Below are 61100 nucleotides of genomic sequence, written 5' to 3' on the forward strand. Positions count from 1 at the left end.
AACTCTTCTCCATGGCTGGAACCCCAAATAATATTCCTTGACGTGCTAAGGGGTATCTAGAGAGTGGGATAGGTTTAATAACTAACCTAACCCTAACGCGTACCCTAACCCTAACCCCTACCCTAACCCTAACACGTACCCTAATCCTAACCCGTACCCTAAACCGAGCCCTAATACTAATACTAACCCTAACCCTAACCCTAACCCATACCCTACGCCGTACCCGAACCCGTACCCGAACCCGTACCCTAAGCCATACCCTAACCCTAACCCTAACCCTAACCCTAACCCTAAGCTACCCTTGACTGCTTCTGCCTCCAATAGATTTCCTAAGCAATAGTGTTTTAAGGAACAGGTTAAAAAGAGAATCCTAATGTGATTTCTTGATAAGGGGTGTGTTCTTATCTTCTCCTAGTGTCTAAACTCTTCTCCATGGCTGGACCCCCAAATAATATTCCTTGACGTGCTAAGGGGTATCTAGAGAGTGGGATAGGTTTAATAACTACCCTAACCCTAACGCGTACCCTAACCCTAACCCCTACCCTAACCCTAACCCGTACCCTAAACCGAGCCATAACCCTAAAACTAAACCTAACCCTAACCCTAAACCATACCCTACGCCGTACCCAAACCCGTACCCGAACCCGTACCCTAAGCCGTACCCTAACCCTAACCCTAACCCTAACCCTAAGCTACCCTTGACTGCTTCTGCCTCTAATAGATTTCCTAAGCACTAGTGTTTTAAGGAACAGGTTAAAAAGAGAATCCTAATGTGATTTCTTGATAATGGGTGTGTTCCTTATCTTCTCCTAGTGTCTAAACTCTTCTCCATGGCTGGACCCCCAAATAATATTCCTTGACGTGCTAAGGGGTACCTAGAGAGTGGGATAGGTTTAATAACTACCCTAACCCTAACGCGTACCCTAACCCTAACCGCTACCCTAAACCTAACACGTACCCTAATCCTAACCCGTACCCTAACCCGAGCCCTAACCCTAAAACTAACCCTAACCCTAACCCTAAACCATACCCTACGCCGTACCCGAACCCGTACCCGAACCCGTACCCTAAGCCGTACCCTAACCCTAACCCTAACCCTAACCCTAACCCTAAGCTACCCTTGACTGCTTCTGCCTCCAATAGATTTCCTAAGCACTAGTGTTTTAAGGAACAGGTTAAAAAGAGAATCCTAATGTGATTTCTTGATAATGGGTGTGTTCCTTATCTTCTCCTAGTGTCTAAACTCTTCTCCATGGCTGGACCCCCAAATAATATTCCTTGACGTGCTAAGGGGTATCTAGAGAGTGCGATAGGTTTAATAACTACCCTAACCCTAACGCGTACCATGATCCTAACCCCTACCCTAACCCTAACACGTACCCTAATCCTAACCCGTACCCTAAACCGAGCCCTAACCCTAAAACTAACCCTAACCCTAACCCTAACCCATACCCTACGCCGTACCCGAACCCGTACCCGAACCCGTACCCTAAGCCGTACCCTAACCCTAACCCTAAGCTACCCTTGACTGCTTCTGCCTCCAATAGATTTCCTAAGCACTAGTGTTTTAAGGAACAGGTTAAAAAGAGAATCCTAATGTGATTTCTTGATAATGGGTGTGTTCCTTATCTTCTTCTAGTGTATAAACTCTTCTCCATGGCTGGACCCCCAAATAATATTCCTTGACGTGCTAAGGGGTATCTAGAGAGTGGGATAGGTTTAATAACTACCCTAACCCTAACGCGTACCCTAACCCTATCCCCTACCCTAACCCTAACCCGTACCCTAAACCGAGCCCTAACCCTAAAGCTAACCCTAACCCTAACCCTAACCCATACCCTACGCCGTACCCGAACCCGTACCCGAACCCGTACCCTAAGCCGTATCCTAACCCTAACCCTAACCCTAAGCTACCCTTGACTGCTTCTGCCTCCAATAGATTTCCTAAGCACTAGTGTTTTAAGGAACAGGTTAAAAAGAGAATCCTAATGTGATTTCTTGATAATGGGTGTGTTCCTTATCTTCTCCTAGTGTCTAAACTCTTCTCCATGGCTGGACCCCCAAATAATATTCCTTGACGTGCTAAGGGGTACCTAGAGAGTGGGATAGGTTTAATAACTACCCTAACCCTAACGCGTACCCTAACCCTATCCCCTACCCTAACCCTAACACGTACCCTAATCCTAACCCGTACCCTAAACCGAGCCCTAACCGTAAAACTAACCCTAACCCTAAGCTACCCTTGACTGCTTCTGCCTCCAATAGATTTCCTAAGCACTAGTGTTTTAAGGAACAGGTTAAAAAGAGAATCCTAATGTGATTTCTTGATAATGGGTGTGTTCCTTATCTTCTCCTAGTGTCTAAACTCTTCTCCATGGCTGGACCCCCAAATAATATTCCTTGACGTGCTAAGGGGTATCTAGAGAGTGGGATAGGTTTAATAACTACCCTAACCCTAACGCGTACCCTAACCCTATCCCCTACCCTAACCCTAACCCGTACCCTAAACCGAGCCCTAACCCTAAAGCTAACCCTAAGCCTAACCCTAACCCATACCCTACGCCGTACCCGAACCCGTACCCTAAGCCGTACCCTAACCCTAACCCTATGCTACCCTTGACTGCTTCTGCCTCCAATAGATTTCCTAAGCACTAGTGTTTTAAGGAACAGGTTAAAAAGAGAATCCTAATGTGATTTCTTGATAATGGGTGTGTTCCTTATCTTCTCCTAGTGTCTAAACTCTTCTCCATGGCTGGACCCCCAAATAATATTCCTTGACGTGCTAAGGGGTATCTAGAGAGTGGGATAGGTTTAATAACTACCCTAACCCTAACGCGTACCCTAACCCTAACCCCTACCCTAACCCTAACACGTACCCTAAACCGAGCCCTAACCCTAAAACTAACCCTAACCTTAACCCTAACCCTAACCCTAAACCCAAACCCTAACCCTAACCCTAACTCTAACCCTAACCCTAACCCTAACCCTAAACCTAACACTAAACCGAGCCCTAACCCTAAAACTAACACTAACCCTAACCCTAACCCATACCCTATGCCGTACCCGAACTGGTAACCGAACCTGTACCCTAAGGCGTACCCTAACCCTAACCCTAACCCTAACCCTAAGCTACCCTTGACTGCTTCTGCCTCCAATAGATTTCCTAAGCACTAGTGTTTTAAGGAACAGGTTAAAAAGAGAATCCTAATGTGATTTCTTGATAATGGGTGTGTTCCTTATCTTCTCCTAGTGTCTAAACTCTTCTCCATGGCTGGACCCCCAATTAATATTCCTTGACGTGCTAAGGGGTACCTAGAGAGTGGGATAGGTTTAATAACTACCCTAACCCTAACGCGTACCCTAACCCTAACCCCTACCCTAACCCTAACACGTACCCTAATCCTAACCCGTACCCTAAACCGAGCCCTAACCCTAAAACTAAGCCTAACCCTAACCCTAACCCATACCCTACGCCGTACCCAAACCCGTACCCAAACCCGTACCCTAAGCCGTACCCTAACCCTAACCCTAACCCTAAGCTACGCTTGACTGCTTTTGCCTCCAATAGATTTCCTAAACACTAGTGTTTTAAGGAACAGGTTAAAAAAAGAATCCTAATGTGATTTCTTGATAATGCGTGTGTTCCTTATCTTCTCCTAGTGTCTAAAGTCTTCTCCATGTCTGGACCCCCAAATAGTATTTCTTGACGTGCTAAGTGGTATCTAGAGAGTGGGATAGGTTTAATAACGACCCTAACCCTTACCCCTAACCTATCCCTGACACGCACACTAATCCTAACCCGTACTCTAAACCGAGCCCTAACCCTAAAAGTAACCCTAACCCTAACCCTAACCCACACTCTACGCCATACCCTCACCCGTATCCGAACCCGTACCTGAAGTCGTACCCTAGCACTAACCCTAACCCTAACCCTAACCGTAAAACCCTAACCCTAAATCCCTAACCATAACCCTAACCCTAACCCTAAACCCTAAATCCTAAACCCTAACCCTGACCCAGACCCTGACCCTAACACTATACCCTATCCCTAACCCATGACCCTAACCCTTTACCCTGACCCCTGACACTGACCCTAACCCTAACCCTGACCCTAAACCGTACACTAACCCGTACCCTAACCCTAACCCATACCCTAATGCGTACCCTAACCCATACCCTAACCCGTTCCCTAAACCTAACCCATTCCCTAACCCGAACCCTAACGCATACCGTAACCCTAACCCGTACCCTAAACCTAAAACTAACCCTAACCCTAACCCATACCCTACGCAATACCCTCACCCGTACCCTAACCCGTGCCCTAATCCGTACTCTAACCCTAACCCTTACCCTAACCCTAAACCATACCCGAAGCCGTTCCCTCACCCGTACGCTAGCTTGTACCCTAAGCCGTACCCTAACCCTAACCCTAACCCTAATGCTGACCCTAACCCTAACCCTAACCCTAAAACCCTAACCCTAACCCCTAACCCTAACCTATAACCCCTAACCCTAACCCTAAAACCCTAACCCTAAAACTCTAACCCTAACCGTAACCCTCGACTTTACCCTAACCCTGTCCAGAGCAAATTTCCTGCCTCTTATGATAACTGAAACCTTTTTGTTGTGCCTAGCTCGAGCCCTGAATTTAGTCCCAAGGCTGTGACACTTTCCTTAACTCAGGCCTAGGTGCTTGTCCTAAATCCGGCCCTGACACTATCTGTAACTAAGCCCCTAACTCTATTCCTAACTCAGGCCCTGACACTGTACCTAACAGAGACCCACATGCTTGTCCTAACTAAGTCCTTGACACTGTGCCTAACTAAGGCCCTGCTGCCGTCAATACCTAATGTCCTGACACTATCCTGAGCTAATTTCCTGACCCATCTCTTATCAAGGTCCTGAAATTGTCCCTAAGTAAGCCCTGACGCTGTCCCTAAGTGAGGCCCTGAGGCTGTGCCTAACAGAGGCCCTGATAATATCTTTAACAAAGTCCCTGAGGCTGATCCTACCGAGGCCCTTATGCTGCTCCTAAGTCATGCCCTGATACTATCCCTAGCTAAGGCCCTGACGCTAGGCCTCACTCAAGCCCTGTCGCTCTCCCTAAGTCCGGCTCTGACGCTGTCCCTACCTGAAGCCCTGACACTGGGCCTAAATTAGGCCCTGATGCTCTAAATCACTAAGGTCTTGACAGCATCTGTGAAAAAACTGCAGAGCAGTAGCTGCGGCCTCATGGAAACTGCTGCACGCCTCCGCTTCTGCGCGGCAATTCAGGGCCTTACCTTGAGGCAAGTGCTCAGGCTGAGTGTCCCGTTAGCGACACAGCATGGTAGGATGCTGACTTTTTCCTCGAGCAGAGTGACTTCAGGTACTTCAGGCCTTCGAGGTCCTCGAAGAATTCCAAGCAGAGTCTTTTCTCAGGGCAGCTCACACGGGGGCCATGACGAAGACTTCCATGGCAAGTCGGACTGGCTAGCGATGTGGGCCTGAGGCTGTTTGAGTATTCTGGAAGTGTAGCTCTCCTGAAGTCATGTGCAGTGTGTTGCCCATTACTCGGCATACACAGAGGGCCTCCGAGGGACCTATGGGCCTCGATGTTGCTCAGCAGGCCCACAGGGGCCTACAGGAACTCAGTGATCTTGGAGGGAAAATGACGCACACCCGATGGGCCTAGGAGTCCTGAAAACGGTACTTCCTTTAAAATAGAGCAGAACAGCGACTAAGACCTCATGGAAACAGCTGCATGCCTCCCTTTCTGCACGGCTACTCAGGGCCTTACCTCGCGGCAAGTACTCACGTTGAGTTTCCCTTTAGCTCTAGAGCGTGGCAGGATGAGCTCCATACCGGCCATGGAAGCACCCGGTTTAGATAGAGAAAACTCATTTTCTTCCCAGAGCCAGGCCTACAGTGGCTAGAAGTCTGTCAACAGCAGTCAATTTCAGGTAGCTTCAAGGAAGTATGAATGGAGCTTTCAAAATGGGAAAGCAAGGCTGCTTCCATCAGGTCCCCATTTCCGTGGGCTCACGCAGCATACATCCCTGTGGTTTCTAACAAGTCCAAAGAGACACGGGTGACCCAGTGGTTCCTTCCCTGAATCAACTCCTCGAAGCAGGGTGTTCTGCATCAAGCGAACTGCCTCAACCAGTGAACGCCCTAGCTAGGCCCCCGGGCCTGTGGCTCTTCAAAAGCCTGCAGTGTTACATGAAGAACTGGGCTTCACTTGCAGTCGGAAGGCAAGCCGACTTTCTCCTGGAGGCAGGGTGACTTCAGGCAGGAGGTCCTAGATGGAATGCGAAGCCGAGCGTTTTTCTCAGTGCAGCTCAGACTAAGGCAATGAGTCAGACTTCCACGGCATATTGGATGTGCTAGAACAGTGCTGGCGAACCTGCAGGCGTGCTGGGCAAAACAAGCTCTCCCAAGAAAGGGTGCAGTATTTTGTCCTACCCTCGGCATACACAGAGTCACTCCAAAGGGCTACGGGCCTGGATGTTGCTTAGCAGGCCCAGGGGAGCCTGGGGGTACTCAGTGTTCTTGCAGGGAATAGGGTGCCCACATGAGGCTCCTAGGTGTCCCGAAAAGCCTACTGCCGTTAAAATACTGCAGAGCAGCGGCTACGGCCTCGTGGAAACTGCTGCACGCCTCCGCTTCTGCGCGGCAATTCAGGGCCTTAGCCTAACCCTAAGCCTAGTCCTAACAAAGGCCATGAACCTGCCCCTAACTCAGTCCCTGATACAATAGCTAACTAAGGCTCTGATGCTAGTCCTACCTAAGGCCCTGACACTGGCCCTAACGAAGGCCCTGACACTACTCCTAACTCAGGCCCTGACACGATACCTAACAAAGGCTATAATGCTAGTCCTAACTAAGGCCCTGACACTGTCCTAACTGAGACCCTGACACTACACCTAACTCAGGCCCTGACACTGTCCCTAACTAAGGCCCTGACACTACTCCTAACCCAGGCCCTGACATGATACCTAACGAAGGCTCTGATGCTAGCCCTAACTAAGGCTGTGACACTGTCCCTAACTAAGGCCCTGACACTACACCTACCTCAGGTCCTGACACTGTCCCTAACAAAGGCCCTGCTGCCGTCAATATCTAAAGTCCTGACACTATCTTGAGCTAATATCCTGACCCACATCTTACCAAGGTCCTGAAACTGTCCCAAAGTAAGCCCTGACGCTGTCTCTAAGTGAGGCCCTGAGGATGTTCCTAAAAGAGTCCCTGAGAATGTCTTTAACGAAGACCCTACTGCTGATAATACAGAGGCCCTTATGCTGCTCCTAGGGCATACCCTGACACTGTGCCTCACTCAGGCCCTAAAGATAGACCTCACTTAGGCCCTGTTGACGTACCTTAGTTAGGATCTGATGCTGTCCCTAAATCAAGCCCTGACACTGATCAAGATTAAGGCCCTTCCACTGGTCCTACCTAAGGTCTTGATGCTCTCAATAACTAAGGACTTCACGCTATCCCTGGCTCATTTCCTGACACTACCCCTGGCCTGGAACCTGTCTCTGTCCCGAGCTAATGTCCTGCCTCTTATCCTCACTGAAGCCCTAATGCTCTCCCTAACTAAGGCCCTGACTAGTCCTAACTAAGGCCCTGACACTGTCTCTAACTAAGGCCTGGAATCTGTTCCTAATATAGGCCCTGCTGCCGGCAATGACTAAAATCCGGACACTATCCTGAGCTAATATCCTGACCCATCTCTAACCAAGGTCCTGACACCGTCCCTAAGAAAGCCCTGTGGCTGTCCCTAAGTGAAGACCTGAGGCTGTGCCTAACTCAGGCCCTGAAGCTTTCCCTAACTGAGGCCTTGACGCTGTGACTAACTCAGGCCCTGATCATGTCTGTAACTAAGACCCTAATGCTGATGCAACAAAGGCCTTGATGCTGGTCCTACATCATGCCCTGACAGTGTCCCCAGCTAAGGGCCTGACGCTAGGCCTCACTCAGGCCCTGTCGCTCTCCCTAAGTCAGGCTCTGACGCTGTCCCTACCTGAAGCTCTGACACTGTCCTAAATGAGGCCCTGATACTGTCAGTAACTAAGGCCTTGACACTATCCCTAGGTCATTTCCTGACACGATCCCTAAACTTTACCCTAACCCTGTCCCTAGCAAATGTCCTGCCTCTTAAGCTAACTGAAGCCCTTATGCTGTGAATACCTCAGGCCGTGAATTTAGTCCCAAGACCGTGACACTGTCCCTAACTAAGGCCTAGATGCCTGCCCTAAATCCCGCCCTGACACTGTCCCTAACTAAGGCCCTAACACTATTCCTAACTCAGGCCCTGAAACTGTACTTAACAGATGCCCAGATGCTAGTCCTAACTAAGGCCTTGACACTGTCCCTAACTAAGGCCCTGCTGCCGTCAATACCTAATGTCCTGACACTATCCTGAGCTAATTTCCTGACCCGTCTCTTACCAAGGTCCTGAAATTGTCCCTATGTAAGCCCTGACGCTGTCCCTAAGTGAGGTCCTGAGGCTGTCCCTAACAGAGGCCCTGATAATGTCTTTAACAAACCCCTTAGGCTGTTCCTACTGAGGCCCTTATGCTGCTCCTAAGTCATGCCCTGACACTGTCCCCAGCTAAGGCCCTGACTCTAGGCCTCACTCAGGCCCTGTCGCTCTCCCTAAGTCAGGCAAGACGCTGTCCCTACCTGACACTGGTCCTAAATTAGGCACTGATGCTCTAAGTAGCTATGGTCTTGACACTATCCCTAGGTCATTTCCTGACACTATCCCTAGACCTTAACCTAACCTTGTCTTTAGCTCATGTCAAGCCTCTTATGCTAACTAAATCCCTGATGCTGTCCCTAACTAAGGCCCTGAAATTAGTCCCGAGGCCGTGAACCTGTTCCTCACTGAGGCCTGGAAGCTGTCCTTAAAAAAGGCCCTCAACTTATCTCTAACTGAGGCCCTGACACTCTCCCTCACTAAGGACTGAGGCTGTCTCTATCTAAGGCCCTGAGTCTGTCTTTAACTAATGGCCTCACTCTTTCCCTAACAAAGGCCCTGACACAGTCCCTAACTAAGGCCCTGACACGGTCCCTAATAACATGAGCTGTCCCTCATTGATGCCCTGATGAGGCCTATAAATGATGTACTGAAGACGGCACTAATGTCCTGACGATGTCACTAATGACCCAAAATGTCTCTTACTAAGGCCCTCAAATTACCTCTAACTGAGGCCCTAAAGATGTCCATAACTAAGTCTCTGACACTATCTCTAACTAAGACCCTCAAGTTATCTTTAACTGAGGCCATGACAGTGTCCCTAAGGAAGAACTTGACACTGTCTCTAACTAAGGCCCTGAGTCTCTCTTTACCTAACGGTCTCACTCTTTCCCCAACTACTCCCTGACTCTGCCCCTAACCAAGGCCCTGACGGTGTGTCTAATTGCCTGAGCTGTCTTTCACTAATACCCTGACCCTGTCCATAACTAACGCCCTGATGACGTCCCTAACGAACAGCCTGAAGTGTCTCTTACTAAGGTCCTCAAGTTTTCTCTGAGGCCCTGACACTCTCCCTAATTAAGGCCTTGACACTGTCTTTAAGTAATGGCCTGATGCAGTTCCTACCTGAGATGTTGATGCTCTCACTAAGACCCTGAAGTCTCTACCTGAGAAGCTGACACTGTCTGTAACTGATTTCCTGACTTTTTCCTTAACTAACATCCTAATTTTGTCCCTAAATAACACCCTGACTCTGGTCCTAACTACGGCCCTGATGCTGAACATACCTAAGGCCCTGACGATGTCCCTAATAGACTTAGATGTCCCTCACTGTGGTCCTGATCCTGTCCATTACTAAGGCCCTGAATATGTGCCTAAGTACATCTCTGACCCTGTCCTAAGGCCCTGACCCTCTTCCTAACTAAGGGCCTTGACGCTGTCTCTACAGAAGGCCCTGACACTGCCCCTAAATAACTGCCTGACACTGGTCCCAAGTATGGACCTGATCCCGTCCATAACTAAGGCCCTGAAGATGTCCCTCATTAAGTCTCTGACACTGCCCTTAATAAGCCCGACACTGTCCCTAGCTAATGGCCTAAGCTATAACTTACAAAGTCCCTAACACTATCCCCAAGATGCTGACACCCTCCCTAACTTAGACTTTGATGCTGTCCCTTAGTGCCTAAGCAGTGACAAAATAACACCCTGATTCTATTAGTAAGGCCCTGAATATATCCCTAAGAAAGTCTCTGAAGTGTCCCTAACTAACAGCCTAAACTGTCTCTTACTAAGGCCCTCAAGTTATCTCTAAGGGCCTGACAACACTGTCCCTAACTAAGGCCCTGTTGCTGGCCCTAACTAACGTCCTGATGCTGAACCTAACTGAGGCCCTGATGCTCTTCCTAACTAAGGCCTTGAGGCCAATTCTACCTGAGGCCCTAAAACTGTCTGTAACTAATGACCTGACTCTTTCCCTAATTAACACCCTAATTTCGTCCCTCATTAATGCCCTGACACTGGTCGACACTACAGCCCTGATGCTGGCCCAATCTAAGGCCTTGACGATGTCCCTAATAGCCTTAGATTTCCCTCTCTGTTGGCCTGACCCTGTCCCTCACCAAGGCCCTGACCCTCTTCCTAACTAAGGCTGTGATGACGTCTCTACCTGAGGCACTGACACTGTCTATAATAACGGCCGACTCTTTCCCTAACACCCTGATGCTGTCCCTAATAGCCTCATGTATCTCTCAATAACGCCCTGATCCTGTCCATAACTAAGGCCCTGAATATGTCCCTAGGTAAGTCTCTGACGCTGTCCCTAACTAAGGCCCTGATGCTGTCTCTACCTCAGAATCTGACATTCTAATGTCCTGACTCTCCCTAACTAAGATCCTGACGTTGCCCCTAAGTGAGGCCCCGACACTCTTCTTAACTAAGGACTTGCCGCCGTCCCTACCTAAAACCCTGACACTGTCTGTAACTAATGACCTGACTCTTTCCCTAACTAACACCCTAGTTTGGGCCCTAACTAACACCCTGACACTGGTTCTAATTATGGCCATGATGCTGGCTCGAAGGCCCTGAAGATATCCCTAAGTAACAGCCTGAACTGTGTCTAACTAAGGCTCTCACGTTATCTCTAACTGAAGCACTGACACTGTCCCTAACTTAGGCCCTGACGCTGTCCCTTATAGTCTAAGCTGTCACTAAATAATGCCCTGATCCTGTCCATACCTAAAGCTCTGAATATGCCCCTAAGTACATCTCTGACGATGTCCCTAACAGCCTGAACTCTCTTCAAGTTATCTCTGAGGCTCTGACACTGGCCCTTCCTAAGGCCTCACCCTGGGGTTGTCCCAGGCTGCTGGGCAGTTTTCTCTTGTCCGCATCTCTAGCCAGCTGCCTGCCATTGGCCACTCTAAGATTCTGCGATGCAGTGGTCCCACGTGGGATGTGCCTGTGTAGGCTCACCTGCGGGAGGAGAGTCATGGCCACTCCGCCCTCCAGGGGACTGCAGCTCAGGGTAGGAATCTCTCAGCCAGCGTCTGGACACAGGGTTCTGTGTCCTTGTTTGCTGTAAATCCCTTGGAGTTACCTCTAACATTTTTTAAATGGATCTCCCCCTCAGCATATTTATGATTTAAATTATTTACCACATTAAAATTCAGGAATGACATTATTAGAATGAGCAGGAGGACACAGGATGCCCCCCCAATGATCTATTACTTGGAGGATTTAAAATTCTAATGAGAAAACACTCACTCTCCTCATCCTCTTGGGCGTCAGCACAGGCGGGAATCAGCTGCATTCTTTATTTATCCCTCTGATTTTCCAGAACCTTTCCTTCAAGGAGAAATCTCTGGGCTCTGAGGGAACTGTGAGTGGTGACCATCAGGTAAATCTGAGACTGAAAAGCAAGGGGAAAAGAGAGAGAGGAGGAGATGAGGATTGGTGATGGGGAGAAGCAGGGGCATCCACGTTCAATCTCAGGCTGAGAGTCTGGGTTAGTCTCCAACGAACCTAAGGACCACCAGGAGCTGGCCCCACTGGCCTTGTCACCTGGTGTGGGGATTGGGGACAGCCAAACCACCATGGCCACTCTCAGAGAAATAAAGAAGGTGGGAGGGCACCCCTGAGAGCCAGATTGAAAATGGTCATGCTGTGAAATAATAAGATGCCCTTTTCAGAAAAGTGAAGACGGTTCTCTTGGTTCTCAAAGACTTGCAAATACTCTGTGTCCTTCTGGAGGCATGCTGAAGACGTCAGCCTTTGAGGGCAGTAATGGGAGTGCATCTGGGCTCAAGACCATCCAGCGCTCACTCCTTGAGGGTGCTGAGGATGACCAGCGTCCACCCCTCGGGTGCTGTGGGGCCTGAGATCCCCTGATCACCGAGGACGGGAGGGGCCGCACAGACACTCCACTGGACCACCGGGGGCTTGGCTGGTGGGCTACAGTCCTTTATCAGATACATGGTTTGCAAACATCTTGTGCCGTTTTGGATGGCGGATTATCTTATTCCTTGCTCCTTTTACACACAACTGTTTTTCATTTTGAGGAAGTCCAATTCATCTATTTTATCTTTTGTTGCTTGTGCTTTTGGTAGCAGATCTAAGAAATCATGACCAAACCCAAGGTCATGAAGATTTACTCTCATGTTTTCTTCTACGAGTTTTATAATTTTGGTTCTTGCATCTAGGACTTTGGTCCATTTTGCATTGATTTTGTATACGGGGTGAGGGGAGGTAAGGGTCCAACTTTATTCTTCTGCATGTGGGTATCCAGTTGTTCCAGAACTTGTGCTAACTGTTTGGGAGAAAATACCTGCAAATGATGCGACCAACAAGGGCCTAATTCTAAAATACACAAACAGCTCATACAACTCAAAAAAGAAAAAAAAAAAATCAAAAAACAGGCAGAAGGTCTAAATAGACATTTCTGCAAAGACATACAGATGCCCAATAGGCACATGAAAAGATGCCCCACGTCGCTAATATTAGAGAATGCAAATCAAAACTACAGTGAGTTATCACCTCATAGTGGTCAGAATGGCCATCATTAAAGTGTCTAGAAATAAATGCTCGAGGGGGTGTGGAGAAAAGGGAACCCTCCTACACTACTGGTGGGAATGTAAATTGATGCAGCCACTATGGAAAACAGTATGGAGGTTCCTCAAAAGCTAAAACTAGAATTACCATATGAACCAGCAATCCCACTCCTGGGCACATATCCAGACAAAACTATAATTTGAAAAGATACACGCACCCCAGCATTCACAGCAGCACTATTCACAATAGCCAAGACATGGAAGCAACCTGAATGTCCCTCAGCAGATGAATGCATATAGAAGATGTGGTACATATATACAATGGAATATTACTCAGCCATAAAACAGAATGAAACAATGCCATCTGCAGCTACATGGATGGACCTAGAGATTATCATACAAAGAGAAGTAAGTCAGACAGAGAACGACAAATACCATATGTTATCACTTATATGTGGATTATAAAATGAGACCCAAATGAACCTATCTACAGAACAAAAACAGACTCTCAAATATAGAGAACAGACTTGTGGTTGTCAAGGGGAAGACAGGGGAGAGGGATAGATTGGGAGTTTGGGATTAGGAGATGCAAATTATTATATATAGGATGGATAAACAAGGTCTTACTGTACAGCACAGGGAACTGTATTCAATACCCTGTAATAAACCATAATGGAAAAGAATATGAAAAATATGTATATATGTATGTATGTATATATGAATCACTTTGCTGTACAGTAGAAATTAACACAACAATGTAGGTCAACTATACTTCAGTACCAATTAGTTTGAAGGCACTTTTATAAATTAGGCCTTATTTCTCTTGTCCTTTCATCCTGGGACAAATGTATAACAGAAACTAACCTGGATTGCTCCGGGATGAACTCATATCACACAGAACTTTAATTGTTGAACAAACCATGAATACCAGTTACACCATGGGATGCCCTGATCCAATATGAAGTTTGTATACCTTGTATCCAGCCTGCAGAATCCACTAAATTTGGAAATTCAAACTGAAATGAAGCCACCTATCCCATGACTTCTCCACAACTAGTTATACAACATCAATTGGAAACCATATACAATCAAATGAATGCAGACAGAAACAACTATAGCCTTCCTTTTTTTTCCTTTTAGATAAAGATGGTATTTAAGGTGATGTCTTGGGCCGTTTCAGGGTGTTACTCAATTTCCTGGGTATCTGCCATGCACACAGGAGGTACACATGTTAGTTAACTTGTCTGTGCAACTATATGAAGGTAGTTAATACCACAAAACTGTATACGTAAAGTGAATTAAATGCTAAAGTCATGTTTTGTATTTCTAATGACAAAGAAAAAAAAAGCGTAGCACTGATATTTGTTACAAAAACGAACATTAAAAACATTCTTAGTGAAAAAAGCCATACAGAAAAGGCCACCTAGATCCCATACTCATCTTGTCTGCTTCAAATCCATCAAGGCTGTCCAAATGAGGGGGAAACTCAGTAATGGTTCCAGAAAAAGAAAACTGGATCGGGATGGAAAAAGACATTTTCATACAGTTGGGACAGCAGGTGAAAGTTGAAGTGGGGCTGAGTATTAAATTATAATGCGGCTCAGGGTAGGAATCTCTCAGCCAGTGTCTGGACACAGGGTTCTGTGTCCTTGTTTGTTGTAAATCCCTTGGAGTTACCTCTAACATTTTTAAAATGGATCTCCCCCTCAGCATATTTATGACTTAAATTATTTACCACATTAAAATTCAGGAATAACATTATTAGAATGAGCAGGAAGACACCGGATGCCCCCCCAATGATCTATTACTTGGAGGATTTAAAATTCTAATGAGAAAACACTTATTCTCCTCACCTTCTTGGGCATCAGCACAAGGTGGGAATCCACTGCATTCTTTATTTATCCCTCTGATTTTCCAGAACCTTTCCTTCAAGGAGAAATCTCTGGGCTCAAATCAGGATTTCCTCATTTAGGGGTTATGTGCTGGTTCCTTGGGTAAAACACACTGAACATTTTGTGTGAAGTGGCAAATGTGAGTACTTTTTGGCATTATTGAAACTTTTCTGTACATTTTAACTTACTGGAAAGTAAATTACTTTTCTAGACAACCATGTCAGTACCATGCCAGAAAATCAGATAAGATAGCCATCAAATTTTGTTATACAGGCCAAGACTCACCCAGACCAAGTTCAACCAAAGTTGTGATACTTATTTTCCTTGTAGGAGTCCGCATGGTATTAAGAGGCACCGTGGGAAGAGTATATTAGTAGCTACCATGTCTTGGGTCCTGTGCATTACCTGGGATGCAGTAGAAAGAGTGAGATTTTAGTATTACAATTTTTCACATTACTTCAAAAAATATGTTAAAAAATAAACTCAGTAAAGTTGCAAAATATGGAATCAATATACACAAATCACTTTTGTTTCTATACACTAATGATGAACCACCAGCAAGAAAAATTAAGAAAACAATCCCATGTACAATTCCATCAAAAAGAACAAACTATGTAGCAATAAATTTAACCAAGGACATGAAAGACCTATACTGAGAAAACTATAAAGCATTGATAAAGAAACTGAACACACAACAGAAAACAATATTCCATGCTCATGCATCAGAAAAATTACTATTATTAAAATGCTTATTCTACCCAAAGCCATCAACAAACAGTGCCAGGAAATCTAGACACCAGACTCCAGAGAAGGACACTGGTCACCATCTACACTGCACATAAAACTAACTAAAAGCGCACAGTATTCCACATTAAACCCTTTCTCTCCTGAGGCCCCTGAAGATGCGCCCCGCCCACCCAGCAGCCAGCTGCACAGGAAGATTCTCCACACTTGCTCGTTTCTTCCTCTTGTGGAGTCTCCTCACCAGTGGCTCCTGAGAAAACCCAGCTGCTGTCGGTGTGGACAATGCCTCATGGTCCAGAAGCCTAAGCCCTGACAGGAGACAAAGCTCCTGTCTGCTTGTCACGGAGCAAAGTCTGTGGGCAGGGTGCACCTGTGCCCCCAGGGTCAGACAGGTGGGTTCGGCGCCCCCTGTGGGACGTCAGAGAAGTGCCGGGAGCGCCGCACTCACAAACCCAGAGGCCTCATGCGGAAGGCAGTTCTGCTGTATATACTAAGTTTGGAAATCCAAACTGAAATGGAGCCAAGTATCTCACTGTGTCTTCTCAAAAGATGCTTAAGGAGCAATTAATTACAAACCATATATAATGAAATGAATGTAGACACAAACTTTACAACTTAAACCAAAATTCACTCAAAATTGCCCATAGACAAATTTAAATTACCAAACTATAAAAAATCCTAGAAAAAAAAAAGATAATCTACAGGACTTTGGGTCTGGTGACCTTATTCAGAAAACCAGAAGACAAACCACAAACTGCAAGAAACTACTTCCAAAGCACATATCTGATAAAGGATTTGTACTCAAATTATGCCAACAACGCCACTAAAATTTGGTAAAGATTGAAACACACACCTGGCCCAAGAAGATAAACAGGCAGTAAATAAGCATACAAGAATATACTCAAGATGCTGGTGGAATGCACGTACAACCAACTTTGGAAGACAGTTTGGCAGTTTTTTCCAAATCTAAAGAGTCTCACCTTAGGATCCAAGAAGTGTACCTCTTGTATTTAGACAACTGCCTTGAAAAACTGTGTTCAAACCAAAACTAGCATCAAGTAATGCACAGCAGCTCTATTCATAATGGCTAAAAACTTAAAGATATCAGGATGTCCTTCTGTAGATGAATTCATAAGCAAATTAGGGCACATACATGTCAAGGGGAGAAGAATACACCACCCCAAAATATCCCCATTTGACAAAAGGATTATTTTGGACTGATTAATTTAGGAAACAGCAGACCCAGGAGAATCTTTCAAAACCAAGTAGAAAATGCCCTTTTAGGAGGTAAATTTACATTTATTAAGGATCTCTCCATTTATAAGGGTATGTCCCTCTCTGGACCAGGAATTGAATGATGACTAAATATCAAGAAAAGCTTGTTGGGACTTCCCTGCTGGTCCAGTGGTTAAGACTCCATGCTCCCAATGCAGGGGACCAGGGTTCAATCCCTGGTCAGGGAACTAGATCCCGCATGCTGCAATTAAGAGCCCGCATGCCGCAACTAAAGATTCCACAGACCGCAACTGAGACCCGGCACAGCCAAATAAATAAATGTTTAAAAAAATAAAAGCTTGTCAATGAAATAGGCCTGGATGTAAATCTGTGTAACAACCATACCCTTGTTTACTGGGCTTTGACTAATAACATCCCTTAAATCGCTTCCTCCATTCCCTAACATCTTTCTTTTGTTCTCAGCAGAAGATAGCATTTAAGGTAATGGCTTGGGCCATTTCAGGGAGTGACTCAGTTTTCCTGGGTATCTTTCAAGTATACAGGAGGTACGCATGGTATATATTAAACTTCTGCTTGTTTTCTCCAGTTCATCTCTTTTCATTACAAGGGAGATCTCAATAAAGAACATAGAAGTGTAGAGGGAAAACTATTTTTCCTCTCATATACATGCAATGCAATAGTATTCAGAGATATAAAGGAATGGACCATCAACCCGTGCAAAAAAAAAAAAAAAGATGCATCTAACACTTGCATTGCTAAGTGAAAAAATCCAGTCTGAAGTGCTACACACTGTATGACCTCATTTATATGACATTCTAGAAAAGGCAAAACTGACAATGGTAAACAGTTTACGGAATACGTGGTTGAAATAGTCCATATGATACTTTAGTGGTGAATACCTGTCACTATGCATTTGTCTACACCCACAGATTTTTACAACCCAACAAGTAATTTACAATCTATTCAAACTTAGCTACTTAGGATATGGGAGTGTCAAAAACTGGAATACAGAACGTAACAAAGATTCAGAAATGTATGAAAAAACTCACTGTTGGTAGTGGGACAAATGGGCTGACCTAAGTTAACTTTGGAAATGTACAGAATCTGTAGGCCAAAGACAAAATGTGCCATACATACACAGTGGACTCTATGTTCTTTCCATGAGGGGTAGTAGCTAACGGTACCAAAACTACTATATCAGTAATCGAATGGAACAAGCACTGAATTTAATAAATGACAAATGGTGGAAGCCAGGTTTCTTACCACTGGAGTGGGATGTTACAGTCAAACAAAGGGAGAAGGTTACAATATCCATGTCATAACAGATCCGGTTGGAGACATCAGTATAAACTATCTTTAGCCTAATAGAGATACACATAGTTCCACATGGAAATCTTTATCATTATGGGTGTATGCATAGGCTGGGATACATGCACATATTTCCATGCACTGTCAGCTGAGCATATTTAGCTCCCACGTGTAAGTTTTTAATACCATTCTCTAATAAAAGGAACAAGGGCTCTTTGAAGAAAGGGCTGATGCTAGGACTGAGACAGTAAATACATGAAGCAGGATAATCTTAAAATATCAGAAAGTAAAGAAGTACCAAAAATTTTAAAAACCCACAAAAGGAAAATTATGTAAAATGAAAACAGGAGCAAATGGAAAAAGCTCTCAACAGCCAGAGCAAGAATTAAGTAAGCAGTCTAATAATGTAGTGCTGGATTATAACCAAAAGTTTACAGTAATTATTCACGTGTCCAAACTGGTAAGAATAAATTACACAGTTTTTGATGAATGGTGTTAAATAGAAATCTCCTATGCAGAAAGCTTCTAAACAATGTATATAGCCACTCAGCTGTCCATCAAGGATGTGAGGCTAACCCCTCTCTCCTCAAGTGTGGGTTCTGCATTATGACTTCCTCCTAAATAAGACACACAGGATGGACATGGGGAAAAAATTAACCTCACTGTGGGAACACTTGACACACACTACTTCAGCTAGGTGACCAAAGTTAAGAATATAAGTGAGAAGTTTCCTTAAGAGCCTGTCCTCTTGATATATAGTGAAGAGGAAGCACTTCACCTCTGTGGTCTGCCTTTTCAAAGCCAAGTCTAACCACGACAAAACCACCAAGCAAATCCCAGTGCCCGGCAGTCTATAAAATACCTGACCAGTCCTCCTCCACACTGTCAAGGTCATGGAAACAAGGAGAGTCTGAGCAACTGTCAAAGCCCAGAAGAGACTAAACAGACATGATGACCACATGTCCTTTGAGATCCTGGAACAAGGAAAGGTATAACAAAGGGAACATGAATAGGGACTTCACTTAATAATAAAGTATCAATATTTGTTCATTATTTGTCATGATTCTGTAGAAAATTACACAGGAAAGATTAAAAGTCAAATAAGAGAAACCTACTGTAACAAACTGGAAATCTAGAGGAAAAGGGGGATTTCTTTGTAAAAACACTTTACCAAAATGCACCCTAAATTAAGGAAAATACAAAAAGACCAACTAATCACTGAGGAACCTCTTCCCCATACTGGTTATCCTATCACTGTTCCAGGGTTTCCCTCTCCTGGGACAGGGAAGGAACAGGGACAGAGATGTTTGGCAGCTCCCCTAGTATCTGACCCCACCCAGTGTCTTCATCTCCCCCAGCCACGCCTACCCAGTGAGGACACCTGAGGAAGGATCAGGGATTATTGTTTCAGATGTATCAACCAGGACTTTTTCTTTTCCCAGCGACTGGACGCACTTACTGAAGTAAAATAAATTAGTATTTATTGTAAGGGTAGAAATAAATTAATACTTGCAAGTGGCAAGTTGAAGAATGGGTTTGGACCTGGCAGGTCCAGTGGCTCACACTGTCTCAGTGTGACCTTGCTTCTCTCCAAAACTTTGTCCTGCTCAGTGCCTTTGGGGGACCCCATTCACAGGCACAGGCTCTCTCACTGCCCTTGGGCCAACAGCAATTCTAGGTTGACAACCACTCACCATCCATTTTCCGAGAAAGAGTTTCTCCTTTTCTTGGATTCCAAGAAAGTCATGGTTTTCAATGCCTTTGATCTGGCTTGGGTTGCATTCTCATCCTTGGCCCATCACCAGAAGATGGAAAATGGGACTGGCTAGATGTGGGTTGTAAACCCGTCTTCGAGCTGGGTGGAACATGGGCTTATCCTTCTGCAACTGTTTGGACTGGAAGCAGGTGAGATGTAATTCCCAAAGGAAAACTGAGGCACTTGGGCCTGAGAACAGATGCTGGCTGGCAGAAAGCAACAGATTCTAAGTCAACGACAGCTCACTGCACAGCACAGAATCTGACACAAAAGGAAGAAAGGGGTTCACTCAGGTTCAGGGGCTGCAGCTACTCATCCAGTGCTCTTACTGTCCTCCCAAGACTGCAAGAAGTTCTTTCACTTACTGAAAAGTCAGGATCGTTGGTGGTGGTAAACTCAAGTCTCTTTCCTTGGGCATCAGGTCCTCACATCTCAGAGGCCGGCCCAGAAGAGCCCATGTGCCCTCAGAAGACACACAGACCTCATTCCTGCCCCTGAGAGGTGGGAGCCCTTGAGTTATGCCATCTCCCTGGCCATATTAATTGCCCATCCCTGAAAAACAATACTGCTCCTTTTCCAGTTTCTTCTCTCTCCTTTACTAAGAGGAAGAAAATCAAATGCTAGGGTGGTAAGGAAACTCTTGTGCGATGAAGTAATGGGAGGCTCAAGAATTATTCCAAGCCATGGAACCCATAATTGGCAGGCTTTCCAGAGGCCACATGGATGCATATGGCTCTCCAAGACAATGCAGTGTCAGTGTGAACCTTCCATTGGGAGGTCCAGTTGCCCCCATATCTTTGATTCTTAATGACTATGAATGTCAAAAGTTTCTAACGACTGACAGGACAAAGGATTGCAGGGCCATGGTCTGCTGTATGGTTGTTGTGTCAGGGACACACTCCAATGTTTAGAGGATTATTACTTCTCTTGGCAGCCTATGAGGCTGTGAGCGGGAGGCCTTTTTCTCAACCACATGCATGTTGGTAGTTGAAACTTCTCAAAGGAATGTCTACACTGACCAGGTAGCTCTTGAATTGCCCGGCATCCTGGTCAGCTCCGTAACTGTACATGAGGGCCTGACAATGCCCAGGCTGGACTGAGCTAGAGGACCACAGATGCCTACCTGGATTGTCAGAGCTCAAGGGCTGTCCTGCCCGAGACTTGATCATCTATTCACGCCCACTCAGATGGGACAAAGGATGCCTCCAGTGCCAGGAGGGCCCCACCAGCCCTTAAGAAGGCAGCATCTGGGGGCTGGCAGGTCACTGCACCCAGTCCTGTATAAATCCACACATGCCCACTGAGTGCCCTCCTGTCTGGGCTGTGCTGGAACCTGGGGCTGCCCAGGCAGAGTAGGGCCAGCGTCACCCTTCCCAGGTAGGAGGGCAGAAGGAAACCATGCATGACTTCTGACACCCTCCCTAATCCTTGACAGAGGTTGAGTTGGATGAGAAACAGTCCGAGACAAGAACAGACATTTCATTCTTCTCTCAGAGCCCAGGACTGGGGGAAGGGAGGCCAGAAAAACAGCTACTGACCTCAGCTCCCTGACTCCTGTTTGACCCTGGGCAACTCCTATCCATTCTGGAGGCTTCAGAGAGAAGGAGAGGGGAAGGCAATGAGGGTCAACTGTGCTTAAACCTAACTCTAACCTTTACCCTAAGAACCCTAACCTCTAACCTTAACCCCCTAACAACCCTAGCCCCAGACCCTCGCCCCTGACCCTTTAACCACAACCCTCTACCATGACTCTCCAGCAATGACCCATAACCCTAAACCGTGACCCCTGAACCCTCACACTGACTCAACCCCAGGCCTAAAGCCTGGCCTAGTGGCTACCGAGGGATGACTGTATGAACTCTCAAATAAACCAAGGAATTAAATCTTCCTGACCATGAATTTAGCAATGGTTTCTTAGATTTGACAGTAAAGCATAAGAAATGAAAGAAAAAATTAGATAAATTGGATTTCCTCAAAATTACAAACCTTTGTGCATCAAAAGAGGTTATCCAGAAAGTAAAAAGACAGCCCACAGAATGGAAGACAATATTGGCACATTATCTATCTGATAAGACTCTTTACCTGGGATATACCCAGGGCTTTTACAACTCATCAACAAAAAGACAAACAATAAAATTTATGAAACAGACAAATGGCTTGCATGGACTGCTCTCCAGGCAAGACATACAAATGGTCAACAAGGACATGAAAAGATGTCAAACATCAGTAGTCATGATGAAAATGCAAATTAAAGCCACAGTGTGATGCCCCTTCACACACACTAGAATAAAAATACATTTTAAAATATATAAATAAAAATAACAAATGTTGGCAACAGTGTAGAGAAATTGAAACCCTTAAAAGTTACTTGTGGAGATGTACAATGGTGCAGTCTATGTGTACAAAACTTTAGCATTTACTCAAAAATATAAAATATAATTACCATGTGGTTCAACAACTCAACTCCTAGATATATACCCAAAAAATGGAAAACAGGTGTTCAAACAAAAACTTGTACACCAATTATTCATAGCAGCACTGTTCACAATAGCTCAAGGTAGAAAAGATTTAAATGTCCATCAGCAGGTAAATGGATAAGCAAAATAAGGTAGATCCATAAGCTGCATTATTCTGTCATATAAAGGAATAAAGTAAAATTATACAGTCGCTGTGGAAAACTCTATGGTGGCTCCTCAAAAACATGGAAAATGTATGATCCCTTGATTCCACTCCAGGGTGTGCACCCAAAATATTAGAAAGCAAGGACTGGAACAGATATCTGTACCGCATATGCATAGCAACATTATTCACAATAGCCAAAAGGTGGAAGCTACACAACACATCCTTCAACAGATGAATGGATAAGTACAGTGTAGTATATACACAATGGAATGTGATTCAACCCTTAAAACTAAGGTAATTCTCACACAGGCTACAATGTGGATGAACCTTGACGTCATTATGCTAAGTGAAACAAGCCAGCCACAAAAAGGACAAACGTTCTATGATTCCACTAGTATGAGGTATCCAGAGAAGTCAAATTCAAAGACAAAGTAGAATAAGGTTGCCAGGGGTTGAGGTGAGTTAGTGTTAATGGCTACGGTTTCACATGGGGAAAATAAAAAAGTTCTGGAGATGGAGTGAGGATATTTTTACAACAATGTGAATGTAGTTAATGCCATAGAACTGTATACTTAAGAATGGTTTAAATGGGGCTTACCTGGTGGTGCAGTGGTTAAGAATCCGCCTGCCAATGCAGGGGACACTGGTTCAAGCGCTGGTCCTGGAAGATCCCACGTGCCGTGGAGCAACTAAGCCCGTGCGCCACAACTACTGAGCCCACACGCTACAACTACTGAAGCCCGTGCGCCTAGAGCCCTTGCTCCGCAACAAGAGAAGCCACCACAATGAGAAGCCCGCACACCGCAACGAAGAGTAGCCCCCGCTCACCACAACTAGAGAAAGCCTGCACACAGCAACAAAGACCCAACGCAGCCAAAAAATAAAAAATAAAATAAATTTTTTTAAAAAGCTTTAAAAAAATGGTTTAAATGGTAAATGTTATGTGTTTTTAATCACGATGGAAAAAATGAATGAAATAATGATCAATGTTACAATGTGGATAAACACTGAAAACATCCTAAGTGAAAGAAGCCACACAGAAAAACCACCCAGATCATGCTCATCTTGTACACTTTAAATCCAGCAAGGTTTTTAAAGTGAGGAAAAGCCCCAGTGATGGTTCCAGGAAAAGAAAACTGTATTCGAATGGGAAAATACATTTCCACAAAGCTGGGGCAGCTGGTGAAAGTTGAAGCAGGTCTGTGGATAGGATTATAATGTGGAAACCATAATTATTCCTCACTTTGGGGTTATGTGCTGGTTCTCTGGGAGAGTGGCCCTCCCACTCTCACAGGGTAAAACAAACTGGAGTACTTTGTGAATGTGGAAAACTTGATACTGCTATTTAAAGTTTTTTATACACTTGAAATTTACTAGAAAATAAAGTACTTACCAAAACAACCATGTCGTACCACGCCAGAAATACAGACATCAAACTCTGTTATAGAGGCCAAGCCCTACCCAGATCCAGCTCACCCGCAGTGGTGACGCCAATCACCCTCGTAGGAGTCCACATACTATGAGAGGCACCGTGGGAAGATTACATTGGGAGCCACTATGTCTTGGGTGCTGTGGATGACCTGGATGTGGTTGAAACAGTGGGATTTCTCAAGTCTAGTTTTCCACATCCAACCACCAAAAAGCTGTTAGAACTAAAAAATGAATCCAGTAAAGGTGCAGGATACAAAAAAAAGAAAAAGAAAAAAATCAATGCACAAAAATCATTTGCGATTCTATACACTAATAATGAGCCATCAGAAAGAGAATTTTTTTTTAAAAACCCCACTTACAATTGCAAAACCCCAGAACCGCTCACCTCAGGAGGGGACTGGCACGGCCACTGCCTGATCAGAGAGAGCAGAGAAGGGCTCCCCAGCTGGGACACAGACTCTGCACGAGTGGTCTCTCCCTGACCGACTACATCACCTCGTATGACTTGAGGGAAGGAAGGACCGAGGCACACTTGGTTCCTAAGGAGGATGGGATAGGCTCAGTCACGTCCCCCCAAGTTCACATGCTGAATCCCCAACCCCCAGGACCCCAGGATGTGGCTGTATTTGGAGAGAGATGGGATTTTTAAAGAGGCGATCAAGGTAAAAATGAGGTCACTAGGGTGGATCCTAATCCAATAGGATTGATGTCCTACAAGAAGAGATTAGGACACAGATAGGCAAAGGGGGAGACCACGTGAGGACCTGGGGAGAAGACGGCTGTCTAAGCACCAAGTAGAGAGGCCTCAGGAGAAGCCAGCCTGCACACACCTTGATCTCAGACAACATCCAGGACTGGGAGATAGGTCTGTTATTCAAGCTGCCCAGTCTGTGGTATTTGTTACGGAGGTCCTGAGCAGACTCACACGCAGGGTAACTCAGGGCTCAGACTGGACAGAGCCCACACTCCATCCCCCTGTACGGGAGTTACAGGATCCTCAGGAACTGAGGAGGGGGTCCCTGAGGAGAGGCACAAGATAGAAGGTGCCAGGCATTAACACGACTGCATTCACGTTAAACGTGCCTGAAGTCCATTCACACGAGATGGTCTTCTCCTGTATGTACATCGGCACCTTCAGTCTGAACTGCAGATCTTTGGCTTCACCACCTCCACTGAGAGCATTAGCTTCACCTGCTGTGGACCGCCTCCTATAGGATTTCCAGAACCACAACGCATCGAAGCTTCACAGGACCCAGAGTCTGTGCGCTACCGTCCAGGTGACCCTCACAGCAGAGCCGCGCAGCTACCAATCAGGACCCATTTCCCTTTTTCCTGTTCACAGCTACCCTGCACCTCCCAGCCTTCCCACCCCTTACAGCTGGGGCACAGTGTCTCGTGTTACCAAGGGGGAGAGGTGGAGGTGGTGAGGGCCTTGACCAGCCTGCATCCGAGGACAGAGGGCCTGATGCCCACCTGGTCACCCCACCCTGCTGGTTGGAGCCCTCACCTGGAAGCAGGGAGGAGAAACAAGGTGGACAGAGCCTGGGCCCTGCCACCCACCTGCCCTGGACTCTCACATGAAAGGGACAGAGACATCTTGAGCTTCAGTCCAGTTTTGGGAGACACTTTGTTCCAGCAACAAACTTCTGCCTTAAAAGACAAGGTGCTTTACAAACCCCTCCCCAGCTGTCACAGAAAGTCAGGCTTAATCTCATCACACTTTTCTCAAACCCCAGCTCACGCTGAGACCACCTCTCAGGTGATGGTGTTTCAGAGCAGCCCCTTTACAAGATCCCTGGAGTTCAGCTCTCCCAGCCCTGCCTTCAGTTTAAGGGAGAAGTTTCCTTGACAACCTTGACAAACCTGTTCAGTTTCCTTGACAACCAAGCTCCGCCATCTCCCAAACTCTTCTCCTTCAAACATTCCTATTCTAGGCTTGCTGTGCCTGAAGTGACAGCGCTGTCATCATGTGCCAGAGAGTGACTCCTCCAAGCCCGTAGTTACTGGTTACATGATGCTATTGATGGTGAAATGCCAGAAGAGCCAGCTTTGCAACATAGCCACTTCTGGACTCGGCACTGGGTCCCTTTCCACAGACAGAGCCGAGTGGCTGTTTCCACGGGCCCCGTGGTGGAAGAGCTCACCTCATGCAGCCAGGACTTCATCCCTTCCAGGTGATTCCAGGGTCCTCATTCTCCCCAGACCCCCACCCACATGGCTACTGTCTGTGCCAGTCTATACGGGACCTTGGTAATCTCCTAAAATGAGGGTTATTTTATACACAGGTAATGGGTTGAATGCTGGCCCCAAAAGATGTGTCCCCCCAGAACACGTGAACAGGACCAGATCTGGGAAAAGGGTCTTTGTATATGTAGTTAAGGATCTCGAGGTGAGGTCATCTTGGGTTAGGGTGGCCCTCAATCCAATTGAGAGAGTCCTTATGAGAGACAAAAGAGGAGAGACACAGACACAGAGGAGAAGCCACGTGAAGACAGAGGCAGAGACGGGAGGGATGCAGCCTCAAGCCTGGGGACGCCTGGAGCCCCCAGAAGCTGGAAAAGGCAGGAAGAACTCTATCCTGGAGTCTTTGGAGAGACTTCCGTCCTGCAACACCTTGATCTCAGATGTCTGGTCTCCAGGACTGGGGGAGGATGAATTCCTGTTGTTTTAAACTACCCAGCTTGTGGTCATCTGTTACAGAAGCCACAGAACGGTCACACAGACCCTGCTCTGTAGGATGCTGGAAGTGCGGGTCTCATTAAAGGCCGACAGAGGCTGGATTGCAGAGCCCTGAGAGTCAGCATTGGGCCCCAGAAATCCTAAAGCAGTGGCTGGACACCAGAACGTTGAGGGGTCAGTTGGAAGCCCATCCCTAAGGGTGCCGGCTGCACACGGCCTCCCCAGGTTTTTATGCCTGTACATGTTGGGGATAAGTATTTCCATCCTGATTCAGGACTTCTGATGTCACCGTTCATGTTGCTCATTAAGAACCCACTAGTTACAAAGATGAAAACCCTACCAGGACACTTGCTCCAGTGGTAAACAATTCTGAAGTTGGTCAGAGCTGGGGAATCGTCTCCCATGCAGCCGGCAGACCCCCCGCCAGGAGTGTCCTCATTGCAAAGCTGGGGGACCGTGCCGAGGCGTCTCTGAGTAAACGTGAGCTGAGCCCCAGGCCAGCTGCTGCTGAACTTTTCCCACCCTTCCCAGGTAAAACACCTGAATGTGTGCAAGGACTTGAAAGCCTAGAAGAAGGGGCTTGGAATCACACCAGTGACAACACGCAGGCCGACTTGGTGCCTGCAGGCCAGCCAGGATGGTCCTGGCCCCGGGCGCTCATCTGGAAGCTTTCCATTTCCCTGCCTGAGGTACCCCTCCCGTCCCGGCCCCCACTGCTTTTTTCCTTCCTCACCTCTGCCCAGGGAGAAATTCCAGCGGCAGGTACTGGTGACACATCCTCTTCTTTAGCAGATGGCAGCCTGGCAACTCCTGCGGAAAGTCCAGCAGAGCCCCACTCACACCGGGCCACCCATAGAGCCGTGGGCCCTACTCCCTCCCACCAGCCCAGCCCCGAAACTGCTGACTGGGCAGAGAATATGGCGTCAGGCACAGATGCAGGGGCTCTTGCTGCCTGGAGGAGTGTTTATATACACCTCAACCCAGGCACACCTGGGGAGGGCTGGCCAGCTGGGTCAGGCTTCCCAGGTCAGCCAATCCTCGCCCCTCAGGGGCTCATAGCTGCAGAAAATGGGCCTTGCTGCACCGGCCAGGCCCAAGGAACAGGTGTGGGGTCCTGAGGGTCAGGATTGACATGGGGCTACAACTCTGGCTTGTTTTCTAATCATTTTATCTGGTCCATGAGTGGGAGACAACTTCAAGAAGACCTTCTCCACACGAGAGGAACCCAGGAGTCAGGGAGAGGAGGGATGGTGGGTGGAGACAGAGGCCTGGTGCCCTGGCTGTAGTGGAAGCCCCCGGAAGACCAGGTGGAGGGAGGCCGCACAGAGTGAAGCCCAGGGTCACAGACCTGTCGGAGCTGCTGTTTGTTAGTTCAAGTCCTGCTCTGAGGTGCTCTGGGTCAGCTCTGACCAACAAGTGAGCTGGCGGTGCTCTGCAATGAGAGCTATGTGCACGGCTCCTGTGTACCCAGCCCTGCCGGGGTACCTGCCCACGGGAGCTCCATATCCTGGGAGGGGCCTGACCACGAGAGCCCCGGGGGCTGCTGGGTACCTGCCCAGGTGAGCTCCATATCCTGGGAGGGGCCTGACCACGAGAGCCCCGTGGGCTGCTGGGTACCTGCTCAGGTGCGCTCCGTATCCTGGGAGGGGCCTGACCACGAGAGCCCCGTGGGCTGCTGGGTACCTGCTCAGGTGACCTCCATATCCTGAGAGGGGCCTGACCACGAGAGCCCCGGGGGCTGCTGGGTACCTGCTCAGGGGAGCTCCATATCCTGGGAGGGGCCTGACCACGAGAGCCCCACGTGCTGGGAGGGGGGCGTGTGTATGAGCGTCCTCTCTGTGCAGCCGGCACAGAGTTGCTTAGCAACTTCCCTGTGGGCGGTGCTGGGATGAAATGAGAACCAGGAGATGCTGCAGGCCCCATGAACCCCTGTCCATCCAGAGTGATGAGGTCAGTAGGTGGGTGCTGGCCACTGTGTTGCGTGAGGGAGGCCCCACGGGTACCTCTTGTGTCTTCCGCCTGACACCACGGAGGCCTCCCCAGGACAGAGCAGACAGCCTGCCTGGGGCAGGTGGGAGCTCCTGGTGACCCTGCAGGGGACATGAGAGGGACGGACCAGGCAGGAGGGGGTGGCAGCCCAGGCAGAGCCATGGGGCTCGGGGCCGAGGGGGCTTTTCTGGGTCTCAGCTGGGAGCGGACGTGCAGGTGGTGAGTGTGGTCCAGGAAAGCTGCCGTGGTGACGTGAGGCTGAACCTGCGTCAGAGTGACAAGCCTTCCGGGTGATCCCAGAACAGGATAGTGAGACGGATCCTGTTAGAAGAAGGTGAGTGAATCCCCCCAAGAGGAGGCTCTGTGAGCTGGTCCCGGGAGGGGGGGCGAAGGGAACAGGCGTGGAATTTGCGGGGAGTGGGCAGTCCCCCCGGGCGGGCGGCGGGTGCAGACCCCACTCCGTGGTCGCCCATCTGTGCTTCTGGCTGGATTACTTGGCCTCTCGGAGCCTCGGCTTCCTGGTCTGCTCGTGGGGTGAGGGTAGCGTGGACTGACTAGTAATTTGCTCAGAACAGGGTAGGAAGGGGTCTAGTGGAAATTCTACGGAACACCGTCAGTATGGGAATCGCAGGTCCTGTTTCCTGCAGGTCTGTCTTCAGGATCAGGAGAGCAAATCCGAGCAGACTTGCAGCAGAGCCTGGGGATGGGCTCGGTTTGGTGGGTCCCCCGGTTTCCTGAATCTCGGAAGGAGCAGCTCCAGCGGGCAGTGGCAGGTTCATCCCACACCTGGAAACATCCAAACCTCAAGGACCAGCAGCCCCCGAGCCCTGTGTCTGGGCCCCCAGGAGGCAGACGGGATAGGCCGGCCTCCTCCTCGGCCCTCTTCCTGCCCAGAACATTCGAGGTCCAGGCCGTCACTAGGGAGAAGCAGGGATGGGGGTGTCCCACGTGGGAAGAGGACACGGAGCAGCTCGTGTACGTGGACGTCCACACCAGGAATGTGGGTCGGTGGGACGCGGGCACCGGGAGGGGCAGACGGTGGGCTGAGGAAGCAGGGCGGGGCCGGGGGTCCCGAGGAGGGGATGTGCGAGCTTTGCCTGTGCCGGGCCTCAGACTCCACAGGGCTTCCCTCCCCTGGTCACTGGGGAGGAGGAGCCGAGCAGCGTTGGTGGGGTGACCACTCGCGTCCCCAGGCCCTGCCAGCATCAGACCTTCAGGTTCCGGGTCGGGGAGCCTGAGGAGGGCAGGTCCAGCCATGCCCGCCAGGGAGGCCTGGAGGGGTCGGGCGGGAAGCACTGGTGTGGTCTTCCCCTGTGCGGAAGCTTCCGAGCCAGTGTCCAGTGGGAGCTCTCGCCTCGCACGTGGGTTTCACGTCCACAGCTCAGATCACCTTCTAGCCGCTTGGTTTGTTTTCTACACACAAAGTCCTAATATCTCCCATGTCCCCTGCCCGCGAAAAGGCACGTCTGATCTGGCCCCAGGTGCTGCCTCTGGTCCCTCCTGACTGGACGCCCAGCAGCCAGTGTCACCGCGTCATGACTGTCAGGGGGTGTCAGGCGTGGGGGGACGAGAGCACACGGTCCAGGCCCACGAGGGGCCGTGCCATCCACGGAGCCGGTGCTGTGGCTCTAGGTGTTCCCTCCCCCCACCCCCGGGCAGAGACCACCGTCCCCTTACAGACTGTTACCAAGTGAAGTCACATGGACCCTGCTCGGGCCCTGGCCTGGCGAGGCGCTCTGCCTCAGCGGGGAAGGTTTGTCGGGAACCAGCTGCAAGATGACACAGTCCTTGCAGCTTAAAGCATGGCAAAGTCCTGCTTAATTCCTGACAGGACCCGAAAGAGTTATTAGAGAAGATATGAGTCTTGGCCCGTGAGGTTGCTTGCGGTTTCTCTAACTATAGTTTGTCCTTGGCATATTTTGGTAATCACAGTCTGTTCTCACGCATGTTTATATTCTGGTTCGCAGAATGTTTTGTACTATAACTTCAACATTAAGGAAATAATGTCTGATGATTCTGTCTTGTGATTTTAACAAAAACATGTATTGCCTACTGCAATCTATAAAAGGAATTTTGATGGGAAATAAAGTGTGTGTGTGCTTGTACACCACCCTCCTGACCCTGTCTCTTAATCCCCTCACCTGCTCTCAGGACTTGTTCCTCAGTCTAACAGCGACTGACAAAGGTTTCCTTTTTGCATGTGGGTTCAAGTAGGCAAATAACAAAACCAAAGCTGAGACCACCACAGACAGGCTCTATTCAGTGGCCAAAGAATGGAGAAGCGGGGAACTAAGTTCACAGATCAACTTCTCGGCCACCTGGAGAGAGTGGTTTAATTTTAAAGAGTAAAGATAAAGGGAGGAGGAGTGCGGCTAATGACGGGGATGAAGAGGCCTTCCGGGGAAGGGGCAGGGCTTTTCCCAAGGGAGTGGGGTACCACCTCCTTTCACCCGTCTTTGGTCCTTCATGTCCAGTCATGGCCACAGGTAAATGTGTCACTTAATATGCTGATATAGTCAATTCAACCTGTGAGGAGACTCAGGGTCTGTTGGAGGTCACATTCGTTGCCATCTTGGTCCAGCTGGTTCCATCTGTTTGTTTGTTTGTAGCTTCCTTTCTTGTCTCTGGACCCCTTAACTTAAATACTTAGGTGAACTCCTGCTGAAGGTGGGGTTGGAGGACAGCCCTGTGAAAGGTGGGTCCACGGGTTCTGAGCAGGGCCCAGAGCAGCTCTGACAACAAGAGGAGGAGGCTGAGACGGGCGGTCAGTCTGATGCCCGCACTGGGGCCTGTGGTCGGCATGCGGAGGTGGTCAGCTGGGGCACGTGTCAGGGAAGGTTCTCGGTGTTTACACAGAAGATGTGAACGTGGGCCCAGATGCAGAGCTGCCTGCAGACGCTGCTACAGAAACCCCTGATTCTTTCCTGAGAAAACTGGTGGGGGGGGGCATTCAGGCAACAGGGCAAACAGCTTGCTCTGGATGTTCTTGTGGGGAAGTGGGGGCATAGCAACAGGGGCTCAGCCCACAAAACCCCAGAAGCCCTCCCAGGACAGCTCCAGAACCGCTTCTGGAATGGCAAGGAGAAGAGGGCCTTCCACCTACTAGACATGGAGGAAAGGGCTGGGGTCTGCAGGGCCACCGTCACCTTCAGGGACTGGCTGGGAGGCTCACAGGTCCCAGCACATGCTTGTGGCTTGTGTGCTCACAGCTGAGATGGGTCACAGCACGCAGTAGGGACGCACGGGAGGGAGGGCCCCTGCTCCGGTCACCTCATGACCCTTCATGCCCCCTCCTTCCCTCGAGGGTCTCTAGGGTGTGTCTTCCCCCAGCGACGAAGGGCGGAACCATGACAGTTACCCCCACCCCCGTCCCCCCAGGGAAGCTCATTAGAGGCTTGGCACCCAGCTGGAACACCGCCCCCCTCGGCCCTACCCCAGCCTTGGGATGGTGTTTCTCACCTACAGGCCTGCCCTGGGAAAGCGTTTTAACATCATGTGAGAGTCCCGTGTGGCTGTCCTGTGTGTCCCTAGAGGCTCAGGAGGCCACAGATTTGGGGCACCTGCAGCACTGGGTGTCCCAGGTCATTTCACAGATCCAGAGACTGGGCCGAGGAGTGGAGGGAACTGGCCCCTTCCTGGTCCGCAGGGCTAGGATGCCCTGTACATAGGAGGACCTTGGGCGCAGCTTAACTACAACCTGGGGTGTCCTCTACTTCCCCTGGTGGAGAGCCCTGCAGATTCCAGGGCCGGGAGAACACGCCCACTTTTGACCCCAGCTGAGGGGTTGGGGGCTCCGAGACCACCCCGGGTTCTTTTTTTCTTGGAGGCTCCCAGGAGTCACTGAAACTTTATACTCAGCGTCAGTGCTGGTTATGGTGAAAGGATGCAGATACAGTCAGCGAAGGGCAGAGGTCAGGAGGAGAGTTGGGGGTCCGTGAGGCATGGCTGCCCACGGAAGTGCCCCTGGGTCCTGGGATACAGGGTTTCATTGGGGTCCATCCCGTCGAAGTGGGGGACACGGTATGGACGACCTTTGACTCCAGCCCGCGGAGCACGGACACTCCCGAAAGACTCAAGGTGACCTCCGGGAGGCAGGAGCAGAGGCCCGGCCTCTCTGTGGGCAGGTGAACCCGCACCGCACGGGCCCTGGGGCAGCGCTTCTGGGCTGGACCATCTGCTGAGACCCTTGTTTATCTCTTTAGCACCTTTGCCTTTTGGGAACCCCAGCGAGGGAAACATGTTAGTCGCGGTAGGATTTATTTCAGATAAAATTCTGGAGCTGCGACCTCGCCCAATCGGCAGCCCTGTGGAAGCGTGAGGGCCTGGCTTCCCTTCCACAGGGCTCCCCCCGAGACGGGGTGTCCCCCCTGCACGGAACGACGGCGGGGGCACCCCTCCTGACCCCGCGTCGCGGTCCTACCCTCAGCAGCCTGCCCGCGGGCCCGTCCGCGAGGGGCACAGCCCAGCCCCAGTCTCGGGCCGAGCCCCGGATGAATGGCAGGGAAGAGGAGGACGAGCTTGCCTGACCACGGGGTCCAGACACTGGGGAAGGTAGTGCGTTGGCTAATAACTTGAAATAGGCTACTTACAGCAACACTTACCAGTTAGAAAATCTTTTAAAATTCCATTTACATTAACAAATATGAAACGCCCGGAAATAAGTTTAACAATTTGGAGAATGTCGATCAAGAGCAATGGAGATTCTCAGTAAGGAATGTAGAGGAAGGTATGAATCAACCTCCTGGTTAAGGAGTTAACCTTCACGGCTCTGGTGACAAACCGGACGTCAGCAAATGAACACGCCTCGTGTGGACTCTTCCCAGCGCCCCGGAGGGTCTTCTCGAACTCCTTGAGTTAGTCCAGGAGCCTCAGAACTGCAGACGTTTATCCTCTCCCAGCCCTGGAGGCTGGAGTCTGAGATCCAGGTGTGGGCAGGGCTGGTTCCTCCCGAGGCCTCTCTCCTGGGCATGTAGATGGCCGTCTCCTCCCTGTGTCCTCATGTGGTTGTCCCTCTGTGTGTATCTGGGTCCTGATCTCCTCTTCTCATAAGGACACCAGTCCTATGGGATCAGAACCCACCCTAGTGACCTCATTGTACCTTCATCCCCTCTTTAAAGACCTCATCTCCAAATACAGCCCCATCCTGGGGCCCTGGGGGTCAGGACATGTACATTTTGAGGAAACAGTTCGGCCTGTGACGCAAGCTGTGGTTTGATCATGTCCATAGTTGTCTCCGTTTGCTGCTGGTGCTGGTGTGTGGCCCCCCTTGGCTCCCCAGGAGCCTGAGAAGCTAAATCCCCATCCATATCTGTCGAGTTTACACCAATTTGTTTCAAACCCTTATATGTGTGGCGTTTCTCCAATTACATCCTGTAAGAACAGGAGAAAGCACCAGTCCTGTGTGGCCTGGGCTAAAACAGAGACAACGGACCTGCCGTGAGACCCGGCCGCCAGGTACTCAGGGCCCTAGGGGAACGTTGGGGAGACGGTGCCCTGGGCACATGCCGGCCACTCCAACTCCCACCTGGGACGTCACAGTTCTGGGGATGAAGGAGGTCGGGAAATGTGACATTCAGTTCTAGAAGGACAGCATGATGGTCCTTTGACGTGTAAACTCATAACATACTTTCATCTTCATTGTAAATACTTACCACTAATTGAGGATCCGTGTGAGCTCAGGGTGCATTTAAGAAAACGAGGGTCCATGGCCTTGTGGGAATCCAGAGGCCACAGTGCTGTTGAGACGGGGTCCCCACCACTGTTTCCTCTCACAGACACCCCCATCATCCACCCGCTTCCGTCCACACTCACACACCCCCAGCATCCACCCGCTTCCGTCCACACTCACACACCCCCATCATCCACCCGCTCCCGTCCACACTCACACACCCCCAGCATCCACCCGCTTCCGTCCACACTCACACACCCCCATCATCCACCCGCTTCCGTCCACACTCACACACCCCCATCATCCACCCGCTTCCGTCCACACTCACACACCCCCATCATCCACCCGCTTCCGTCCACACTCACACACCCCCATCATCCACCCACTTCTGTCTCAGACACCCCCATCATCCACCCGCTTCCGTCCACACTCACACACACCCCCATCATCCACCCGCTTCCGTCCACACTCACACACCCCCATCATCCACCCGCTTCCGTCCACACTCACACACCCCCATCATCCACCCGCTTCCGTCCACACTCACACACCCCCATCATCCACCCGCTTCCGTCCACACTCACACACCCCCATCATCCACCCGCTTCCGTCCACACTCACACACCCCCATCATCCACCCGCTTCCGTCCACACTCACACACCCCCATCATCCACCCGCTTCCGTCCACACTCACAGACACCCCAATGTGTCCCCCAGCCCCATGTCACAGGCGATGCTGTAACCCTCCGCAAGCGGCTCACGGGTGCCCCGATGACCCTTCCCTCCAGGAGGTGCCGTCGCTGCACCAGCTGTGGTTTGGGGCCAGCAGGTCGTCCTGTCCTACGAGGATGAGGCGTCCGAGAGCCGGCACGCGGAGCTGTGGTCTGGGGTCCCCTACTGGTGGGGGAACCAGGTGAAGCCCCAGGACCTCGTCCACCACCTGGAGCGCATGAAGAGCTGCAGCTGCCCAAGTTTGTGGTGCCCTCTGCACGGAGACCCCACCTCCACCCAGTCTCTCGTGTGCCATCAGGCACAGGCTTTGCTTTGGGTTCAAGTGAAGAAACGCAACAGTAGCGCATGCTTGCCTGTGGCATATACATGCGCGAACACATGTGCATATATGCATGTACATATACACACATAATATAAGTGTGTATGCCTGTGTGCACATCCACACATAAAGGCATGTGTATATGCCTGTGTGTACACATTCATGCACAAATATCTGTGTCTGTGCCTCTGTGTGCCTGTATATGAATAAACATGTGTGAGGGTGTACACGCATGTGTGCATGTACACATGTGTATGTGTACACACACCCATGCACACAGGTAAGTGCACAGACATACACACATGTACACACATCCCCACACAATTTATACAGGAGGTTCCATGCATGAGCGGGTGCACGTGCGCACACACACACACACACACACACACACACACACACGGCATCAACACAGGTGTCTAAAGGGAGCCTCCCCAGGTAGGTCCACCACCGGGATCTGCTCTGCGGGTGAGGCTGTGCCGTCCAGCAGGACTTAGCGGGTCCCCGTGCACCGTGGTTTTCCCTCAGTCATGCATGTTTCCCTGCACACGGGCCTCAGGGCGAGGAGTGGCTGGCACTTCTATTTGCCGGGCGCTGCTCAGGGTTTACACACGTGAGCCTGTCCATCCTCACAGCAGACCTTGAGTGGACCCGTGGCTCTGCCCATGGACGGGTCAGGAGGGTGGTGCCCGCCCACCCGCCTGGCAGCTCCACCTCCTCTGTCTCTGTGTCTGTCTGTCCCTTTCTCCCTCTGTCTCTCTCTCCCTCTGTCTCTCTCTCTCACTGTCTCTCTCTCCCTTGGTCTCTCTCTCACTGTCTCTGCCTCCCTCTGTCTTTCACTGTCTCTGTTTCCCTCTGTCTCTCACTGTCTCTCGCTCCCTCTGTGTCTCTGTCTCTGTGCGTCTCACTGTCTCTGTCTCTCCTTCTGTCTGTCTCTCTCTGTCTCTCTCGCCCTCTCTCTCTATCAAATTTCACTTGTTCAGTTCTGGGGTGTCCTCCCAGCCATGTGCTGGGTGCCGGAGTCCTGCCCTGGGGAGAGCAGCCAGGAGTCTCGGACTCCCCTGCCCCCTAGGGGAACACGTTCTCAGCTGGGGGTGTTTCCAAGTGGGTGTCCTGCTTTGTCTTAGCGGTTTGCTGGTTTCTTTAAGGAAATGGGCCCTTTTCTGCCTGCTTTGAGGGTCGGTGATATTTTGCTTTGTTGTAGCTGTTGGTCTGATGAAGGGGAACTTTTACTGATGGTTGTCCCCAGTCTAGGTGTTTTACATTTGGGTCAAGGGCACATGGCTGCAGTGGACACTGGGGGCCCCAGGGCCCCCTGTTCAGTTCCCTATCATCAGTCAGCAGTGGCGATCAAATCCATTCTGTGTTACGTTTGGTACTACGTGTACCAACTCACCCGCTGTTTTCTCTGAGCCGACGTGATGGAAAATGGTTTCCATCGGACAAAACCCGCAGTGCTCACCCAGCTGCCCCTGCAGACACCTCTGCCAGCATCCGAGGCCTGCTTCTGCCCATCCGACCCCCGTTTCCGCTAAAACGGCTGCCATTTTCACCCTCGACGCCGTGCTGACCTCTGGGCTCCCTGTGGTCTCCTGGTGTGTTTTCCCAGAAGGCACCCTTGCTTTGGTGGCGCAGTTTTGGGGCAGAGTTGTCGAGAGCAGCCGAACCCTGGGGTCTGGCGGGGGAGGTCCTGGAGCCCAACCTGGCTGGATCTGGAATCAGCCGGGTCCCAGTCCTGGTGGCGCCAGGAGGTTTGGGAAGCGTCCAGGGTGGAAACCACCCAAACGCCGATGGCCGGCTGGATGGACAGACAGACGTGGTCCACCCCCACGTGGAAAATTGTTTGTCCATGAGAAGCAATGAGGATGGACCTTGAAAACAAGGTTCAAGGAAGTCAGACACGAAGGGCCACACAGTGTGTGATTCCATTCATAGGAAACGTCCAGAACACGCAAATCCCTAGGTAGAAAAGCGGGTTAGCGGTGCTGGGGCTGAGGGAGGCGGACGGGGAGTGACGGCTCATGGGCACGGGGTCTCCTTTGCGGGGCGAGAATGCTCTGCACCAGGCAGGGGCGGCGGCTACACAGCATTGAGAATGTGCTAGATGCTGCTCAGTTGTAAAGCGGGGAAGTTTACGTTAAGCGGATTTTACGTCCATTTTTAAACACTGCACCTGGGGGCCTTCACGAGGCACTGACTCCCGTGTGGCTCTGGGCTCCCACACAGCGGCCTTTCATAGCCACGAGAGCTGAGCCGCTTGTCACTGGAGAGCAGCTCAGAGGCAGCCGGGGGCAGGCTGGTGACCCCCCCCCCATGGGGGTCAGGACGTGGACGTCTCTGGGGTCATCGTTCAGCCCACCATCCCGAATAACAGAAGACATTCAATGACTTGACACCCCTTTGAGCCCCTGCTGTCGGAACTCGTGTCTCTGTCCGAGATCTGAAACTCCGGAGCTGCCACGGAGGGCAGGACGTGGGCGGGTGGCCGCGTAGACGGGCACGTGAGCCCCCTGTCCTCCCTGTTCCAGGCAGGCTGTCCGCGGCCGGAAGCAACCCGACGGAGAGCCTGGAGTAGGTCCCCGCGCACCCGTCTGCGTCCCTGGAGGAGATGAGGCTGCCCGGGCTGCCGAACCTGGGCACCTGGGTGCGGGCACAGCGCCCGGGGCCGGGCACGCCCTGCACCGACATCACGGCGGGCGACTTCCTCGGGGCCGACGCCTTCGTCCGGACGGAACGCACAGCTGCTCCGGGGCTGACGGCGCCCTCGCGAAGCCAGCGCCGCGAAGGCAGCCGCTCCGTCCTGGTCTGTGGGGCTGGGAACCGCCGCCCTCTGAACGGGGGAGAGCAGAGCAGCGGGGCCGGGCGGCGGCTCCCGCGCCTTGTCCCGTGACGCGGACGGCCCTCAGCGCTCCCGGCCCCTCGTCCCTCGGTGCCTCTCTGGGCGGATTCCGCGTGCGAGGCGGTGATTAACGGGGACTGTGCGATCCCATCCACGAAGGACGCTTACCTGGATCCTGGCGTCCGCGTGGGTACAGCCCCGGCTGCGCTGTGCCGGCTGGTGGGAGAGGCTCTGGGCGACCCCCCCCCCGGGGGCTGCCAGCAGTGGACGACAAGCCCCAGCTCGAGGGGCTATAGTATCGTGTCTGCAGGAGGGGACTGAGCGTACTGGAATGCCACCGAGAAAGCCCCTTTATCAGATGACGGGGCGTAACCTGTGTCTGATTCTAAGGAAATCACAGCTGTTCCCTTTGCCTCAGGCCAACAGGCTTCCTAGGGGCCACTGGTTTCCTTCGGTTTCCCCCACTGTCGTAGGAGTGAGCATGAGGGACCGGTTGGGGGTTTGTTACCGAGACGAACACGGGTGGTGCTGAGCACACGGCCCCTCCCATTCCCAGAGCCCTGCTGGAACGTTTTCCCCACGCAGGTGTAAGGACACGGGTCTAGGGGCCCAGGTGTGAGGGGTATGACATCAGTGTTAAGGTCACAGCTGCAAGCAGCATGAGGCAGGTGCGAGGACGCAGGTGTGAGGACGCAGGTGTGAGGACACAGGTGTGAGGACAGAGGTATAAGCAGAATGATGCAAGTATAAGGACACAGGTGTGAGTGATGTGATGCAGGTGTAGCCAGTAGGACACAGGTGTAAGGACACAGCTGTGAGTGACATGACGCAGGTGTGAGGACACAGGTGTAAGGACAGAGGTATAAGCAGAATGATGCAAGTATAAGGACACAGGTGTGAGTGATGTGATGCAGGTGTAGCCAGTAGGACACAGGTATAAGGACACAGCTGTGAATGATACGATGCAGGTGTGAGGACACAGGCGACACGGCACAATGTCCATGCCGGTGCTGGGGCGCTGCCCTCACACCCTCGTCCTCCTCTGAACTGTCCTTTGTGTCTGCTCACGTTGGCTCTGTCAACTACCCACCCCTCTCCTCCACCCAGCTCTCCAGCCCAGGTGTGGGACTGTCCTCCTCCCTCAGGTGCTGAACTGAAGCCGACTGGTCCTCCTCTGCCCTTGGCCTCTTTGCCATGCCTGGATCTTTGCCACGCCTGGAACTCTTCTTGTTCTCCCAGGGGGTATTTATCAGTTTCCCAACTTGCCCCATTCTGTGGTCTCTTCGACTATCTGTTCATCACATTAACTGTGTTTTCTTATTTTCTGTGTTCTTGATGCTCTGGCATCCCGGGGGGCCTGCAGACCTGGGAGAGGTTCATCCCATCACATAAGGAGGTCACATCCTTATGTGAGCTGACCACCTTGCTGTCCAAGGCTCACACACCAGGACAGTCCTCCCCGCACCCGACACCTGGGGCCAGGCCCAGGCGGGCAGAGGCCATCCCTGCAGCCCGGGGCCCCCTGGAATCAATCAGACGGGCCAATGCCGACCGGTCTGCCATTCCCATGGACACTCCGTGGCCTTGTGCGCTCTGCCTCCCGACCCAAACGGCTTCCGCCATGGCTGTGCGGGGCGTCCCTTCTCCTGGGCGTTGGGACATCCTGGTCACGTCTCTCCATGTTGGCTCAGGCGCTTCTGTAAACTCCAACCCCACAGGTAGAAATGAGGCCCCGTGTTGCCCCCGGTCCTGAGGGAGGCTGGGCATCGCCCACGAGGCCTTTGACTCACTTTCTGATGACCAGGAGTCTCACAAACTCAGAGAGCACAGAAATAGCTCGTTTTGTACATGTCTCAGCCAAAGGATGGACCCCAAGCATACTTTTAATGTCACGTCCCTCTTGAGAGGGTACCCGGTGAGTCTGGGTCTCGTGTTCTGGAACAGTCTTACTGTAAAGCAAGGACTTCAGGGACTAGGTTCTCCGGATAGCTTGGAAAATGGCCATTTAATCCACGTTGGAAGGCGTTCCCTTTGGGATCAAAGTACTCATTTTCCACTGGAAAATCTGCTTCTGTTTTCGGTACCAAGATCCCTCCCTGAACAAAGCTGCCTGAAACCCAGAAGAAGAAACTCATGGGTCATCTCAGGGGCTACCTCGGCCTTGAACTTGCTCGGTGGGCCCGTGGAACTCACGCTTGGGGGATCGGGTGGAGATCAGGGCATGTGGTTAACGGTAATTACGACTCAATAATCAGTGTCTCCGGCTGGATCCAACCGCGATTGCCTCGCATTTGGGTCAGGAATGGTTCGACATGGATCATTTAGCTCTACAGAATGATTAAAAGACATTAAAGTCAGTTGCATTTGTGGATTTTTGTTACCGAACAACCGAGAGGCTGTTGGCGGCTTTCATGGTAACGCTCGGGGAGGATCCTTAGAAATCCAAAGCTGATGGAGCACTTTTCTCACGTCACGGTGAGTTTTTCAGAAATCACACCATGCCTCCTTCCTCCTGTTTATTTTGATTTATAAACTTAAGGACTGGATCAAAGGCGTGCATTTGGGAATATCTGTAGTTCCCCATGGGGATATTAAGTGAAGCTTCTGTGTTCGTTTTCAAGATGAGTTTTGGAGACCTCCGCATTTGAGGGGTGAGTTCTGGCAGAAGGATGTCGCTGGTGGGCCAGCGTCGAGGCTGGGAGCTCAGGCTGCCGGCCACGGAGGTGAAGCCAGCCGGGCGGGGTCACGTCTTCAGAGGCAGCGTGGCCACGTGGCCCTGAGCACATCCCCTTCCTGTGATGACAGCCTGCCACACACCCGGGCCTGTTCTCAGAGCCCTGGGCAACCCGAGGCACAGTGGACCCCGGTTGGGAGGGGAGACCGTCTCTGCGGCAGGATCTTAGGAGGGTCTGGGTACTGGGGGGAGGGGGTGGTCTTATACCTGTTCCCACCCTACACGAGCTGTTCACCCCTTCCGGGCCCCCCGAGACCCCTGCCCTCCCCCAGGCCCCGCGAGGCCCCGCCTCGTTCTCCTGCCTGAGGCGCGCTCACTCAGCTCCCGCGGGAGCGTGTCTGGCCCTGCAGCATCTCGCCCGTGCCGGGGGAAGCCGCGGGCTGAGCTCGCCTCCTGAGTCCTTGGGGAGGGGGCTTTGGGGGTGGGGGGGAACCCGGGCAGTGGGTGAGGGGCACCAAGAGGGAGCCAGAGGCCAGAACCGACCCCCTACAGCCCTTGCTTGTGTCTTGCCGCCGGGGAGGAGCTGGGGGTGGACCAGACTCGAGCAGGGAGGCTGGACCTGGGAGGAGCTGGGCAGCCAAGCCCAGGGGTCCCCGGCAGGGAGGATGGCTGACGGGGCCCCTGGGACCACGTGGGCACCCCCAGCCTGGCAAACGAGTGGGCTGGACCCGGGGAGCCTGGGGGGCTGGAGTCCGGGAGCCGGCATGCTCCCCACCCAGCAGGGTCTATGCAAAGCCTCCCCTGCCTCAAGGACCCTGTAGGAATGAGACCCCCGGGGCTGAGCAGCAGGAAGGGGGCAGGCCGGCGGAGCACCTGCTGTGAGGCCCTGGCTGGCTGATCCCCCGGCCTGGTCCTCCCTCGGAGAGGAGGCTCTGCGACCGGGGGCCACCCTGCAGCCCCTCCTCCTCCACCCCGTGCAGGAGGACCGGATGGGGCTGTGGGGCGTGGTCCCGCTCCGCACTCGGCCTGTGGGGTCCCTGGAGGCAGCTCCTCTCGGGAGGGGAGGCCGTCCTGCGCACGCGGGCTCAGGGGCTCGCATCCTGACTGTCCCGCGCCCCACGATTCCATGCGGGTGCCCCCCCCACCCCGGGGTCCCATGCGGGTCCTATACACGCTGCCACAGGCGCCCAGATGGCGGCTGCAAACACACATTAATTCTCCCCGCCCCGCAGGCAGCAGTCGCACGTGTTCCCCCAGGCAGACGCCCAGGACGGGCAGGGCTCATCCTTCTGGAGGCTCCAGGGAGGGCTGTTTCGTCCCTTTCCCAGCTCTGGAGCCTCCGGGTTCCTGGGGTCGGGACCCCTCTCTGCACCTCACAGCAGCATCTCCGCAGAGTCACACTTTCCTCTGAGCTCTAACTCCAGTTCTGTCCTCGCACCTGCCCCGACTCTCACTTCTGCCTCCTGTTCACGGGGACCCACGGGGAGGGGGCTGGTGGGTTCACCTGGGTGCCTTGGGGGCAGGGGGGTGTCTCTGGGATTAGGACGTGGACGTTGTAGGGGACACGATTCCGCCTGCCACACTGCCCCAGGCGGAAACTCCACAGGATGGCAGTTACAGAAGCAGGCGTGGAAGGCCTGGGCGCACCGAGGACTGAGCGGGGGGCCTGCAGAGCCGCGTGTGCACAGCCAAGCCTCAGAAAACAGGGAAAGCTCACACGCACACCCTACATCCACAGGCTTAGGAGAAGCGCAGACTTTCCAGCTGTGCTGAAAGCCTGGGACAACTCAGGAAACGCCCCTATAATGCTGAATACAGAGGTAAGGAAAAAAGTCCTTTTCTGGTGCCAAAAGGGCAAGGGAACGCCCTTCTCATTCGCTTTCCGTTTAGAAAACCTGCAGCGTAGTGTCCCGTCTCCCTGAGATGTGTGTGAATCTCTTTAAGCAGAAGGACCCCCGGCCTGTTTGCATCCCGGGAATGTCTGCCTGGGGGCCCTGAAGCCTCTCTGCAAAGTGAACATCGGGAAGGGGTCCTGCCTCACCACGGGGGAGTTTGGCCCCAGGATGTGATTTCTTGCTTGTCGACAAGATGCCCAAAGTTGTATTTTTTCTTTTGGGGAAAGACAACTAACGGGTGTGTGATGGGTGGTCCCGGCCACCTGGCCCTGTAAACGGGGGGATTCTTCCTGCTTGCTGGGCTGTCGGGAGACATTTTAATTATGCCCCTGACGCTACCGTGGGGAAGGGCGAGGAGTGGCAGCCGTGAACGCGTGGAGACAGAGCGGACGGGGGAGCTGGACCTGCCCCCTTCACGGCCAGCGCTCACAGGGCTTCGGCCCGGCGGCCGGCACGGAAGAACCGGAAAGGCTGGTTCACGAACACACACAGAGCTTTTACTGTCTCGCGGCTCAAGCACCCTGGACGGGACGTCAGCTCTCCAGACGCCCCTGACGGTCAACCGGAACCACTCAAGAGTCCCACCATCGACGCCAGCTCCCAGCCCCAGCGGCCCTCCCGCCAGGCTCACGGGGGCGTAGGGCCCACGCGGGGCGCCCGCTCCTCTCTGAGGCGGGAACGCTGCAGCCCCCCGGCCCCCGGGGAGCCCCCCCTCAGTCCTCGGGGAGCATCCGCACCCTTGGGCGTCCTTTCACCCTGGAAAGAGCTTCCTGAACCTGCCGTAAGCCGGGTCGCTTATGATGACCTTGACGTCGGCCACCCCGGCCTCAGGCCTCACGTCCACCGCCTGCACCGTGGCCTCCTGATGCAGCCAGCTGGGAGGAAGACGCGTTTGCTGGGAGCGGGCGGCCCCGACGGAGCCCCGAAGCCCCCAGCGGGGCGTCCCGCTTCTTGGTGGTGGCCTTGCCCACGGCCCCGGCGTGCGGCTAAGCGGCCGGCACCTGCTCCCTGCCTGAGGAGCCAGACCGGCTGCCCCGGCGTCGCACCCTGGCCCCACCTGGCGCCACCTTCCCCGCCCAGGCCAAGGGCCCCCCACCCCGCCCCGCCGGGCCGGCCCGACGCACCTCAGCTGCGGCCCCGCCAGCCCCACTCGGAGCGTGCGGACCCGCCTGCCCGTGGCTCTCAGAACCGCTCCCTCCAGCCTGGCCTTCAGCTCCTCCAGCCCGAGCCCCAGGAGCGCAGACACGGCCACCGCGTTGGGTTCGGTGGGTCTGTACCTGTAGGGGCGGCCGCCCGCTCAGCGAGGGGGACCAGACCGGGGTCCCCGCCCGCGGGCCCAGCCGTGATGGGCTCGGATTGTGCCGGATTGTGCCGGGCGAGGACAAGGCCCCGCCGGAAGGTGAGAGGTGGGGGTGGGAAGAGCGAGACGCGCGTGGGGCTGGGGTGCGGTCCGGGCGCTTGGGGTGAAGGGGTCCCAACGCGCAGCCCACCCCGCGCGCTGCGGGGCGCTGCTTGAGCGGGAGACCCGCGCGCGCCCTGGCCGCCAGCGCGAGGGGTCTGGCGGCCGCGTGGTGGCAGGCGCTCACCCGGGCACCAGGTCCACCTTGTTGAGCACTTCTACCATGTGGTCCAGCAGCGGGCGCGGCAGCTGCAGGGCCCGCAGGGCCGACAGGACGCTGGCCTTCTGCAGCTCTGTCTCGGGGTGGCTCACGTCTCGCACGTGGACGACCAGATCCTGAGGACCAGAGGGGCCGGGCGGTCGGAGATCTCGCGGCCAGTGGTGTCCGGCCCCGCCCGGGAGGGCCCGCCAGGCCCACGATGGGGGCTCCGCACCGCTCTCCGTGGGGGGTGGGTGCGGCTGCCCACGGAGGCTTGTGCCCCAAGGGGGAGGGTGGGACCCGAGACCACAGAGCCGCTCTGCCGTGCACGGAGCCCCCCCAGTGCCCTCGATCCGGGCCAGGCTGCCGCTCCAGGTGCACCCGGACTGAGGGGCCGCCTCGTGTCCCCGCCCGACAGGTGCTGGCCCTACGCCTGCGTGCGGCCAGTGACCCCCGTCCGCAGCCCCCCACCCAGCAGGTGCCGTGCTCGAGGCTCCAGGCCGCTCCAATTTTCTGTGAAACCAAGCTCACGTTCTAAAAAGGCTTCCACACCTATTCCATACGTTTTACAGGCAAGTACCTTGTGCAAAATTCAGAAAAGACAGAAAAGGAAAAATTGCAGCTGAGGGTAATTCTGCCACAGGAAGGATGGGCCCGTTACGGTTTGGGGGGCTCGCTTCTGGGTTGTCTCTCTCTCTCTCTTTTTTGACCAACTTGTATCTTCTTTTAATCAGTGTTTCAGTTCAGAAGTTCTAGATTTTCAGAAACTTTTGAGGACGGTGCTGGCAGCTGCACGTGGCCCTCAGGCTCAGCTGCTGTGACCTCGAAGGTGCTGCGGCATCTGTCACACGTAGGGCCCCGCAGCCCCTGTACCCTGAGTAAATGCCAGGGTTCAGTCTCTCGGGGCCCCAGTGCAGCCAAAAGGTGCAGAGAACCCCTTCTTCATTAGCATTGCCTTTACAGCACTTACAATCGTACAGTTGGAGCACAGCTCACTGAGGGGCAGGGGTGGGGGAATCCAGTCATCGTGAAGTTTTGTGTAATGGGACCCTGCCCTGTGATGCTGTGATGAGGGGACCCAGGCCCTGTGATGCTGTGATGAGGGGACCCAGGCCCTGCGATGCTGTGATGAGGGGACCCAGGCCCTGCGATGCTGTGATGAGGGGACCCAGGCCCTGCGATGCTGTGATGAGGGGACCCAGGCCCTGTGATGCTGTGATGAGGGGACCCAGGCCCTGTGATGCTGTGATGAGGGGACCCAGGCCCTGTGATGCTGTGATGAGGGGACCCAGGCCCGTGATGCTGTGATGAGGGGACCCAGGCCCTGTGATGCTGTGATGAGGGGACCCAGGCCCTGTGATGCTGTGATGAGGGGACCCAGGCCCTGTGATGCTGTGATGAGGGGACCCAGGCCCTGTGATGCTGTGATGAGGGGACCCAGGCCCGTGATGTAGTGATGAGGACACCCAGGCCCGTGATGCTGTGATGAGGGGACCCAGGCCCGTGATGTAGTGATGAGGGGACCCGGGCCCGTGATGCTGTGATGAGGAGACCCGGGCCCGTGATGCTGTGATGAGGAGACCCAGGCCCGTGATGCTGTGATGAGGGGACCCAGGCCCGTGATGTAGTGATGAGAGGACCCAGGCCCCTGATGCTGGGATGAGGGGACCTGCCTCCCATTTGTGGTATTTGAGACGACCTGGACCTCCGCACTCACCGAACGGCGGACGTCCTCCAGGGTGGCCGAGAAGGACTCGACCAGGCTGTGGGGCAGCTGGGAGAGGAAGCCGATGGTGTCCACGTAGATGACGGTCAGCCGGGAGGGGAGCCGCCCTGCGCGGGCTGTGACGTCCAGCGTCGCAAACAGCCGGTCCCGGGGCTGGATGGCGGCGTCCCCCGTCAGGGCCTTGATCAGTGTGGTCTTTCCTGCACATCGGGCACAAGGGGACCGTGCGTCTCAGACCCCTCCAGTCCCCCACCGACCGCTGTGCACCTCGGGGCTGCCCCACACTGACCACAGGCCGTTGGAGGGGGGGCAGGGGCAGGAGGGTCTACGCGCTCGGAACTCTCCGCAGGACCCGCGGGACGCTGCGCGGGCCGTGCAAGGACTCAGCTGCCACGGTTCAGGGTAAAATGGACCAGGGCCAGGGCAAGAGTGCTGGTGTAGACGAGAGAGACGGCGTAGACACAGACGGTGGTGACGTGCATGTGAGGCGGGCAGGCGTCCACAGACGGAGGGATGGTACCGTGGCGTAACCGAGCTGTGGTGTGGTGTCCGTGTAGACGAGGGGATGGTGGAGTAGGGGGTGCAGTGTGGGCAGACAGGTAGTGAGGGTGTAGACGGTGCTGTGTGTACCTGAGGTGGCCTAGGACACCCTCCGCCACAGCCTTTCCTGACAACGTGGACACTTTCTCCACCTGAGCCCAGGTTCAGGGGCGCCAGCAGTAACCGTCCAGCCCAGGGATAACCCCTGGTTACGCCTGTAAGCCCTGCCGATGGCCCACCAGGAGGTGGTGGCAGTTCCTGCCGTCGAGTAACTGGATGGCGGGGCTCAGCCTGGACGCCCCTGCTCCGTGCAGGACCCCAAACTCCCGGTCGGTGAGAGTCGGGATCAAGCCGACACTCACTGGATCCTCTGACGGTTAGAGGAGGACACGCCACCCTCTGAGGATGCAGCCAGGAGGGGCAGTTGGGATTTCCTGGCACGGGCGATTTTACCCGTAGACATTTATGACTTTTCAAGCCTGGACGCCCCACAGCTTCCCGTGCACGTTTGTGGGACATTCCCGCCCTCCTCTGGACGCAGACCGTGAGGCGGTGCTTCCCAAGCACACGGCGGGGCCGGGCCTCAAGGGAGCCCAGCAAGTGCCATGGACTGAATCCCCACAGTGGAGGGAACCGGGCGCTTTCCACTTATCTCAGGGCACCTGTGACCCTAAAGGACGCCCTGCACTCTGTTCCCCACGTGGGGTCCACTTGATCTGCTCGTGCAGACGAAGCTGAGAACAGACTGTGAAGTTTCCCTCGGTAACATCTGAACCGCTCTGATCCCTGGAAGGTCCTGTCCACTCTCAACGGACTTAAAAACTGTCACTACTTCCTCGTTCTCAGAGTTTGGAGACATCCACTAAGAGGGGCGTCAGCCCACAGCAGTCACACGGGGGGCCACCGTGGCCCCCGGGACGCCCAGGGATGGGGCCCCAGTCCAGTCCTTCTCACTCTGGGCTAGCCCTCCGCGAATACTCGTCTCGCCGGGTGGGCAAGTGGGTTCTCCTAGCGTACACCCGCCCAGCCCCGGGGAGGGCCCACTCCTCACCGCAGTTCGTGTATCCGACCACGGAGACCACAGGGAACTCCCGCCGCCTCCGCTGCTGCCCCAGGAGAAGCCTCTTCCGGCGGAGTTTGTCCAGGGCCTTCCGAATCTTCGCTTCCTTATCTTTCAGGAGACGCTGGTGCACCTGCAGGAAAGACTCTCCTAGGAGCACCCAAGATGGCGAGTCAGTGAGCAGACACAAAAGGGGCAAGAGCCACGGGGGTGACCTGCGGGGGACGGGGACAGGCTCACTCTTGGGGCTGCAGGGACCCCCCCACCACCAGGGACCCGCACCCCCAGCCTGCTCTCCTGTACACTTGGCCCCAACACCTTCTGTTCTGAGATGGCTCTGCCCGGCATGAGGCGGCCTCGCACTTCTGCCCCCTGAGGTCACCTGGGCTCCCCTTTACCCAGGAGGAAGAGGCCAAGGGGAGAGCCTCAGAAGTGCCCCCATGATACCCACAGTGGGCTGAGTGGTGCCCCAAAGATGTGTCCACACCCTGACCCCCAGGACCTACAAATGGGGCCTTATTAACAAACAGGGTCTCTGCAGATGTGATGCAGTGAAGGGTCTGAGATGAGGTCCTCCTGGAGGAGGGTGGCCCTACATCCAGTGACGGGGTCCTTCTAAGAGACAGAAGAAGAGAGACCCAGACACAGAGGAGAAGCCCTGTGAAGACGGAGGCAGAGACGGGAGGGAATGCGGCCACAAGCCCAGGGACGCCTGGAGCCCCCAGAAGCTGGAAGGGGCAGGAAGGACCCTCCTCTGGAGCCTCCAGAAGGAACCAGCCCTTATAACTCCTCGATCTGGTCTGCAGGATTCAGGGAGGATGAACGTCTGTGGTTTTAAGGCACCGATTTGTGGTCCTTCGTTACGGCCGCACCAGGGAAACACCTTGATACCTTCCTTTGACTGTGACCATGGATGAGGCCCCGTCAGGACCTCTGAGGGATGTCGTCCCCTTTGTAGGGGTGGTGGCCAAGACACCCCCCACTTCTGAGCACCCAGTGACAAGACGTCAGACACGGTACCTGACCCCATGATGTGGCGAGAGCCCCCTCCTCGTCCGCCCAGGTGGGCAACGTCATTTTTCAGGTGGGACCTGGCATGGAAACGGGTCGGCTCAGGAGACAGGAGCACGTGCCCGTGGGGGGCTGGGACAGAGCCCTGGGTGGGGGGTGGGCATCTGGACAGAAAGAAGAGGCTCGCGGGGGGCCTCCCCACTGCATGGGCCTTCACGGGCGGGGACGGAGGGCCCCTGGCTGGGTGGCGCTCCTCGTGGGCCACGTGCCCTGGTAGCTGTGCTGCTTGGACACGTCCCCACTGGCCACATTCCACCCTCGCCACCCTGGCAACAGTCCAGGTACGGGAAAGCAAGAGGGGGCCCGAGGGGGGCTCCGTCTGCCCCGAGCCCGGGCTCTGCAGGTACCTGAGCAGGGGCAGCTCGGCCAGGGCCACCTGCAGCCGGGCCTCCTTGGTGCGGGCGTTGCAGCGGAAAATATGAAGAACCACCGTGAATCGGTCAAACACCCGCACACCCCAGGCGGCTTCCAGTTCTTTCTAGAAGAAGGAGCGCGAGGGAGGGGACCTGTGGTGACCCCAGGCCCGTCGAGACCTGTGTCCTCACAGGGACACTGACCCACTCCCTGAGCCGCCGTGGGCGGGAAACAGCGAGCTTCTGAGGTACCTTGGTGGGTGCAGCCATCCTCTCCACATTCAGGAAGACGGCGGTGATTTCCGGGGACCCTCTGATTTTCTCTAGGAAAAGCGGATGGCCTCTCAGAGATCTGCACGCCCATGTCTGTCTGGGGACCCCGCACCTTGGCCGTGTTCCCCGGACACCCTGAGTCTCTGAGCACAGTATTTGTCAAGTGTGGGTCGGGGGTCGGGGAGGACCGGACCGGGTCCATCTTCAGGGGAGTAGATTTCACACACATGTGGGTCCCATGACCCCGTGGGGACTGAGTGCCTGTTAGACACAGATGGGCGGTGAGCTCCCCCCTTGGCGTGTCTCCTGCTCTGAGCTGTGAGCTAGACATGGGTTTGAGGTGGAGACGTCGGGGTCCATGGAGGGCAGGGGTCACATGCAGGATCCCCTCCGCAGGGCACTGGGGAGGGGGTGGGCTGGGGCGCAGGGCTGGGGCGCACGGCTGGCGTGCGCCCGACTCTCAAAGGTCCTGCCTGTGTCCTGGGGCCTCGTTTGAATTCTGACGCGGGCGTGGTGGCTTTTGCCCTCTGATCCAAGTTCCTGTGAGGCACAGAGGGATGGCCATGCTTGCTCTGTCTCCGGGAGGGTGACGGGGACACATGCGCTGGACTCACCTGTCAGGCGCTCCGAGGTCCCTCTGCCGAAGATAAGCTTCCTGCCTGGCGTCTTGGTGGGCACCACCACGGTGTCCACCACCGACCAGCCATCCAGCGTGTGTACCAGCGCCTGTGCTTCCACCACCTGCCACTCAGCTGTGGGGAGAGACAGGTCAGTGTGAGGGTCATTTCCAGCTGGGTCAGCCCCGGGCCGTGTCCAGCCCTGCCCAGGGCCCTGGGCCACGTGCCCCAGGCTGGGACGGCTTCCTGCTTCCCGCCTACACAACGGTCCCGAGAAAGCGCCCCAATCAGCATTTGCTCGAAATGCAGCTCTGTTCTTCTGGGCAGATGGTCAGGAGGGGTGGACACAGGACCGGGGAGGGGAGGAGGGCCCTGAACCGAGCAGGGACGCGGGGATGGCTGCCCCCCGCGTTGGAATCTGGGACGTCTGCCCCGTGGGGGCCCATGGTCCCTTGCGACCCACGGGAGAGCATCCCCTGTGAGGCTCCCAAGGGCCCATAGAACCTGCCACCCTGCCTGCGGGGTGGGCTGAGTCCCCGTGGGTGCCCTGTCCTGGGTGAGCCCAGCCTGGTCTTAGCCTGGCCCCAGTGGCTGCCCTTGCCGAGCCTGGCCCGAGAAAGGCAGCGCCCACCCGGAGCCCCTGGCCGTGAACGGTCAGGATGGGGTGTGTGTGTATGTGTGTGTGCGCGTGCGCGCGTGCACGCGCGTGCTGGGGGTGGGTGGCAGGAGAGGCAGGGCCCACCCGGGGCAGGAGCCCAGGACACTGAGGGCACAGGCCGTGGATGCAGGGCTGTCGGGAGCCGCCCCGCCCTAGGCTCTCCTCCTGACGGTCCTTCCCGAGCAGGAAGGGGGCACAGGGCAGCCGAGACTCTCCCCTGAGGGACAGCAGGCAGGTGGGCAGTGACGCCAGCGTGTCCCGGGGCTGGGCCCTGACGGGGTGGACGGGGCTGACTCAGGCCTGGAGGACAGCTTTGCGGGGCCCCGGGCTTGTTCTCTGTGAGATCTGGGGCGCGTGCCCCAAGCCCCACGGGAGGCCGGCCCCCCATCCCGCGCCCGTGCCCCCGCCCCCTGGGAGGCCACCCTTGCACAGAATCTCAGAGCCGCGGCCCCTCTGTGGCGCCCCTGCTTCGCTGTCCCCACTCCCCGGACACCTGGGTGCTGCTGTCTCTGGGGCCACCTGACCCTCCTCAGGGCACAGCCAGGACACAGGCCAGAGGCTGGGGAGTAGGAGCCAGGCTGGGTCTGAGGCCGCAGAGCAGGGTCCCCCCATTCTCTGGGCTGTGGTCCTCATCCTCTGGGCTGTGCGGGGGTCCCCATCTTCTGGGACATGGGGGGGCGGGGTCCCCCCATCCTCTAGGCCAAGGGGAGGCAGAGTCTTCTTGGGTGTGACTCCCCATGGGGCCCGCCAGCTTGTCCCACCTCCTCCACCTGCTGGTCGCTCAGGTCAGGTGCTTGGTCACGCCTGACCTCCGCCCTTCAACCCCAGGTCTGACCCAGCAGTAATCCCTGCAGGTGCTGTCTCTCCTGATCCCAGGGGCCACGTCCCCAGCTCCGTGGTGAGTGCCTGCGCGGGTGCCAACGGCCTCCCTCCTGCTGCACTGCTCCTCTGGCCACGCCCACAGCTGCCTGCCTGGGGGTCTGGCACCCCACAACCCCACCCCGAAGGCCAGGGTTAGGATTCGGTGGGGATGGAAACGGAGAAGCACTTGTGCAGGTCACAGCCCAGGGGCACAGGCACCATAAGAGACCGAACCCTGATCCCAGGACCACAGAAGGCTACCCCTCCCCCACACATCAGCCCTCACCACTAAGGTCTATTTACAGCAGTTCCTTTCACCTCGTGCATCACGTCCAGCTATCAAGAAAAAATTACCAGGCGCACCAAAAGGCAATCTGAAGAGACAGAGCAAGCATCAGAACCAGACGTGGCAGTGATGCTGGAATTACTGGACCAGGAATTTAAAACAGCTATGATTAACATGCCAAGGGCTCTAATGGATTTAGTAGACAGCATGCAAGAACGGACGGGCAAGGCAAGCAGACAGACGGAAATCCCAAGAAACAACCAAAAAGAACTGCTAGAGCTCACAAGCGCTCTAGCAGAAATGAGGGGCGCCTCTCACGGGCCTGCTGGTAGACTGGACTTGGCAGAGAAAGGATCCCGGAGTTTGAGCATATGACAGCACGGAAAATTAAAAACGTCTGCTCTGCAAAAGATGTCATCAGCGGACTGAGAAGTTAAGCCACAGACCTGGGAGAAAATATGTGCAAAAGACACATCCGTAAGCACTGGTATCCAAAACATAAAAACAATTCCTGAAGTTCAGCAATAAGAAAACAACTTACTAAAAGATGGGCCAGAGACCTTAACAGACACCTCACCAAAAAGATATACAGATGGCAAACAAACATATGACAAGATGCTCCCCATCCTCTGTCATCAGGGAAATGCAAACTAAAACAGCAATGAGACACCACTACACACCTATTAGAAGAGCCCAAATCCACAATCCTGACAACACGAAATGCTGGCAAGGATGTGGACCATCCCTCCCACTCACTGCTGCGAGGGATGCAAAACGGTACGGCCACTGTGGAAGATGGTTTGGCAGTTTCTTATAAAGCTAAACATACTCTTACCATACAATCCGGCAATCGTACGCCTTGGTATTTACCCAAAGGAGTTGAAAACTTACATCCACACAAAAACCTGCACACGGATGTTTATAGCAGCTTTATTCATAATTGTCAAAACGGAAGCAACAAAGATGTCCTTTAGTACATGACTAGATAAATAAACTGTGGTCCATCCAGACAATAGAATATTATTCAGCGCTAAAATGAAATGAGCTGTCAGGCCATGAAAAGACATGGAGGAACCTTAAATGCATACGACTGAGTGAAAGAAGCCAGTGAGAAAAGGCTACAGACTGTGTGATTCCAACTCTATGACACTCTGGAAAAGGCCCAACAATGGAGACAGTATAAGGCCCAGTGGTTGTCAGGGGTTTGGGGGTGGGGGGTGAATGGGTGGGGCACAGAGGATTTTTAGGGCGGTGAAACTACTCTGTGTGATGCTATAATGTTGGATACATGTCATCATACATTTGCCCAAACCCGTAGAACGTACAAGACCAGCAGTGAACCCTAATTAACGTAAACCGTGGACTTGGGGTGACGATGTTATGTCAACACAGGCTTGTCAGTTATAACAAATTCACCATCTGGTGGGGATGCTGAAGACGGCAGAGGCCATCCACTGGTGAGGGCAGCGAGTATATATGAAAAATATCCATACGTTCCTCTCAATTTTGCTGTGAAACTAAAAGCACTCTAAAAAAAAGTTTTTAAGAAAAAAAAGGAATGAAGCACTGACACAGGCTACAACATATACGTGCCTCAGAAACATGGCGCTCAGTGAGAGAAGCCAGACACAAAAGACCACGTATCACTCACGTGAAACGTCCAGGACAGGCAAATCCACGGGGACAGAAGGCCGATTCCTGGTCGCCAGGGGTTGGGTGGGGGAGAAGCAAGGGGGAGGCCTACTGCTGAGGGTACAGGGTCTCCTTCCGGGGAGACGAGAATGCTGTGGAACCGGACAGAGGCCGTGGCTGCACACGACTGTGAACGTACTAGTTGCCTCTGAGTGACACCCTTCAAAGTGGTTACTCTTATGGTCTGCGAACCGTATCTCAATAAAGGTCTAAGAGGAGGAAAGGAATTAGGAGAATGCCACCACCCCCCCCCCCAAATGGGTCACTGCTCTGCTCACACCCAGAGTACCTGTGACGACCTGAGTCCTCGCATGGCTGCACCACTGCAGTGACTTGGCTCTGAGAGCCCCTAAACAGCCGAGGGGCAGCGGTCCCAGGAGGGCCCAGGACGTGCTCCCTCAGGAGCCCTAACCCTGGACACTGTCCCTATTCATCTGTGGGGTCCGTCTCCCCAGGCCATCCAGGACCACCCTGGTGAGACGGCCCCGTCCCCGCCCCCGTCCGTCCGCCTTCCTGCTGGGTTCTGAACACGGCACTCAGGTCAGGCGGAGGGCTCCTGCCCGGCGTGTCTGCTGTCCCCCCAGCCCGACCGGGGCGGGCACAGTGGGGCTGCTGATGGCCGAGGGCCATGGATGCAGGTCCCAGGCGGCTCAGGGACTCAGCCGGGTTCACGGTTTCTGCTACAAAGGGCGTGTGAACACGCTTGTGCACAGCCTTTGGGCGTAGTACTCAGCGATACACAGTGAAAACGGGTCCATAAAGGCTTAAAGCTGAGGGACACACCCCGTGCAAACTGGCGTTAGTTGTTGGATTCTATTCCTTTACAGATGGGGAGGCTGCGCGGGGCAGCAGGGCCGAGCGACAACCTGGGGCGCGGCCGAAAGGGGAAGGGGCCCCGGACCCGCTATGTGCACGGGGGAAGGCGCCCCAGCCCAGAATTAGGATTTCCAGGCCCGCTGCAGGGGTGCCGCTGCCGGGAGCGGGTCGGGTGGGGGCGGTCCAGCCTCCGAGTCCCCGCCCCCATAAGCCCGGCTCTAGGGGTCCCAGCCCTCGGAGTCACGCCGCCATAAGCGCCGCCCCTTCAGCCCGGCCATTCAGGAGCCCCGCCCCCGACGTCCCCGCCCTACGAGCTCCAGCTCTCGGAGTCCCGCTCCCAGAAGCCCCGCCCTATGGGCTCCAGCCCTCAGAGTTACGCCCCCAAAACCACGCCCCTTCAGCCCGGCCATTCAGAAGCCCCGCCCTTCGGCGTCTTTGCCCAGAGCGCCAGACCTCGAAACCCACCCCCAGAAGCCCCGCCCCCAGAAGCCCCGCCCTTTAAGTTCCGGGCCTTGGCGCTTTTCACGACTCCCAAACCGTCCCCCACCCCCCCCCCCCGAGTCGGCGGCCACAGTCCTGGTCACCTCGGGTCCCCTGCGGCTTCCCGGGTCCCCACTTGACGTCAGGGTGAACCAAGCACACGCGCTGGGTCCCCGCTGGCAGCAAAGGGTCCCTCCTCAGCAGCTCCTCCTCCTCCTCGTCCTCCTCCTCCGCATCTTCTGGTTCCTCCTCATCCTCCTTTCCACCAGTCCGACTTCCCCGGCCATCTGCACGTGGGCCCCGCCCCTCCGGGCCCCCCAGGCCCCCGCGGAAGGTGGCGAGCGCGCGCACAGGGCAAGGCGGCAGCAGCGGCGCGGCCCTCGGAGCCCGGCAGCCGCGAACCACGCGAGAGAACCAGGGCCCCGAGCGGACGGCGGCTCGCAGGGCCCACATACCGCAAGCGCGCCTACGCAACGGGGCGGGGCCTCGGAGGCATGCTCCCGTGCAGGCTGCCCATTGGCCGTCCGGGTCACGTGCTGTCCGCCGCCTGATTGGTGCGCGCGGTCTGGGCCGGGAGGTCGGTCTGGGCCGCCGCAGCCTGGGGGTACGCTTCTCTCTCTGCCGCGGATGCTCGAGGCGATCTCCCAAGGCACGTAGTGCCGGAGCAGGGCCAGGCCGGGCACCCAACCCGGTGGGCGCTCCCCCACGCTCGCCACCTCCCCGCGCCCCGGTCAGGCCTCCGCGCAGGTTCGGGGTCCGGTCCTGGGGATCATTTCCGTTCTCTGGAACCCCGAACTCTGCCTTGGTGGATCCGAGTGTGGCTCCAGGGGTCCTAGACCCTGCCTTGGTGGGGGTCCGAGGGTGGCCCCGAGAGTCCCAAACGCTGCCTTAATGGTCCGAGTGCAGCCCTGGGGTCCCAGGTCCTGCCTTAGGGCTCTGAGTGCGTCACAGGAGTCCCAGATCCTGCCTTGGGGGTTCAAGTGCATTTCTGAGGGTCCCAGACCCTGCCCTAGGCGTATGAGTGCGGACCCGGGTCCTAGACCCTGCCTCAGGGGGAGTCTGAGTGCAGCCCTGAGGGCCCGGAACTCTGCCTTAGGGGTCCCGGTGCAGCCTGGGTTTCCGACCATGCCTTGGGGGGGGGGGGGGGTCCCGGATCCTACCTTACGGGTCCGAGTGCGGCCCCGGGGGTCCTAGACCCTGCCTTGGGGATCCAGTCCCATCCCTGGAGGTCCCGGACTTTACCTTGGGGTCTGGAGTCTGGACTGGGCGGGTATTGCAAACACTGCTTGGGGGTTTCAAATCCAGTCCGGGGATCTGAAGTTTATGGTGGTAGCTTGACTGGCCCTGGGGGTCCAGGCGAGTCGCGGTGGATCCTAAACTCTGCCTTGGGCCTGTGTGTCTGGCCCAGAGGTCACAAACTTGGCCTTGGAGTCTCCTGTCTGGCCCTGCGGCGGTGAAGTTAGCGTTGGTAGCTCGAGTGTGGGAATGCAGCCCTGGGGCCCAAGACCCTGCCTTGCGGGGGGGGGGGGGGGGGGGAGGCGGGTTCTAGTGGGACTCCAGGGGTCATGAACCCTGCTTTGGGGGTCCCATCTATCCCTGGAGGTCTCGAACCCTGTCCTGGGGGTTCCACTCCATCCTTGGGGATCCCAGACCCTGCCTTACGGGATGTGAGTGCAGCTCCGGGAGTCCCCAGCCTTGCCTTGCAGGCCCAAGTCTGTGACAGTGCATTCCCAGGCTCTGCTTTGGGGGGTTGGAGTGCCGCCTTTTGGGTCCCAGACCCTGCCACGGGAGTCCAAGCCCATCCCCAGGGGCCCCTGACTTTGCCATGAGTGTCCAATGCTGTCCTCCTTCAGGGGTCCCAGATGCTGGTCGGGGCTTCCCAGTAGGACAAGGTGGTGTTCCAAAGTCTGCGATGGTAGCCTGAGTGCAGCGTTGAGGGTGTGAGTCATGCTAGGGTCTCAGGCCCTGCCCTGAGGGTCCGAATCGGGCTGGCAGATGGAGCTTGGTTCATGATAGCAGAGTCCACGGCATCACAGAAAGTGGGAGGCGGGCTGATTCCAAAGGAGCACCCCTCCCATTCAGACTGTAATCAGTCATATCCTCTTGGCAAAACTTAAAAATGGCATGGTGTTGAGAGCGTCACAAGGAATCCCAGCCGTCTCTAGGGGGTTCTTGTTTTTACAGGAGAACGGTTTCAATTGGAATGTTCCTTCGTAAGTATCTGCAGAAAGCCATGGCCTGGCTGATGTTTCAGGAGACGATGTTCAGCCGCATCATGTAACAAAGAGAAGGCGGGAGACCCCAGAGGAACGTGGAGACGTGTGGCCTGAAACGGGGTTGCAGACACAATTTCCATTTAGGAATGGGTGTAGAGGGTGAAAAGGGACCTTTGAGGCCAGGACCTGTCATGTACACAGCCTGGCAAGTGTGATCAGACTGTGCAGAATTACAAGTGTAAATTGAGATGGAGATTATCAGCCTTAAAGAAAACGGGTGAAGTCTTAGAATCTCGACCCAGGGTTGCCAGTGGAGCCCTGGACAGGTGGTCATTCCTGGGGGCCATTTCCCTGTGGATAGAACGAGAGACGGAATTAAAACTCCCAACACGGAAATCACGAATGTGTAAGTTCTGGTGGCTGGTCCTTTTGTGGCTAGTCTCCCTGCCCTCCTCCATCACAACGGCGGGAGACAGCCAGGAGGCCCAAGGAATGTCGTAGACCGGGTCCTGTTAAAACCTCGAGCTCCTTTGTCCCAGCATGGGTGCGTCCATCCGGAGGGCTGGCTCTGGTGCTGGGGTGGTTCAGGGCTGCATGGGGAGGGCGGCTGGCTGCTTCAGTCCTGCCACGCTGCCTGGCGGGAGATGCGGAGAGGTCACCTCGTTCCAAGCCCTCCTGCACGACCTTACCTGGGGAGTGGAAGGCCCGGAGCTCCTGTTTGCTGAGCACTCGGTCGGAGGGAAGTGCTGGTCCCCTCCTGCACACAGACCTCTCCGGCTCTTCTCTGCTTTGTGACTTGTCTCTGTGCTGCCCTGGCGTCGTCACCAGGCTGTCCCCCAGAGCCTGCCTTCTCCGGGGTTTCCAGGGGTGTGTGGGGGGAGAGTTAACGCACTCGATCATGAGGTAACGCAGTTGTTTACTGCTTTACTATTGATCGCATGTCATATGGCTGCTGCCAGAGGGTAGATGGTTTCCCCCTGAGTACACTGGGAACCCTAAAACCTTACCGAGATGAAAATCCAGGCCTCTGCGGAGACGACTCGGCAGACAGTCGTAGAACATCTACCGTTCATGGTAAACGGCGTAGATGTTGGTGTGACGGTGATGATGAGGCTGTGGAAGGAGCTGGGAAGCCAGGTGGAAAGAAGTGACCGTTGCCTGGTGTCGTCGTGGGATGGCGGGTTCCCAAAGGTGCACCGAGAGCCAGAGGGCTGGAGACGCAGTGTAGACTGCAGCTTGGCGTGGAACGTATTCCATTGCCTTGATTCTCTCCTACCAGTGATTTTGAGATGCATCGTTGATTTAATAACTTTTTACCACCCCCCCCCAAAAAAAAAAACAGACAAGCCCCAGCCATTACAGATTTGCTTGCGGGGTGAGAAGTCTCTGATTCACGGACGATCGTGCACTTAGAATCAGGAGAGCTGGTGGGTCACCTCTCCCCCTTCACAGCAGTGGGAAACGATGACTTTGATGTGGTGCCTCTGTCCCCATGGTTGTTGCCAGTTTCTTTTCAGTGGCTCCCTTTTTCTAACTTGCTTCCCTCTACTGGCAAGAGGTGTTAAGAAGTCTAATGGTGGGCTGTGCACTTAACATCCCCAGGGTTTGGGGGTGTCCGCACCTTTGGGAGAGGTGTTGTGAGTGAGTCGGGGTGGTAGTGTCATTACATGGCTTACAGCTTCAAGGGCTGCATTTAGCAACTTGACTTTTCTTGTACCTTAGATGAAGGTCTGGCCAAATTGTCATGAAATCAGAGTCCGTCTCAAAAGGCGGTGGCCCTGAGAATGTGTGTAAACGCTCCTTATTAGGGATTTTGTCAGGATAACGATCTGCTCAATTTATATACATTCGTTACTTGGGCTTGAAAATGCATTTTCCCTCCATGGAAAGAAAGTGACATATTTGTGTAGATAATTAGAAGGTGCAGAAAAGAACCCAGAAGGAAATAAAGATCACCTACAATATGACCATACAGAGATAACTATTGTTAAGATTTTGGTATGTATTCTTCCAGTTTTTTTAATGTACATATACACACAGGTTTGTGGATTCCTATAGTATATATTGTTTTATAAAATTTTTAACTTAAAATGTATCCTGCATATACTTTCAGTACATAAAGTAGCACTGTGTCTTGACTGCATAGAACGTGATTCAGTGGATATTTCATCGTTTACTTAATCCTTCATGTTAGCTGGGCTTACATGGATGCCTGGGGGTGTGACTGCCGTGTAATGGGATTACTGTTCTCTATTCACCCCTCATGCATTTCGTATGAAAATAAGCGGCAGCCCGACTCTAATTTGGATAGTTGTACTCGGCAAATCACTGAAATGTAGAGGAGTTTCTCATTTGGGCATTAAGCATGAGTGAGTGAGAACCTTTTTAATTGAAGTATAATTGATTTACAATGTTTCAGATATACAGCAAAGTGATTCATTTATATATATATATATATATATATATATATATATATATATATATATATATATATATATATATATATATATATATTCTTTTTCAGATTCTTTTCCATTATAGGTTATTACAAGATATTGAATATAGTTCCCTGTGCTCTACAGTAGGTCCTTGTTGGTTTTCTATTTTATATATAGTAGTGTGTATATGTTAATCCCAAACTCCTAATTTATCGCTCCCCCATCCCCTTTCCCCTTTGGTAACCACAGGTTTGTTTTCTATGTCTGGAGTCTATTTCTGTTTCTTAAGTAAGTTCATTTGTATCTTTTTTTTTTTAGATTCCATATGTAAGTGACATACGGTATTTGTCTTTTTCTGTCTGTCTTCACTTAGTATGATAATTTTTAGGTCCACCCATGTTGCTGCAAATGGCATGATTTCATTCTTTTTTATGGCTGAGTACTATTCCATTGTATATATGTACCACATCTTCTTTATCCACTCCTCTGTCAATGGATATTTAGGTTGTTTCCACGTCTTGGCTATTGTAAATAGAGCTGCTATGAACATTGGGGTGAATGTATCTTTTATTTTTTATTTATTTTTAAATTTTTTATTTCTTAAAATGTCCAGATTTTTTAGTATTGAAATAATGTGACAATTTTTGAAATTAATGCATTTAAGGAGAAAATTCACACACTAATTGCTATTCATGTTTACGATGTTGGTAAGCCATTTAATAGAACTCAACATTATTACTGACTTAAGCATTTATAAAATATGAAGAGTTGCATTTTCTGTAACATGATAGAACATCTGTCTCAGTCTAAAAGTCTTTATCGTGTTTACTGGGGAAACACTAGGGCCACCTCATTAAAGCCAAAATCAAGATAAAAATGTAGACTAGCACATATTACTACTTTTAGTATATTATCTAAAATAATTACATAAGAAAAATATTTAAAGCAAATGGTTAAAATTACTGTTGTTTAAATATGTTGTACTGCAGACATTCAAGAATATCAACTAAAAACTGCTTTAACCTCTAGGAAAATTCAGTAGGGCACATGGAAACAACAGTATAATGTTGAGAAATTTTATATATGCATATTATAAAAGAGTGTGTGTTTGTGTGTTTGAAGATAGGATTTAATAAGAGAACTTCATTTACCATGCAAGAGATATGTAAAGTTTCTGAGAGAAAAAACTTAACAAAGAATGTGAAATATGTACAGATATGAATAAAACTTTACAGTGTTTCAAAAGTACACAAAAGAGAACTTGAACAAATAGACTAATGTGGGGATAATTCTACAGAATTCTAATAAAGGACATATAACTGTACTGTAGACTACGGGGCCAAACATAAAACAAGTATGTGATTGGTTCCTGGTATTACTTCTTGTACTGTCGAAGGACAAAAAGGAGGTGCTTCACAGGTGAGGTTTGGAAAGAGGCTGAAAGAATCATGGAAGGTAGTAGCAAAAAATATTCCACTAATTATTAAATATTCCACATGTGTCTTTTAAAATTAGACTTTTTATATTTTCCAGATATATGTCCAGGAGAGGGATTGCTGGGTCATATAATAATTCTATTTTTAGTTTTCTGAGGAACCTCCATCCTGTTCTCCGTAGTGGCTGCA

The 61100-nt window shown here is 53.1% G+C and overlaps 2 protein-coding genes across 3 annotated transcripts; one reads left to right on the forward strand and one right to left on the reverse strand.

The window, feature by feature from the left end:
• Positions 1 to 34166: 34166 nt before the first annotated feature.
• Positions 34167 to 38272, forward strand: PLCXD1 (phosphatidylinositol specific phospholipase C X domain containing 1). Its single transcript, XM_068534090.1, is given in 4 exon segments — positions 34167 to 34220; positions 35123 to 35150; positions 35153 to 35305; positions 37911 to 38272. Coding segments are annotated over 4 exon segments (597 nt in total).
• Positions 38273 to 43265: 4993 nt separating this feature from the next.
• Positions 43266 to 55274, reverse strand: GTPBP6 (GTP binding protein 6 (putative)). 2 transcript variants are annotated; one of them, XM_068533841.1, is made up of 10 exons: positions 54926 to 55274; positions 50026 to 50163; positions 49391 to 49461; positions 49133 to 49263; positions 48735 to 48805; positions 47706 to 47864; positions 46106 to 46314; positions 44377 to 44525; positions 43915 to 44067; positions 43266 to 43665 (listed from the first exon to the last, which is right to left on the reverse strand). In XM_068533841.1, exons 1-10 carry the CDS (start codon positions 55272 to 55274, stop codon positions 43542 to 43544), a joined length of 1554 nt encoding a protein of 517 aa, XP_068389942.1. In that variant the 3' UTR covers positions 43266 to 43541. The 2 variants fall into 2 exon arrangements, with proteins under 2 accessions (XP_068389942.1, XP_068389941.1); XM_068533840.1 differs by lacking the exons at positions 43266 to 43665; positions 43915 to 44067; positions 44377 to 44525 and having other exon boundaries at positions 44916 to 46314.
• Positions 55275 to 61100: the final 5826 nt, after the last annotated feature.

The sequence above is a fragment of the Eschrichtius robustus genome, chromosome X (genome assembly GCF_028021215.1).
Source record: "Eschrichtius robustus isolate mEscRob2 chromosome X, mEscRob2.pri, whole genome shotgun sequence".
Lineage (NCBI taxonomy): Eukaryota > Metazoa > Chordata > Mammalia > Artiodactyla > Eschrichtiidae > Eschrichtius > Eschrichtius robustus.

Bases quoted from the DNA above. Each gene is read 5' to 3' on its own strand.
- GTPBP6 (XM_068533840.1), bottom strand. From the start codon at position 55,274: ATGTGGGCCCTGCGAGCCGCCGTCCGCTCGGGGCCCTGGTTCTCTCGC. The intron at 49,462-50,025 runs GTGAGTCCAGCG...CGCTTTTCCTAG, and splicing joins GACCTCGGAGCGCCTGACAG to AGAAAATCAGAGGGTCCCCG. The intron at 49,264-49,390 runs GTACCTCAGAAG...TCCTTCTTCTAG, and splicing joins GGATGGCTGCACCCACCAAG to AAAGAACTGGAAGCCGCCTG.